Below are 72,089 nucleotides of genomic sequence, written 5' to 3'. Positions count from 1 at the left end.
GGCTGCTGTCAACAAGGCCTGGGCCTCTATGGACGCTGATTACATCCAGCAAGTCTGTGGCAGCTTCAGACGTCGCCTGACCAGTGTCATTGAGTCAAATGGTGGCTACATTGATTAAATTTGATCACAAACTATTTTATTATTCTAAAAATGTATGAATAAATTGTTTCTCAAGTCATTCAAATGTAATTATTGTCTGCGATATGTTCTTAACAAAAATCGGTAAATAATTCTGCACGCCCCGGTATGCAATTTATGCAAATTTAATATTTGATTTTTCTTTGTGAATAGCTTTGGATATTTGAAATTTGTATCCTGAATTTAATTTTTTTGTAAATAACTTTGGATTTTTTTTTCCAAAAAAAAATTTATTTTTCGTCAAGACCTATTGATTTTTGAATTTTTTTTCATAAATTTTTTTATTTTGATTTAAAAAAAAAAAAAATCCTAAAACCAAGCCCCCTTAAAATATAATTCTGTGGACGTTACTATATAGCCAATAACAGCCAGTGCCGTAACTAAGGTTTCTTTTATCATTTCAATAATTTTTTAGAGTATCTTTTATATTCTGAGAACTCTAACTGGACGGATGAAAGTTTTCAAGGACTTGGAATTGTGAGAAAAACTTGAAAAACGACTCGGAATTATTGTACATATAAGGACTTTTTTCCACCTCTGATTTCTACCATAGAGACAGCATGAAACCATTTAAAATAATACAATGTTATTTTATTTAGTACTAGGGCTAGTACACGGCATTTGCCCGAGTTATTAGGGATGGTCGAACCGACAAACGTTGCTCAGACCAAAGAGTGTGCGGGAAATCACATTGACAATGGTCAATATTATTTCTTCTTAATATTTAGATCTCTTCTGTGTGGGCAAGCATTATAATTGGTGTAGTATTATGATTAAAAAAAAATTATGTTATAAAATTCAAATAAGATACCAACTATGTAGATGAAGAGTTTATTTTTTATTTTTATCAAAAAATTGCCAATTTTAAATTCCGGAAGAAATTTGCAAAAGAACGTTTTGCACTAAGGCTGCAAAAAAAAGTATAAAATATAATTTATTGGAACTGTCAAGAGGAATTAGGATTTTTTTGTATCTGCAAAAAACCTCTGCATCTGCAGTTCCAGGTTGGTAGTTAGTTTAATGATTAGGAATTTTCTTTGAATTTTTTGAGAACGGCTCCAATAATTAACTCCATTAAATAGTGTCTACAACCAAATGGTATTTTTTTTTTTACTAGTAACACAAATTAAGTTCCATTATTCTTAGCAGTATTTGAACTTGTAGTTTCAAAAAACATTGCTATGATTTTGTTTCAAATTTATAGTTCTAATTGCTTTAAATAGAGCATTGATTTGTTCTTCACCTGACCCAAGTGAAATTTTGTCTTCAAATAATACCTTTGAAATTTATAACAAATACTGAGCCAGATAGCACTATAAAGACGTAAGTGGTTCATCAGTCACAACGTCATATTTTTTTAAAGTTATTATTTTACTTATTCTTTCTTGTTAAGAGGACATCTTACATATATCTATTGAGTAACTACGTGTTTTTGAAATTATAAAAAATTAAGATTTTTACGGGCAGTTTTCTTATATATTTTTGCTAAAGTTTGTCTGTTTCACGATGCCAAATAATTCTGGCCAATGTCGAGTACTATCGCTAGTATGAAAATAGGATAGCTTTGATTATGGTTCGTTCTTCGGAAGAAGACTTCGTTACTCACTGAAAAAACGTACATATTGAGGCTAGTATTCTCGTCCACGGCAAGAAAACGGGAATTTTTTAACGAGTATACTTGTGATTGTTAATAAATGTGTTATTGGATAAAGATATCATTGTGATAGAAAAGTATAATAGTAAGTTTATCTTCTGATTCTAATTTTACCTCATTTTATAGTGAGATTAACTTTAAAATAAAAATTATTTTACCACGTGTACATGAGGAATGTACAGAGTACTTTGGTGTACATATATATCCTTAATAAAAACCTAAACCAAGTATACATCAACATTATTTTTCCTATATGTATATCTTACCACCTATGTTCTAACGGTAAACGGATTTAATCAGCTCTATTCTATATTATAGATGTTATAAAAGATTGGTATTTTTTATTTTTTACATAAAAATATTGTTCGTTAAGTAACAGTATGTTTAAAAGGTGTATAAAACACAAACCTAGTACTAAGTATTTAAATATATATGATTATAATATCACCATTTGACCTTCAAAACAATTCATCACTGCTTGTATTGGTTATATAGTAGTACATAAAAAAATGGCATTGGGTTTCGATCTAAAAATCATAGACCGTTAGGACTTTGAGTGGACCGAACTAACTAGGTACTTAAAATAAGTTCGGACTTGATCGGTACCAAAGGAAAATCTGATCTTAGTCATTCTTAGATAAAAATCCGAGCTATAACAGCATACGGAAAAAAAATGGTATGCATCCGTCTCATTTAAAATTCAGTCAATACCGACTCTATAGATCAAGAGTTGATGACGTCATATGTGTTTCAAATTATAAAAATGAAAATCCTAGACTGGTACAAGACCCAGGGATTAGTTTTTACTTTTCCTACGGTTTGAAACGTTTGATGTAAACAATGCTTCAGAAGCAATTAAAATCCATAAAATCTTGTTATGGCAAATAAAAATGTTTAATGAACGGATTTTATGACTTGTTGGATTGTAAGAATTATAATTATATTATCATGTTGAGTTATGACTAAGAAATGATGGTTTTTGATGTAAACAGCCTAAAATTATGATGAAACGATGTAAGTCAATGCAAGGTTAACATAAATATAAGGTTATACCACAGCGCTATTCCGACTGATGTTTAACTTCTACCACGCTTTTTAATATTAACGTCAAAGGGCGTCACTGTTACTAAGAGTAGCTATATATCGCCTTACTTGACTGTTACTGTTAGAGTTCGGTTATTATACACTCTGACGTCAAAATATATATGTATATATATATCAAATTGAAAATTCTGGCAAGCCCAATTACATGATGGGATAACCTTGTATTTCTATTAACCTTGGGAAACAGACAACGTCATCAGGACAAATTATTCTCTTTAACTCAATGTGCACCGGTTCGCGTCACGGTCGTGTATCGGTCGTTCCTAGATAAGGAAATATACTTTATGCATATGGACTTCAAAGAAGATTCATGGATCAGAAGGATTAACTATACTATTACAATGTTTACAGATGCTTAAACAATGCAACTCCGTCTGATCAATTAAAGGAACAATGACAAAATAAAGCAGAATCTAATAAAACAATGGAACACTCATTTTTTACAAATGAATTCAAGCCAAAAAAGGACTTTATCTGTGAGGGCTGAATCCAAAACTGATCTTAATTTTTCTCTCAGTCATCTAAATTTTGAAATATAACTGGGATTGTAGTAATTTGGGAATGTTTTCTTTCAGAGGCACTTTTTACCATAGGATATCCCAAAATTAAAAGTAGGATTATTACACCGTATGTAAAAGTCTTTTGTATGATTAAAAAAATGCTTTTATTTATTCTGTATCTTGCACTGAAATCGATATATTTCCATAAGTTTTATTTTCTCACTTTTAATTAGGGGATTCTTTTAAGGGTAAAAATGTCTACTAATGATAATAGTCCCCAGTTACAATAACTCCAAATATTTAAAAATTCCAATGACTGAGAGAAAACTGAAATAAATTTGTTAATTCGGGTCTCATAATTAAATTCGATTAATGTCTTCAATTAATTTGTACAAAATTCCCCCACCCCTAATTGATCTCCTGTGTAATTATAGACAATACAACTGTGTCACCTGTCAAAACGAACATGGTTTGTATTAATTAGTATCAGTTGTCCGTTAGGACAGCATATACACTGTATAAAACTGTACTACAGAACAATTTGCCCACCCAGGAAGGTTGGAAAAGTGTTAATATAAAGGTTTGCTGAAACTGTTTTGATTCGTAGCAAACTGAACTAATTTGGCTCTTAAAAGAAGTTCGGACTTGATCGGTCCCAAAGAAAAATACGATTTATATCGCTCAAACAAAAATCGGTCTAGATCAGTTTCATTTAAAATTACGCCCTGACCTATTCTATTAATTAATAGCTGATGACGTCATATGAGTTTCAAAATATTTCATAGCGACATACCATAACACTATATGAAATTAAATGTGTTTTATAAATCATCTTTGTTCAATACATATATTTGGAGTAGGGAAAAAATTGGTCAAATGATCGAGACCGTAAAAAGGGGTCAATTTACATTATTAAAGCATAGTTTGTCTGTATATTAATCTATATATATGAAAACAAGTAACTGATTGCACTAAATATAATGGTCTACGATGTATATCGTAAATATATTTTGCTCTAAGAAATGACAATGTAGTCGTATTAATGAACTATTGTAGGCTTGTGCATATAGCATCGAGCGTGTACGCAGAGTGCATTGTGTATCGTGCTCCCTGATGTATATATATTTTTGATATAATAAATAATAATATAGTCGTAATAATGAAATATTGCATGCACTTGCATGTATAGCAAGAGTAAGATGGTATATGAATCAATATTCATGTGTGAATATGTTAAAATTTGAATTAAACATAAACGCAGATATGTTAAAATAAAATTCATTTGTTGTTACTAGTGAACGCTCTAAAGACTAAAGTACTTCATCCCAACATCTTATTTTTTTCCTTTCAAACTCTTATTCTTTCATTCTAGAGGACAACACACGTCATATGAATTGATATGATACTTGTATAGTTACATGTGAGTGTGCTCATGAAAAAAAGTGAGTAAGGATCATGATTTTTTTATAGAGTTATCTTCTTGATAAATGAAGCAAAATTTGTCTTTTAACCGTCAACTAATTAGTCTGGCAATGCCGGGTACTACTGCAAGTACTTATATAATTAGACCACCAAAATTAGTCCGTGATTGAAAAAAGAGATAACTACGGTCTACGGTAGGAGATCATGGTATGGAAGGAAATATCGGTCCAAATCGGTCTATAATAAAAATCACTTAAACTCAAAAGTAGGAAAACAAATATGGAGCAACGCCCTCAGGGGAAATTATTCTTTTGAACTCAATGTGCTTATGTAGGAATCAAGATCGCCTCTAGAGAAGGAAATATACTTATGTACATAGATTCCAAGACCATTCCTAAGTCAGATGGAGTAATTATAAAAACATAATGGCTACAAAACTTAATTCTTGCATCTCTTTGTCGACCAATTGAAGGAATATTATGCAAAATTCGGTCTTGGACCGAGTCACAACACTAATAGACATATTATACTGTGGTTAATGTATATATACATTCTTAAATATTTAATTAAATTTAAATAGTCTGTTAGTTCAAATATTTTTTATAACTCATTCATCACATTATTTAATTTGAGAAAGAAAACAAAAAAAACCAGAAAACATAAACAAAAACTAGGCTAACTGTTGTTTAGTATATCAGTACTTTAGGGATACATTAAAATGGTACTATACTAAATATTTATCTAAGTTTTGAAAAAAAAAAAAAAAAGTTGGCCCTCAGATGACGTAATCGCCCCAAATTCCTAGGTCAAACATCCGAAATTATCAATATTAAAAAACAAATCCTTAGCCTTACGACATTCTTTCATCCACCAACGAATTTAAAGAGGGATTATGTAATTGCTTCCGTCTGTTTGTAAACAGGATCACGGAAAAAGTTACAAAGCATTCAATTTTGAGAATTGAAGATTATACAAAACGTTAAAAAAACTTGATTAGGGGGAGGTTGGTGCTCTACTGAGTGTATATTCTAGTTTACTTTTTTTCATTTCTCGGCCGGCAGTTAAAATTCTAACCTATAAAAAACTTTAAAAGCGGGATTTTTTCCCCAGCACTAACGAAGTTGAAGGGAGGTTATGTATCTTTATCTGTTAATAAGCAGGATTACGGAAAAAGTTGCAAAGCGATTTTGGTAAAATTTTATAGAAAGATTAAATATGTATGTAGTGAGGCAACATTAAATTTTGAGAAGTCAATGTTGTTCAAAATGTTATCCAGCATGACCGATCATAACTATGGAACAAATTGAGAGATATATAACTTAATTTGAATGTAGGCAGAGGTTGACGCTCTACAGTAGTTCCCATTATAGTTTTTTTCATTCTTGGCTGGCAGCTATAAGAATAAATTATTAAAAATACTGAAGTTGAAGCTTTTATACTTTGGGATTAAAGATAAAGTTACGGAGCTATATTGATCAAACTTGGGACAAAGACTGTAAATGAGGTGTAGTCAAACAATAAGATGACTTTGTATTCTTTGGAAAAAATATTTATTTATTCATTAATATTACTGCTGCCCCCTTCAGACGAATCCCCCTCAGATACAATTCACTTGTTGCAAAGCTTTTCCCAATCCTCGAAGAACTTCTCATAAGCACTTTATGGTATAGCCTTAATCTTTTCAGTTTTGGTAGCAAAAAGAGTCACATGCGACCAAATCCAGTAAATATGGTGGCTGAGCCATGATTGTGATGTTGTTTTTGGCCAAAAAATATATCAGAAGCAAAGGGGCATTATCGTGATGAAAAAACCATGAATTGTTTTCCACAGCTCTGAATGCCTTCTTTGTATTGTTTCTTGCAAGCGGTGCATAACATCAAAATAATATTCTTTATTGACCGTACGAACATATGGTAAGAATGCCTGATGGCTTATGCCACGGTAGTCGAAAAAAAACAACCAATTTGTGGCAAGTGTACTAAACAAAAAAATCGAGCAAACCAAAGGTACGTTTCCCGCAAAATTTGAAAAGTCACCTTACTTCTTGAACACACGTTGTATAGTAACTGTAAGAGGCCATTGAACTTTGAGAGCTCAAGATTAAAGGGGAAGGTCATACAAGCATTTAAACGCATAATTGAGCATTAATTTTGAGCAAATTGAGATCCATAAGTCAATTTAATTTGAGGCAGAGGTTTCTGTGCTACTGAGTGCCCTATTTAGTTCTACACCAAATAGCCCCCCCTCCTCTCTTCCCTGTTATCTTCTATAGGTAGAACTTTTGTAATTCACTGAAATCGGAGCTTTTTTGCTTTTACAAACAAAGTTGACTGTAGGTTATATTTTCACCTCAGTTTGTCTGTTTGTAAGTACTACGGATACTGTTACAAAGCAAATTTGGTAACGCTTTAAAGAAGGATGATATATGTTAAAAGTAAAAAGACAATTAATTTTGAGAGATAGAGGTGAAACAAAACAAAACAAAAAATGTATAATCGGCAATAAATGTAGAACAAATTAAAATAAACTCAGTTTGATTTTAGGTGCTCAGCCGAGTGCCTATTTTATTTGTTTATTGTAGTTAGTCGTTAAAGTATTAAATTACCGATATCAGTTTTAATACTGAAAACGTTACTAGAATTTTGATATTGAGACAACAATACCTGTGTTATATGTACAAGTACAAACCAAAGAAGTTTCCAAACATAATCATTAAATATTTATATTGGCTTAAATATCCATTTACCTACAACAACACAAAAAAAAGTAATTCAATGATAAATATGAGCTAGAGGTGGATCCGGTTAAAAAATATCATGCTTCGGGCTAAGTCAGGTTATTTTGGTCCGAGTTTCGGGCCAAAATATGATAACTTATACAATAAAGCTAATCTAATATATACTTATTAATGTGGTTACTGGTTAAAAAGTCTTTCAGCGTAGGTTGAGTCGATTTTTCCTTAGATCTCTCCAGTGCTTTAGTATGTCCTTTCTTGGCATGTCTCCATAGTGTGAGCGTATTTTCCTTTTTGATGTGATATTTATTGGAGCATATTTTATAATTCACTGATTCATTGATCTTGGCAGTTCCAACTTTCTCAAAAGATTTATATATAAATGAAAAGAGCCGTTTGGATGATTATGAGGGTTCGGACATATTTTAATCTCCAGCCATTTTAGTTGAATTTTACAATTTTTTTTATGTTAGATGAATTTACTTTAAAGCTTGTGTGTCGTCCAGGAGAGAATATGACTCATCAACAATTTTAGTTAAATTTATAAGTGAGAATACAGCTTTTCTGTTTTATACCTTCATACTTTTTCGTTATTTCTTCAGAACAGTTAGCATCACAGATGTTATCATTCCTATTCGGAATTCACAATCGCCTTACATCAAATCGATCATGTTATTGTTGGCTTATTTTTCATAAGGTGGCATATCAATGATGACGTTATCAATTAGCTGTAAAGGAATTATTTTATATTAGAAATAAATGTCGGGCTGGTAGAATATGACTTTTTGGGTTTGGCAAAATAAGATTCGGGCGACCGAATCTACCTCTAATATGAAGCGTTAATCTCTAAGTTACATATTTAGAAGTGTTGGGTTTCAGCGGGAAAGTTTTAGAATGGTCTGAAACACAATTAATTTTAGTGAACCGAACTAAATCTATCGTTTAAGGAAGTGATGTTTGGACCCCTCTCTTATAGAAAAATTATGTCTTACAAAAAAATCGGTTTTTTAAATTTGGTATTGACCGATTCTATAGATAAGTTGTTAGGGATGTCATATGTGTTTGAAAATTGTGAGCATCGGCAAAATAACGACCTTGTTTTTTTTTCTTAAATCATTGAAATATTTTGAACTAGAGTAAAAATTATTTAAGACTGCCCCCCCTCCCTCTTGACGCTTCTGAATGTATGCAAAAAAGTTGTTCATATTACATAGAGCGTTTGCGTGTGATTTCACCATTGTTGAAACCAGGGATAAAGAAATGGGGCAAAGAGTTATTTTGAAGGGGAGTTTGAATTTTGTGAGAGAGAAATCTTTTTCAATATTCAGCTCGGTTAGAAAAATTCATCTGCTACAAAAATAGACTAGGTATGGATATGTTTGGACTATTCAACGTTTAACCAACTCGTTTATTTTATTTTACATCAGCTAAGTTAATTGAATTGATTAAATGAATGACCGAAACAATATCCTAAAAAAAGAAAAAAACTCGTTAAAAAATTATCTTCCCTTTTCCAACTCCTCTCTTTCTCATTATATTACGTCACCTTTCCTCAAAAGAAAAACAGAAAAAAGGCCAGAAATCCTCTGTTTGTTAGCCAAGTAAGTCAATCATACCTGTATCTCTTATTTAGTCCTAGTCACCGTCATATTATTTCTCGCAATTTTTAAAATGAAATCATTTTGTAATATTAGAATCCTACATAATATTTTATTCGAAACTGTATAATAAGATTGGTTCGTAATATTTTATTTACTACGTATAATAACCAAAATTTCTTCATAGAAATAATAAAATGCTAATATACATATTATATAAACGACGAGAGATCAACAAGAAATTGTATTCCTGTTCTTTTGGAAACGGAGCATAACTATAGAATAACTTATTACTTTGTGTATTTATGAAAAAGAATAAAATTATCAAATACCCATACCGTATCAAGGGAGAAGGGGGAATCGGCAGCTGACAATAAAATACATTTGGTATTTTTATGTTAGGGTGGTAACACCGTTTTCTATGCATCTTTTTTACTACATTCATGTTTTTTAACAGCTGAAATTTAGATCAACATTTATAATTATTTTTCTATAGCCTAAACAACCAATTTTAAAAAGAATAAAACTTTTTTGTTTTTTCATTTATTTAAAGAAAAATAGTCAGCTACTATCCTGTGTTTGGAGGTCAAAACGGAAAAGACAAATATAGAAACTTAAACCTGACTGTCGTCTGTCAAATAATGTATCTTTAATGCCTAGTTTCATTAGATATGAGACCCTCATATTTGTTAAAAATATTTTATTTTATGAGAGGGTAAAATTTATTATAGCTTGTGTTGAATTTTTTTTATGACCTTTAAAAAGTATATATATATATTCACAACAGACGCTGTCTTTTCCACAAAATATTATATTTAAACATATTAAGTTTATCCCGTTTTTCGGGGCTGACATATGTGGCCCGTTAACTCAAAAACAAACTTGAATAATTTTTCTCATGAGAGTGGATTATCTTGTGGAAAAATGATCGTCAATTTCTATTAACAAATTATTAACCTTGGAGTGTTTTGCAAATTGTACTTAAAGTAGCCAAAATTGATTGTTATGAGGAAAGAAGGAGAAATTGATAGATTTGATTCTAAAAGGGCATTATCGGATCCAGTATAAGTATCATCAATCAAATAAAGGTTTTAAACTAGCTCAAATTCTTGACCATATCTTACCTCATCGCATAAATTTGAATAACAAGAATGTAATTAGTACTAATATGTTTATGACATATTTATGCTGTTTGTATATGTGAAGTCAAGTTACATCAATTAGGATTTTCTCCTTTTCTCGATTTTTGTTCCAGATTTTTTTTATTTGCATGACCACAAGTCTTATTTCCCACTCACGTGGCATCCACCCTCGAGTTGGCAACACAGCATCATTTGCTCTATTTTCATTTTGTGTTATTGTATGTTTGATTCTATAGAACACATTCTGTTGTCAAGGCTTAAATTGAGCATTTTAAAATACATTAGCTTTTGTACAGATCCTCAAGGGTATAAATATAATGTATATTGCTTAGTGTTAAGAATCTTCTGTTCGGTCTCAAGTTATTTTTTTCTAGCACAATTTGGACCGATTACTCGCTGCAATCTTAGAAAGTTAATTAAAATTTAATCTTTTTTAAAGCGGTAATCGACTTTTTTGGTCTCAATCTATGAACCAATTTTGACCCTGTCCATGGTGCACAACGCTGTCATGATGGCGTCTCGAAGGAAATCCAAATTTAGAAGATAATTGTGGCAGAAATTCATGTCTAAGACTCCCTAAAGTAAAAAAACCTGGGGAGGTACAAGTCAGGACTGTAGTTAGTGTCTAAATTTAGAAGTGAAGACCATGGCCCAGTTAAGGTCCTTAAAGAAGGTAAAATATTTGTGACGTCAATGAGGGTATTTTTCCTTCTTTAAAATAATTGGTTATATAATAGTATCAATTATATAACTCATCAAAAATATAATATGCTCCTATTATATTGTAGACTGAAGAAAAGAATAATATTTTTGCAAGATATGTGCAATAATCCTAATACATATTTCATATATCTCATTTGCCTTAATAAACCATCGATAATAAGCCCAATGGACCGAAGGTATAAAGGATCGGTCCCAATGATTGAAAGTTCTAAGGACCGATAAAACCCGGCCTAAGACTGGACCCTACCAAATAAATTTGGACCGAAACAGCACTGGCTGGAGGAGGTCCACGTGGAGACAAGCAAAATCTCCGCCATTTTGTTACTTACATAAATGTAAGATAATTAGATTCAGAATAAAAATTTTCAACACATTTCCAATCAGTAATGTACTGTTTGATGTTGTAAACAGTCCGGATGGAGATGTTAATGGTCTCTACAGTTTTCTCGGCATTGACACCGTAGTAAAGGAGATTGCACATACGATGCCTTTTTTCTCATTACTCCAACAACTTTAGGCTAAGAAACATGAAATATGATCAAAACTTGCTTATTTTTGCTCTCCTTTTGAAATATCCGAATTAAAAAAACGGGGATAAAATCGTAATTAAGTGCTACTACTTTGTGGCCTTCTCCGTATAAAATCCCTGTAAACCAAATTTTAAATATGACTGATTTTTTTTCTCGAATATAATAACAGACCGGTCTAGTATTTTCAGACCGAAATCCAACACTAATATTGATAAAGTAATAAACCCAATTTTTTATTAAAAATAAATAATTTTTAATAAACTTTATTGCTGTTTACATAATAATAATCATCAATATGTATTGATGAATTCCCTACATGAAGAAAAGATGCTTATATATACGCAGTAGGTCAAGGTTGAAGAAGTTTCATTATTATACTAAAGCATGACTTGTTTATTGTTCTCAACTTACTATAACTCTTTTTGTCCCCTTGAAATAAGTATCTTACTCAATTTAAAATATTATTCCTTCATAATTTAAACATAATAGACTTTTATTTATTTTTTAAGGAATAATGATACCCTCTAGCGTGTCTATAATAATGTTATATCTTTAATGATTAATTAATTCTCTCTTACTTTTCTATCATATCCTAATATAAATAGATTCTTGGGGGTTTTCAACTACCCCAACAAATATTTTCTGTATTAATATAACAAAGTTTGTACGGGCTTGACCGAAAGTTCACAGAAAACAACCACTTACCACAATATCTTTTAACTATTTCCTTTATTGTGGGAGTGGTTGAAAGATAAGAATTTGAGTTCCTTGTAGAAGTTGCAATTTATAAAAAAATAAGATGTTGGCTGTGATTAACAACGACTAAAAAATGTTGGTAAAGCGAAACGAGATCGATACTCTCATGCAATACGAGCTTACTCCGACAGAAATAATCGGAGAAACCGAGACCGCACGACACACAGTCTATCTTGTTAAAAGGGATATCAAGCGAAGGGAGGAATTGATCTACCAGCCTAGAAGTGGTCGACTCAAAAAATGTATTTGATTATTTTTTTGAGATGTTTTTTTTTTTAATGGTGCCTTAATTGGTTGGATGGAGTTGCACTGATTAAGTATAAGTCAATATTATAGTATTACATTTACTCCATCTAACTTAGGAATCTTTTGCTGAAATCCATGTACATTAAGTATATTTCTGTCTCTGGGAATCACCAAGCCACGAACCTACACACATTCAGTTCAAGAGAATAACTTTTTATGAGCGCATTGTCCATGAGCTACGGCGATATCATTTTTTTTTTGAGTAAATGGCTGTGGTTTTTTGAATTTTTTTTTGGGGAAAAATTAAACATTGAAATTTTTTTCAAAATATATATAATTTTTTGTGAATAGCTGTGGTCTTTTGAGTTATTTTTCGAAACAAATTTAATATTTGAAACTTTTTTTCAAAAAAAAGAAATTTCTATAAAAAGCTATGGATTTTAGAACTTTTTTTTCAAACAGTTTTATATTTGAAATTTGAATATATATATAATCCTGTGGACGCCCCTTATATACAGGGTGCACTTTTAATAGGGTATCCATAAAATTCGCCAGAGAAGAGTTTAATTTAAAAAGAAAAATCCGTGTCATTTTTACGTTGAGTGCTAAAGAGTTGATAAAAAAAAGTTCATATATCTTTACGCAAAGAAAAAGTACTCAAAGTAATATTTGAAAATAAGTATCTGTGTTTGCAATTTTGAATAGTTTTTTTTAGAATTGTATATTCATATTTTCTGTTTAAAAAAGCAGTGCATGATAAATAATAATTGCTAGAATATTCTAGAAGAAACTTGATATAAAAGGAGTGTTTTCACATTTCAAATAGCTTTAAGAATAAAAAAGACATAATACCTAGATTGATTACTACTTAATGCCAATGATAAAATATGATATTTGAATTAAATAAAAGTAATATGTACTAAAAGTCCACAAAGTTATTTAGGATTTGTTCAATCATTATTCTTTTTTTGATCGATTTGGGATGACAAAAAAGTAGGATAATTCCTTAAAGAAAAATTCATAGTAATAGTTCCTATTGATGTACAATATGGAAATATGATTATATAACATTGTAATAACATATTTGGGTCAAATAACATATATACTAAAACTAGGTAAAAGAGGGATATATTTTTGATAAAAATGAAGGTTTAAGTTCTGGCCGTCCGTCTAAAATGCAACACTTTTTTAAATGGGTATCTTGATGATACTTGTTATATTTCAATATTTAACCCTTATAACTTATTGTGAGCAATTGTCTAAAGAAATTTTTTAGAAAGTCAACTGAGAAATAAGATCTTCATAATAAAAAAAAATGTTGCTACACAGAGCTGCGATTTTGGAACTCTACGGCCGTGGAAAATCACCACCAGAGATCCAGAGCATTGCTAGGATGTAATCACTCTACTGGATACCGGTTGACCATGAGATGCACACCAAAATCTTCCACAAGGTCCAGATCAACAGTAAAATAATTGGTCAAGGCAGTAAAAGTCACCATTGAAGGCAGAGAATGCAAGGTGGCCGTTAATGGCCCTGCTCGTAAATTTAACATCACTCAGACCACCATGCACCACATGATGAAGCAACACGTAACCCTTTATGACTCGTCAGGTTTTGAAGCCTTTGGATTGAGTAAAGTTCAACAAGCACCGACTGTTTCCCCTCTAGCATTTGGTATTTTTTAGTTTATCTCAAGGGAAGTTTCAGAGTCTCATACACAACAAACGACAAACTGAAGGCTACCATCATCGCTGTTTGAGCCAAGCCAGGGCCAAACTCTATAAAGAACTGCTGTGCAAGGTTCTACATCTGGCTGGAACTGGTCATTAGGATAAAAGGTGGCTATATTGATTGGTAATTTCACTAAATTTTAATTGTCAAAAAGTTCAAAAGCATTTAGGACGGAGGAGTATTTTGAACTTCCATTTTCACACCTAATAGTACAATATATTATTTAATAATAATATAAAAAGGTCTTTATTGTTATTAAACTTGATTTTTAGGCCCACAAAATGAGCAACATCCACAAACACTCTTCATTATAGCTTATGTTGAAAAGGGAACAAAAAAGCGTTTAAAAAACATCAATGGATGGTTTGAATGACTCTACGAAAGTAAATTAAAGTTAACAGGCTCAGTGCATTGTTTTTTAAAGTTTAAGTGTGAAAAAAAAAAAAAAAAATGCTGTTAATATTTTTCATCATTCAGAAAGGACGGGGGGAAGAGCAAAGCCTCATAAATTATCAACACCTTTATATAAATATGTTAATCTATCTTTATATATAAACTAGGAGAGAGTGCCCGTGTTGCTGGATGAATAGAAACAAAGAATGAATGTAGAAGAAAAGAAACAGAGAGGGATGCAGAAGGATACATAAGACTGATCTGTTTTAGGATATAGGATTCTTTGTATGACATCACAAAAAACAGTCTTATAAATATAAATAAGGTTTAATCAAAAAATTTGGCCCTACAGAAACATTTCGAGAGGCTTGAGCCCCCACAAGAGGCTAGTAATGCCACACTGTTATATGATAATTGTAAACTCTCAAAGGGGAGTGAGGGGTATGGACCTGTGGACATTCCTTGTTTTGCAGCTTACTAGTACATCCTCTAAACTAGTGTTTTTTTCAACTTTATTCAATCAACGCACATTTCAAAAATAAATAAATATTGTTGTGAATATCATGCAAATGTTTAGTTTATTTAGACGGCAGTAATTCGATCCATGATCATCAGCCACTCTCAAAGAGGCCGTTACAACATGTGTGTTTCGGAAAAGTTTGGAGCACGGGAAGGTCATAAGTAAGAAATTTAAATAATGAAGATTTTGCCCCAGAAATAGCTCAAATTGACGATTTCAAACTCATGCATCAAATATAATACGTATTGCGTAAAAATTAAGACATTTATGACATAGAGTTAGCCCAGTATATACCATGAGATACACTTTGAAAAACTATATAAGAGTCTTGTCATTTTGGGGAAAAAAATGGAATTATTTTTCCCAAAATTACGTTCTTAATCGAATTATCGTCAATATCTACCTACAAACTAGTTAAAATAACCCTTTGGGTGTTTTGCAAATTGTTCTTGAAGTAGAAAAAATTGATTGTCCCATTCAAAATGAGAAATTGGAAGATTTTATTTGAAAGGGGCCCATTTTTAGTCTTCTCAAAGAAAAAAAGTTATTCTTTTTGTTTACGCTATATTGAAAAAAAAGAAGATTTAATTATCATCCCACTTGAACAACAATGGCGATAGATTGCATTCTTTTTCCCTACTGTAATCTCCATAAAATATGGATCAAAGGCAACCGTCTACTATGTTAAGGAGCGCCTTATTTTACCTCTGATATCAGAGAATCCCCCAGGAGTGATTGTTCATAAAAAATTGACTACTGACGCTCAATTGAATGCCTTTATGGAGTAACTGGATCTATCAAGATGGTGACAAGCGTCAATGTTTCCATTAAGACACATCACATAAAATGTACTTATGTCCTTAATTTTATTAATGATCCTCAGTTATTATATTGTACTATTTCTTCAAAAGAGTATGACTGATTTTTATAAAGGCGTATCTAGGAATTCTTCCTTTTAGGCATAATTAAGCTGTAATCGTCATTCCTAATACTTAATAAAATTGGAGTTAACGGCGTATACATAAATATACTCGTAGTAAACTATATATTATTAAGATATGGAGAAGTTTGTTAATGTACAGAGTGCGACAGGGAAATTTTTCGGATCATTTTTTGTTTTTTTTGCGCAAATTAAGGTTTTAGTTGACATCTCAAGCAATGTTCCGATATATGTCTAGTTGTTCTTGCGGATTGTTTTAATTTGATTAAAATTGGACGAAAAATCATCGAACAATACTCAAAAAGGCAAAGGGTTTTGGATCGTTTCGACGTGGATGTTGATACGAAAAGAATTTAAGACATTGTCGGAGTGACCGTGAGGACAGTCTGGAAGCACAAGGTGGCCAAGGATAGTGGGAAAGGAGTCAAAGGGAAGGCCAGAAGTGGAGACAATGGTTTTAAGTGAGATTAAACATTTCTTGTCTCGAGTCCCTGGAGGCCAAGATCAAGAAAGAACCAACTGCATCAATGTGGACGAGATCACCATCAGAAGGGCAGTTCACGATGACCTTGGCATTAAAAGCTTTGCCAGGACTCCAAGAAATCTCCTCACCGATACATGACTGTGATATGCAAAAAAAATACGTAATTACTTAAAGAGTCATCTGTCGACTGTGAAGATCTTCTCGGATAAGATTATGTTCACAGTCGACCAGGTTTTCAACCAAAGAAACGACAGATTTATAGCAGCATCACCTGAGGAAGTCCAGGTCACATTCACGACAAAACATCCGGCCCAGACAAGGTGTTTTGGAGCTGTGGCCTCGGATGGAAATAGAATGAATCCTTTCTTCTTCAAACCCAATGATAATATCGGGACTGAGTCCCACTATAAGGTCCTGAGGTGAAAAATATTACCATGGCTGAAGGCTAACTATCTTGAGAACAACTCTGTGTGTACCCAAAACGGTGCCTCTAACCATACGTCCTTGAAGACAAATAGTTCTGCAAGGAGCATATTGCTGACTTCTAGGACAAGCCCTTATTGCCCTCTTCCTCCTGATCTCAATCCCCTCTACCTCAGTGTGTGTAGTGTCTTAGGATGACATCACGCAGAAATGTGCAGGAGCTGAAGGCCATTATCTAGAAGCAATAGGCCTAACATGTCCGCCGATCAAAGTGTGTCAACCTGCGCCAAATTCCGACCTCGTGTGGAGGCTCTGATAGAGTTTGGAGGGGCTATATTAATAGTTTTTGCCAAGATTGATTGTTAAAAGTTCTTTCAATAACATTTTTCATCATATTTTTTAATAAAAGGTTATCAAGGGTTCGGTTTTTTTTAACGTGCCTAAAATAGAGACGATTTTCATCTCTACATATAAGTATTGTTGTATTAAGTAGTTACGTGTGACGGTGCTCATAAAAAATGGAGAGTAAATCTAAGGGCTTGGGGTGTTATCTTCATTATATTAAATAGTCCATATGATTCAAATCAGGGAACTGGGTAGGATAAAAATCTTTAGGTCAGAAATTCCTGTTTGCTCTCAACCAGGCTTGAATCAGGTTTGTTCTATGCCCTGGAGCACCATCTTGTTTTTGTAATCTCCACAAGATTTCTGACCTATTACACTGTATGACAGTTAATCTACGGACTCTTAACATATAAGAGTTGCTATGACAACCTTTAATCTTTTTTTTAAAAACTTTTATGTAGACAGTAAATAATTTATAAAAATTAGAATTATCTACAGTTTTCTGATGAAGATTAAATTACAAAAATATAATTAAACATTATAGTTTAAAATTTCTTTACTAGCTCATGATTTACAAATTTAAAATATTCATACATCTAATATAATAATATTAGCATCTAAAATTAATAAAATACAAACATGTAACATTAAGAGCAAATTAACTTTTAAATGAAAAAATAGCTCAGTTTTTTTATGGTCTTTATAAAAAAATGTTATTGTCCTCAAGACCCCTCAGGTTAAAACTAATAAATGATCTAAGAATATGTAAGTGTAGACATTCGAAAAAGGGTGTTTAGTAGTTTTGAACAATTTACCACAGTCTTTCCTTGGAGTGCTGAAAAACCCAAATTCCTGTGGCTTTTTGAAAAAGCTGTGAATCAGTTATTCGGGAAGTCGAAGACATAATCCCATGCACCCAATTAATAGATATATTTAAATCCCTAATCCATCCACCAAACCTTGAGAACGCAGGTTCCTCTTCTGAATTAGAAAAAATCATTTTCATACGCCAAGGAATTCGTTTTTTTAGGCACATTTTCTTCGCTTGTTTTTGTCGACAAAAATTCCATATTATCATCAACAATGTCAGTTTCTCGAGTCCCATTATCACCTAACTGTAACATACTTTGTTTTTCCTTGCAAGCAGACCTATAATGTCGAAACATAAAACAATTTCCACATTACCGCATCTGTCCGAGGAATTCTAATGATTCAAAACCGCCCCTAAAAGAATCAAAGAAGGGACGTTCCATGAATTTAGCTTTACATGGACTATATTAAATCCGAACTTTTGGAATTCCAATGCTGATATCTTGAATAGTTAAAAATTCAGAATTTTTTCAAATATGGCTTTTCAGTAGTGGATGAATTTTCAATATGAAAAGAGCTGACCTGACAATAAGGTTCAACATAGATTGCAATGCCTTCTCACACACTTTTCCATAGCCGTACTTGAGTTTTATATCAAAGGTTTGGCCTCTATCTCTACCAAGGATGAGTTTGCAACAATACGACACAACTTTGAACGAATTGTCATTTTCGTCTTTAAGATCAAAAGCTTTTCTTTAGTTATAATGAGTCCAGAACAATTGACCTTATATGATTGTCTCATTAATTTGCCTTCGAACGATTAGGAAAATTTATTGTTGGGCTGTTAGAAATAAATCCACACCAGAGAAGTTTGATAATGAAGTAATGGACATGAATAAAGAACATGCTCGAAATGTAGATCGTCAAGAAAGACTGTCCTGACATGATCTTCAATAAACTTTAAACATCAATTTGAAAATTATTACCCAGAATTTTCTAGCAGAAATTTGTGAATTTTTTTAGAATTGTACCCTTATTAATTGGGACGTATTTGATCTTTGGATCGATGGACTAAATGTTTCTGAATGTGTCTCTCATCTTCGGGAAAAAGGGTTTTTCTCTGACTTTCCAAACAGTTGACTTCTCAATTAGATTCTAAACTCAAAGAAGAGATGGGTGGAAAAATATAATTCTCTGGATTCAACTCTTGCAAGAGAGCTTTTGAGTAAGAAATTATCTTCAAGATTCAAAAAAGATATTGATGAGATATCTGATAAGACTCTGATTCATCTCAAGTTCTGTCGAAGGCAATTTGACAATACCGAAAAAATATTCAAGACTGTAGAAGAGATGTCGGGCTGCTATGCACAAAATATTGTACTTCAATTCAACTTATCATGTAGTTTAGCTGAAAAGTATGCTACATTGGTATTTAAAGTAGTTTTAAATCTGAAATGAACAGAAACAGACTTAATTATTTATCGTTCAAAGCTATTTCCGTATCATCACTTGCTCTCATTGATGGGGATGATGCAAATTATCAATGTCTAGACAGGGATTTTGTATCAAATTTTAGAGAACTAAGACCCTTCCCATTTTAGATAGAAATAAGGAGAATCGAAACTATCTTGGCCAGGGACTCTCTTCGCACTCCCCAGAAGCATATAGCCTGGATGCATTTGGTTTTTACTTAGCAGGCATCTTTTATTATTTCTCTGAGCAAATAGACATCAGTTTTTCCATCCTTTAGAGTCATTAACTGTACCATCTGATATATATTCAAAAGATGATTGTAAGTCCTTTTTTAAACTTGAGTTGACAGCTCCAATGTATGACATTAAATGTTGATCATTTTCATTATTTCAATTAGCTTTCTTTATGTTTATGTTTACAGCACTACTATCAGACATTGTTTTCAATCTATTTGGCGTTACCTTATTGGCAAGAGGGATTCTAACTGAGGAATTAAGGAAAACCTCGTCCTTGTCTTTATCCTCACGAAGGGTGTTTTTTGCTCCAAGAAGAAACACGTTCTTGGGAGCAACTGAGACAATGTTTTCATACATAACAGATGACAAGGTGACTATGGAACCACTTAATATCACTAACATATAAATATAGTATCAACAACAAGAACAAGAGAGGTAAAAAGAAAAGGTGACCATATATAACTATTATCTATTCACCTATAAAGAGAAGCAACGCAGAGGATTAACGCTCGAGGTGATAAACTGGAATTAAATAGAATAGGAAGATTGAAGGAAAGAAAATCCCTTAACATGATCCTTAATGATTCCAAAACGGATTTTCGAAGCGAAAGACGATGATTTATGCCAATACTGTAGGCTTAGATAATTTGGATGGGTCTTCAGCAGACTCAAATATATTGTTACAGAAGAAATCCGTCTTACTTCTACTTTAACGTAAGATTTACGAAGGAGCAGCAAAAAACACGTCTGAATTTGTCTTATAAAGGGGTTTTACAGTAGGGACGTTTACATTTTACGTTTTAATAGGTTTCGAAAACGACGTCATATTTGCTATTGTTTCTTTGACAGCTGTGCTCAAAAATAATTGTAGTTTTATCATGGAGCAGCACACACTTGACCAACGCTTGTAAATCATTAAAATTTATTACATAAGTGGTGAGTCTTTGATCCCAACTTTCAGAGCGTTAACGCCAATTTATAGTCAACGTAATCGACCTGTAAAATCAACAATTCAACGTTTGGTGAAAAAATTTGAGTACACATACACGCTACATAATGTTTCTGTGCCAGTGAGACAAAGAAATGCACGAAGTGTAAGAAATATTGCTGCGGCAAGCGCATCAATTCAAGATGACCCAAATTTGTGTCTTACGCGCCGTTCTCAATTATTGGGCATCTCTGTGCCATCGTTGTGGCGAATTTTGCGAAAGATCTTGGCCTACACCCGTATAAGATCAAGTTGACAAAAGAACTGAAGCCGCTTGACCACTTCCAACGTTGGGAATTCGTAAAATGGGCTGAAAGAAAATTCGAAAATGATCCTGATTTTCAACGTAAAATCATTTTCAGCGATGAGGCACATTTTTGGCTCAATGGCTTTGATAACAAACAAAATATGCGCTATTGGGCCAGAAAACTCCCAAACGTGATTCCTGAGGCGCCATTACATCCCCATAAAATTACTGTTTGGTGTGGATTGTATGCTGGCGGTGTCATTGGGCCGTACTTTTTCGTCGACGATGACAATCGCCACGTTACTGTGAATGGAAATCGTTACGGCGCCATGATAACCAATTTTTTTGGCCTGAATTGGAAGATATGGACTTGGACGATTTGTGGTTTCAACAAGACGGTACCACTTCACACACAGCAAATGTTACAATCGATTTATTGAAGTGTAAGTTTGGTGAGCGTCTGATCTCCAGAAATGGACCAGTCAATTGGCCGCTTCGCTTGTGCGATTTAACGCCTCTAGATGGTTTTCTTTGGGGTCACGTGAAAGCCCTAGTCTACACCAATAATCTGTCGACGTTAGAAGAGCTCAGAACAAATAGTATTCAACGCGAAATTGCTGCAGTTTCAGCCAATTTAGGCGGAAAAGTAGTCGAAAATTGAGTTGAACGATTGGACTTCGTAAAACGTGCACGTGGTTGTCATTCAAACGACATCGAATTTTGTTCATAAATTAACTTGAATGTATTTTAACGGCAAATAAAGAAATTGTCGATATCTCAAACCGTTTTCGTTTTATTTAAAAAAAAAAAAAATTTGTTATTGAAAAACCCTTTATATACAAAAATAAACTTTGTATATTCCTCCTCCTCCGTTTTTTTCTGTCTAGCAGCAGTTTTGATCTTCGATCTACTATTAAAAATTAGAAGGGAAGGGGAAATTGCACTAGCCAGTTAAATTGTCTTGAATAAACACTTATAAAAAATCAATCTGCCCAATAATTTTTCAGGTAGTAACATGACTGGGGAAATTGTATTAGCCAGTTAATTCGTCCTGGATTACTGCAATTCAAATAAACCTTGTTACTGCAATTCAAATGAACACTTATAAGAATTTAATCTGTTCAATCAGGCTATATCGTGACATTGTATAACTAATTTGACATATTACTTTCGTAATATTTTGAAGTACCTATGGCCCATAAGCATTCTATTGAAGCATGGGATATTACGCAGGAAACATATTTATTTGGTATAGATTAATTTTAAAGTTGTTTTGTAGTTGGTGCATGTATTAAAAGAGCTTTGTTTTATGCAATTGAGGAGTTTATTGACATCACATCACAATTTCATTATCCTACTCCATGTGTCCGTGGAACGGGCAGGCTCATTCTAGTGAAATACATAAACAGTTTTCTTTCTTCTTCCACTTTTATTAATTACTAACATAAATATAACAATGTTACATCACTTTGTCGTTGGCTAAGAAATCCACCTTCATCTGATATAATTAATAAAATGATTGGAACTTTACAAAACCTCATAAATTGTCGTCACATAGGTGGTCAACGCCAAGTATTTGTGTATATTTGACGTACCAAAAGCATTTAAAAACAACCAACAGTTTTTTAAAAGGGTCAAAGTATGTTTTAAGTTCCTTTCAAAAGAGGGTAACGGTGACTCATGAGATCTAACCCCCTTTTTTTTTTAATTTTAAATAAATGGGTGGAGAAATGAAGTACTATACAAATACATATATTTGAATGCGTGGGGAAGGGCTTTTAAGGTAAATACATAAATTAAGAACCAGTAAATGAGAGGGTTGTTTTTCTTATTAAGGACTCAGTATGTTACTTTCATATGGGAGAAAATAAATCCATTAAAATTAGAAACGTCCTTAACAGCACCTTTAAAGATTTGACAATTGCTACACATTTTTAAGAATATATGTATTAGTGTTTAGACTTTGTGCAAACCGGGTTTTTTTACAGTTCGGCTTGAAGTAACTTTTTATTGACCAATTTGGCTTGGTTATTATAAAAGTTATAACTTGTAAATATATCACAGCATGCGAGTATATAGAATCTATGGGCTTAAAAGTCCCGAGCTTAACAAGGAAAACAAACTTTTTTCGTTCAAAATTGGGTTTTTAAAAATTATGGTTATCATTTTCTTATACTTTCTTTATTGAGCGAAGTCTCCATAACGCTTTTCAAGTCTTGCTTTGGTTGAATTGTATTTTTTCCTATCAAGAAGCACGGTAAAATTTAAACAAGAAATTGCTTTTGATCCATGGTTTTGTAAATAAAAAAATTAGTGTCACCCCTAGCAAAATAAGCCGAAAAACAGACTGTCATGAAATTTTGAAAGCTGTTTTTTGAAGCTTGATACTAACTGAAAATGAGGTGAATTAAAAAAACATGCCATCTATTTGTGAAACCATGGACTTTTAAGCCCATGAGTTTTGAATGATGATATTGTTTTTGTTTAGCAACAAGGATCAAGGCTTTCTAAGAGATATTTCATATTTTATCAAAGAAATAAAATGTATAACTAAAAATATGAGATAAATCTACAAATTTATTTTAGAAGCAATTTGCGAGTCTTGTTGTACGATTATCTTTTTAAGATCAAAAGGACATACATTAATAATTAACCTCCTGCAGAGTAACCTGACTTTCAGAAGAAGAAAAAAAATAACAATTTTTTTTCTTTACATTAAATGTAATCAAAGGATCACTTACCCATAAACTGCATTCTTTTTGAATAAGGATTTCAATAGGTTATTTTGAAAGAGAAAAAAGCAATCAGGAAACGTATTGTCCTCTTACTTATTCCTTTATTTGATAGAAGTATTTGAAATATGTACGTATAACGTTTATTAATAACACGTAGCAGTACGAGGTAGAGATAGGATGGGTCTTGGAGTCGGATCCGAAGTACACGGGTACATTGCCCTCGAAAAAATCACAACCCTCTACTAAAGATAGGATGGATCCACATTTTGTAGGATCTGGGTCGGTTTGGATCTTTAAACGTAAAATTTGATCTAAAATTTCAGATCCAGATACGCAACCAAATTAGGGAATACTTGTCTCGAATACTATGAGCATTTTTCACCTAAAGTTTGGACCTTCATAAAATACGATCCGGATTAAGGTTGTATTTTAAACTGATGACTGATGCGGAAACAATGAAATACCCAATTTTATATTAAAACATAATTCGTAGAGTTATTGATATAATAATATTGCACACGTTGTTATTTTATTTTATCTCCCAACCTATCTTCCTAAAATAAACACGAAAAATGCCCAAAATCAGTTATAACTATAACTTATAACTAACAATTTTTCACAGCTTAATAAGAACAAATTTGTTTCCAACACATCAATCTTAAAAACACACTCATTAAAGGAAAAGAAGATAAAAAATCAAAAGCTATCAACCAATTAATCAAAGTAAAAGAATAAATAGCAAGAAAGCTTTAAAAAAACATAAATAAAAAAGATGAAACATTATCTTATTTTATAATATAAATTGATTATGATTAGATTCATTTTGTATTCAAATAAATTTAATGCATCTGCAAAATGCAGCAGATGAGTCAAAAGTAGCTTGTAAAATCCTAAATTTGTAATTTGTACCATAATATTAAGGTAAAAATTGCTTATATTTAAAAAAATCATGGTTTTTAAACTATTTTATAGAAGGATGGGATAATTAAAGATAGTACGAATTTACATTTACTCGGATTCGGCTAAGTTTATATCTTTATTCAAAAATATTGGAGCAATTTTGGAGTACCTGTACTTTCGAATCCAGATCCGAAACCAATAAACATATACCTGTCTCGAATTTTATGAACATTTTGCCTAATGTTACTGGACATTCCTTACATGTTTACAGATGATCAAACAACGGAGAGCACAATAATATTACTATTGTAATTATTTTTATGATAAAATTGGACACCACTTTATATGTATGGTATATCACAACCTATCTTCTTGTAATCAGTTGGTAGTTAGCAAATTTTTCCTACAATGTAATTATTAATCATTCAACAATAGTTCATAATTCTTCATAGCTTAATAAGAACTAATTTGTATCTAATCAACCAATTTTAATACCACAGAATAGAGAAACAGAAGAAAAAACATCTACAACTGACATCATAATACAGTGTACATTTTTAAATTAATTAGCTAGGTAACGTCCTTTGGAACAACCACACAATACAACTGTTGGCTCTAAGCACTAATCAAAATAAATAGAGATACTAAGTTCCATATAAATAATATCTTTTTTCCAATAACTAGTTTTAAGTATTAAGCAATACTATAAGCATTTCAAGATCTGGATAATTATTCGGATCTTTTTTTTAATGTTCCTCTAATTGGTTTAAAGGAGTTGTTGCACTCATTATGTATAGGCAAACATTATAGTATTAGATTTACTCCATCTAACATAGGAATCTTCTTTGAAGTCCATATACATAAACAAAGAAGACAATTCATTGTAGAATGGACATGTTAAATAAAAAAAAGAAACCAAAAATCATCATGGTAACCCTAACAATTTAATAGATGTTTTTGAGGAGAGAACCAATAGTGTTCATGATGTTTCATTAGATCAGCTACAATTAGCTGTGACAAGAGAAAAAAGGATATGAAGAAAAAAATTGCTTGAATTACTCCAATGTCGATCCCCAATTCTACTCTGAGTCCAACAAGAACTTACAAATACAACAAATCCTCAGGGTTACGCTCCGTCTCTAATTACACACACGAACATTCAAACGTGTTCTGAATCTAATTAAATCTATTTATGAAAGGATGTTCACTTCTCAGAAATTAAATACTAATAACAACTTCTAAGGAATAGAAAACTCCTTCTTTATACTATCAATTACAAATTAACGGGCCACCTAAAAAAACCCACCAAATTTACATAATTGTTCATAAAATATATTTATTACTCTAGGAATGACTGGATGCGATCCTATACACCTTGAGTTTAAGAGAATATTTTCTCCCGAGCGTGTTGTCCATAAGATACGTCGATTCTACTCTTTTTTATGTTCTGTGAAAGTTTGAGTACGCGAACAAGGATACATGTAAACCTTGATTAGTTACACTAGATAAATAAAGAATGCTTAACAAATTTTCCAGATAATTTATTATTTTGGTTACCACTTATGCATGAAATTAAGGGGAAGTTTTGGAGTACCCACTCTGAATATAGATAAATATTGGGTTTCGTTTTTTTTTATAATAATGTACCGTTAATAGGCCAGATGGAGTTGAAATGATTAAATATAACTAAAAATTATATATATAGTATTAAATTTGGTCCATCTAAACTAAGAATCTTCTTAGAAGTCTATATATATAGTGATGTAAATCGTGTCAATTTTTTAGCTGAATCAGTTTTTTTTTCTTCTGGAATTGGTTATCTGAAGAATTATTTGTCTTTTCTTTAGCCCTTGTCATTATATTTTATTCCTGAGTATTGCACTGCCATGCATAAATAGATTTAATTCTATTCAAAACATGATTGGACATCTGTGAGTACTTTTAAAAGAAGGAAAGTTACCTGGATTATTTGTTGTCAATTGTCAGGGTTACCATATTGATTTTCGGTTCCTTTTTTGTAACACGCCTAATATACAAATAATTTTTATCACTATCCATATACATTAAGTATATTTCCTTCTCTAGGAATGACTGGGAACGAACCTTTGCACATTGAGTTCAAAAAAACTAATATCTCCCAAGCGCCTTGCTAAGTCGTTCCATTTCGTTTTGGAAACTTTAGAGGGGCTTGAAGCCGTTATAATTTATGATGGATCAAATTAGTTTGATCCATGTTTGGTCTCGACTGTTTTGGCTGTCTGATCGATGGCATAAAATAAAATATTTTTTTTTAATAGACAATAAATTTGATAGGAAACAAAAATAATGTTACGTTAATACAGAAATTTCATATTTTATCATAGTTGTATTTACAAGGATTTTCCCAAAATAATGACTAACGAATTATTGGAAAATTAAAATAGAATGAGACATAACATTATTTAGAATGTCATCTGACACCTATTTCATATTCAATATGAAATAAGAGCAAAATGTGACTGTATCTTTTCAGTGGGGCTTGTAACATAGGAGCCAAGGAGATATTGCCCCTCCCCATTTTTGTGAATGATATTTTTATCGTGATCGTCAAATAAAATTATCATCTTTCTAAAAAAAACTAAAAGTCAACATTTTCAAACAATTTTTTTTCTATAAAAAAAAGAGGTTTTTCAAATTTAGTATATTGCTAATAATTTAAACTCTTTGAAATTTTTTTATTCATTTTTCCGTTGGGGCAGAACTGTAGTAGCCATTTAAATACATCAAACTCAACTATAACAGGGACTTGCTCAGGGGGTGGTCCGGAAGGGGATGTATTCCCCTCCAAATTAAGGAATGTTTTCAAGATGTTTCAAATTAAGTATATTCGCTAATAATTTAAACTCTTTGAAATTTAGTATATTCCTAATAATTTAAACTCTTTGAAATTTAGTATATTCCTAATAATTTAAACTCTTTGAAATTTAGTATATTCCTAATAATTTAAACTCTTTGAAATTTAGTATATTCCTAATAATTTAAACTCTTTGAAATTTTCCAAATTAAGGAATTTTTGCTTATTAGTTGAAATTTTCTTTGATCAGAATGAAAAAAAAAAAATATGCAAAAACAGAAATAATTTTTTTTAAAAACGGATAATTTTGCAACAAAAAATTTAATATTTTTTTTTTTTTTTTCAAAAAATTCAATTTGGTCCAAATTTATTCCAAAACTTTAATTTTTTAAAGTTTTTTTCCGAAAATATAATTTTCTGTTAATAAATATTGATTTTTGAATTTTTTTTTTGAAATTTAATTTTCTAATAATTTTCCAAGAACTTAATTATTTGTAAACAGCAGTGGATTTTAAAATTTTTTTTCGAATAATTTTCATCTTTGAAATTTTAATTTTTCTATTGTTTTTCCAAAGAATTTAACTAGCTGAGATCAACTATGTATTTTTGAATTTTTTTCCAAAAAATTTAATTCCAAAAAACAAGCCCCCTCCCTCCCCAAAAATATAATTCTGTGGACGCCCCATTAGAAGCCTCCTCAAAATCCCTGAAATAATAAACATTCTTTACAACGCTATGATTATTATATATTCATTATTTATTTTATTTTACCTCAATACGCAATGCGCGTATCAAAAAATGCAGTCGTAGCGTATGTAGGTGACCCTCTTAAACCCTACAAACCCACATTATACTCCACTCTTACTCCAAGCACTTGTTTCAAGCCTACAGAGGGCTTATTGCGTGAAGGAATTGCTGTTAAAAACAGAGCGCTACGATGTCTACATGTATGCTTTTCCCCCCTTTTCTCAAACAGCATCTACACATAGTCAGTCGTCAGAGTATCTGTCACAATTGTTACTTTAGTTTTCAATAGAAAGAGCATCGTACCTGAGGGTCCTCTCTCTCACATAATTAATCGTTATTATATTATCATATTAATACATATATTTGATAAAATATAATTGTAATAGCGATTAAAGAGTGGTTATCAAACTACGCTTCAGTTGCATGCTCCTTTGTTCTGTGTTGCCTGTGAGAGTTAACGGTTTAGCATGGTTATTATTATTGATCATTAACCATATGATTATACTCTACGAACTTTAAGTGATCATTTCTGTTGAAGATACACATATACACACGAAAAATGGAATGTAGTTTTGAGTAGAATGTCCTTGTGTGACTGACTTACAATGTTATTTAAGCTAGCAGGTAATTTTAGATTTCATTTTTAGTTATAATGTTCTAGGGGTGTCCGCAGGACTATATTTTTGGGACTTGGTTTTGAATTTTTTTTTTTTTAAATAAAAAAATTAAAATGTTTTGGAAAAAAAATTTAAAGTTAAAATTTTTTGGATAAAAATTTCCAAAATTAAATTTCAGAGATGAAATTTTTTGTTAAAAAATTTGAGAAATCTATAGTTATGCTCAAAAAATGAAATTTTTAGTAATAAAACTTTCTAGTAAAAACAAAAATTCCTTGATTTGGGAGGCTACACCACCTTTCTCCCCCCAGTGGAGGCCCTTGTGTTACTAATAGGGGTGGGACGATTAATAGGAATCTGGTTTGGTATGTTTAATGTACAATTCCGGTTGCTTATGAATTCTTATTTGTTACTATTATTATTTAGAGCTATCAAACTATTTATTAGTTTTCTAAGTTATCAAGAAAAAAGTATTAAATATATTCGTCAAAATATAAAGAACTAACATTTGAATATTTTACTTGAGTCATCTATTTTTATAAATATTGTAATTAAATAATTTCTTATAAAAATGCTAGAAAACAAGGAAGAACCAAATTGAAATCAAAGTAAACGAAAACAAATGTGTTCTAAGCACATGCACGGTGCAAATATTGTTATTTTAGTGAAGTAGGATTTGTAAAGGGATCTAGGAAAGCTCACTTTGCAAAGTTTGCCTGAGGAAAGTTTGCCGTGGGATTACTCACCCTGGAAAAATTCGCCATTGTGATTTATAGAAATTTCTAGAAAAATATATTTTTTAACTATTATTTAAAATATTTAAGAATCGGAATCAGGATTTTTTTTTTTGCCTATGATTCCATGAAAGTGGTATTCAATATTATTGGTTATTATAAACGGCTTAAAGTCAATGTTTGGGATCTTTGAAAAACTTTTACTACAAGGTATCATTTTAACTAATATGGCTTATAACTAGTGTTGTGTGGGCCCTTATTTATTCAGTCCTGTCCAGTTATAGAATTGGTCATGAGAATTTTTCCTATGGCTTATTAAGCTAATTAAGATATATGAGCTTTGAATTAAGACCATTGCCAGTTAGAACTGTTTGATTTTCTACTTTTTTCGAATTTCGATTACGGTTAGTACGGAAGAGTTGTCATATAGTATAAAAATCACCTATACAAAACGGTATTCTCTTTCGTGATCATCTTTAGGGCACACATTTCGATCAAATTATTAAATAAGACAAAAACTCTTTACTTACTCGATATAGGTACAAAAAGGATTTTATTTATTTATTTTGCATTAAAAAATTTTGATAGACATTTTGTAACCTATAAAAAGTGTTTAAAAAGGTTTTTTTGTTAAATTATCCTACGGCGACAAAAAAAAAAGAGTAAAAAGTTTGGAAGATTTGACGATTCATGGATAGAGTGCATCCGTTTTATTACATTTTCAGAAAGAAGAGATCAAAAATTTTCATAATTAATTTTCTCTTTTTGCTCGATAGAGTTCTGTAGAAAAAAACTTTACAAATGTTTTTGATAGGCAAGAATAATGTTATCATAATTATCAAGAGCAAAATAATAGTTGATAATGTATTTTAATCCTTCTTGGCGAAATAAAAACCTTTAGTCCTCTGCAAACTTTAGAGAAGATGACATCGTACAAAAATGAAATTTTTGTAATTTTCATACCATATGACAACTTTTCTGTAATTGAAATTTTTTAAAAACCCGTTGATAATCAAACTGGTACATTGCACATATCTTGCAAAAAAATATTCATGTTTTTATTTTAATGCAATATAAAGCGAACATATTATATTGCTACTTGGTTATAAAATTTATTTTATTAAATAACGGAATAATTCAAAAAAGGAAAAGAAAAAACCCCTCAACGACGTCACAAGGGATAGATTTTACCTTCTGCAAAGACAAACAAGTAGGACTGGAATGGATTGCGGTCCTCATTCCTAAATAAAGACCGAAACAGTATTACTTAAAGCTAATAGAGGACCTCAATGGACTAATTTAATTATATAAGTATCATATGTTAACGAAAATAACAACAACTTATTTGAAACCATATGAGCCATTCACCCCCCACTTTTGCAAAATTTGTATCGGTATTGTTATAAAAAAAATAATCGTCTAGTTTAAAAAAAATTAAATGTCTAATTTTTTTTTCAATTTGTGTTTTATTAAATCTAATATATGTGTAATTTACTAAAATTTTATAGTATGTTTTACTTATTACATACATATTAGAAGTTGTACCTAGCATTGCCTGGAGTTTTTAGATGTCGACGAACAGACAAACACTGTTTTAATAGTATAAGTGATAACGCCCCAAGAAATCATCAAATTTACTCTCCTTATTTTATGAACCCATTTACAAGTGGTAACACTCTCAATACTTTGACATTCTCTCCGCAGGAGCAATAGAATCATAATAACAGCTTGATCATTTGTAATATGTGCCAAGGAGTACATTAGTTTGTTGTCCAGGTCATTAACTTAAAGGCATCACGTAACCTTTCATCCAAAAAGAAAGAGAAAAAAGGCCCAAAATGATTTAATAGTTCGCTAAATAAGTCAATCATACCAATTGTCATTTATTTCTTATATATTCCCAGACTATCACTGTTATATTATTTATTCCCACTTTTTAACATGAATTACATATTATTAAAATCTACATTGTATTTTATTCGATACCATATTATAAATATTACTTAGTAATGTTTTATTAAAAGAGTAGTTATACATTTTATTTGAGTGTGATACCATCCTTTCTTCATCGAAAATATAAAATGGCCAATGCATATATTATAAAAACGACGAGGGATCAAGAAGAAACTATATTCTTGTCCTTTTGGAAACGGACTAAATGTATAGAGTAACTTATTATTTTGTTTATTTGTCAAAAAAGACAAAAAAACAACTATGAAATAGCCATGACGTATCAGGAGAGAGGAAGGAATCGACAGCTGACAACAAAATACATGTGGCTTTTGTGTGTTAGGAAGGTCATTCAGTGGGTTAAACCTCGTCATTTTCTTTTTTTTTTTTTCTAATAAAGCAATTCCCATTTTTTCAAATTTTTAATATGAGTTGACTTATGCTCGCTCCTCTGAGATTTAACTAATTTTAATATAATGTTTTGATACTTTTCTTTAGTATTTTCTCAGTCCTGATTTATTTAATTCAGTCTAGTTTAGTCTTTGTAATGTTTATATTAGTCCTGGGAACCGTTCTTTAAGATTGTTAGTAGTAGAACTGATTAATGAAAGAATAAATAAATTTTAGTGAACCCATCAAAGACAAAAATAGAATATTTTTTAGGACTGATATTAAGGACTGGACTGGAGTCTTTTGTCCTAAAAAAATACTGACACATTGTTAGATTTCTAAACAAATAATCTCTTTTTTTTCTCCACTGTTTTTCTAATATGATGCACAGGAAAGATTATTTGGTTATTTCTTAAATCAAGTACCTACACTCCAAAATGACTTACTTTCAATTTAGATACATATATAAAAACGTTTTTATATTAATATAGATATAATTTAAGACTGTATATGTCCATAAATAGCACTTAAAACCGATTTGGTTCCGGTGAGTCCCTCTTTGAAGAACGGGCAGGGGATCATTCTAGCCCTGACTAAAATTTGGTTCTTTTTGGCAAATCTTTAACAAATTGTTTTAGTTTTTTGTATAAATTCCAAATTCAAAATATTTGTCTGTTTTCGGCTTGTAGCCACAAGAGGCCGGTGTTTCGTTTCATCTATTAAAAGTGATGCATTAAACATATCCTGCCGATGTGTAAAAATAAAAGAAACCTATAATGAACATTTGATTAGGTCAACTGAAAACACCCATGAAAGAAAGACAAATCCTACTCTTGCTATAGCAAGAACATATAAGCAGGCATTACTCCGATGTCCATCTTATAATTTTACTATTAGTACAACAAAAATTAGACTTAAAATTCTCATGGAGCAAAGCCTCTTTCTTAGTCTCCGTCTTTCATGAACACCGGGGCTAGTTATTACTTTGTTCTTAGATGTTCTGTCTACAAGAATTAAATAATAATGACAACATCATTGGATAATGAAAAATTCTCTTCAAATTACCATATAGAAAAAGCCGCACACGTTCTCTAGGACATGTTTTCCACACTTTTAATTATAATACATACATGAATTTAAAACGTGATTGTTGAAATATTCCTTTTCTACCACTGCCTTTGTTCCTTTTAATTTAGTATACATACTTATAGTATATTTCTCAAAATGATGAAATTAACTATTTAAATACCTAAATATTATTAAAGATGGTTCGTAAAATATGTGGGTGTGTTATAGGTGCTACTTAAGTAGTTAAATATCCCGGAAGATATCATAATGACAAAATAACTAAATTTATTTAAAATAATTTTAACAAAAAATGGAAACATAAATATTTGACCTTAAAATAATTATATACTTAACAACTTATCTTATCCTTTGTTGTACATTTCCTTTTGGAGTCTACTATATTAGTATTTCTGTCATTGGAATCCGTTTTCCCGAGATTTATTGGGGTTTTATAACTTGGAGAAATTCTTAAAAAAAATATATCCCGGGATATTTTTCCACTTTATTATTTCATAACTATAGATGGGATTTGTGTATAACTGCAAAGAGGATGTGGGAGGAAAACATATGTATGATATTAGTGTATTAATACCATTGTCAAAATCAGCTGCTTGTAATATGATTTTTGGGGGGAGAAAATGAATTACTGCAATAAAGAGGAGAACATTATACATTTAAAATGCTATTAAATGTGCATTTAAATCATCTATATTTATTTTATTATACATTTTTACATCAACTTACACCAAAAATAGGCGAGAATGCTTCTTTTAGAGGATGATGTAAAGAGACCCACGACTTATTAAAAAATGAACAAAAAATAAGAAACTTTACTTTTCCAATCGCTATACTTAGTTTTTTCTTTACAAGGATCCCTTGTTTATTCATAATTTAAGATACCATTATGTCATATTTCCAGAGGTACATAAAATATGTCATAGAAAGTGTGAGCTGTTTTTTCTATCTGGTCATCCAAAATGTTTTTATTTTTTTTTTTATTAATTTTTCAAAGCTGCTATCCTTATTATTTAATTCTTGAAGACATAACATTTAAGAATAAAGTAATAACTAGTGTGTGTGCGTATGAAAGTCGGAGAGTAACAATGAGAATTTGCTCCCCATGAGTTATAATTGAAATATTTTGGATCAGAATCATTCTTCCCTGTAAATCCTTGCTATATACGGAGTGAGATGTGTGTTTATTTCAATCCTCTTTCGTCTGCTTGACAGCTTATCTCATAAAATGTCGTGACAGCTTAGCTACTCTCCTCCTAAACATTCTTCAAATTGTCAGGGTTACCACCTGATTTTTTTTTGTTTTGTTTCTTTCATTTTAAATTCCGACTGGACATGTTATATGATTCACTATGTATTGAAAAGTTGAATAGAATAGATTCACCTGTGATAAAGTTTTTAAAAATTTATGTCACAGTGTAGTGTTCTCACAATTACAATATTTATGTACCTGTTTCTTTAACAACATAAATACGTCGGTAATTTTATATATTTTTTGGGCTACCAGAGCAATAATTTATGTTTAGGGCTAGAAAAGTGATGATTTTTGTGATTTTTAAAATTGAATTTTTATTCTTTGTTTTTAACAAAGAACAATTTGGCCTTGAGGTAATTAATCTGAAAGTTACGTCATTGACGGCTGATTTTTTATTATAAAGGAATGGAGCGGATGTACCGGTTCTTATATTAAGTACTGTTTGAAATGTCTCAGTTCCCCGGCATCAGTACTACCTTGTAAATGATGTGTTATGTACATATACAGGCCGGGGATTTTAAATTTTGCAACGATTTTATACATCAATATCTTGGTAACCCTGAGATCTATGTGTATAAAAATTAGCTCATCATATTTAACTGAGAAAACTGCATAAAAAAAATACAAAATCTTTGAGATGCCTTCCTAATATATACGTCGTGTGGCCATTATTGTGTGCCTCCGTCCTGTACCCACGCACATGGGCGCAAATAACTCAATAGATGATTATATTAGAGAGCTTAAATGGATGTTAACAGATCTGGTGTAATGATAGAATTTTAATTTGGTGCAGTTTGTCGAAATCAGGTAATAAGAACTGGACTTATTTCGTGCAAACCGACATTTATGTTTTGGTCAAAGGACATGCGGCCTCTTAGACTGCTGGATCTGAGCTATGTATGGGGCGTTTTAATTGAAAGTCCAATAAACGTATACATAACACTGTTGAGTCGTTGCAGGGTTCCATTCTCGAGGGAACCCCAACATAGACAAGGAGTTCCTCATAACGGCCTATCCAAGGTTCAGCGTGAGGTTGGAGGATGTGTTTGAAGCTGGAGGGCGTTGGTTTGAGGGATTTACTTCACTATGGACTCCCTCATGTACGAACAAAACATTCGTGAATTGCTGAACTACTTTTGGTAAATAAATTGTAATATACATAATCCCAAGGTTGTGACTTTATCGGTCTAGCGGTTCCTGTTCTTGAACCGGAACCGGAACCAAGACCGAAATATATTGCTTATCTGTTTTGGTTCTTGTTCTTATTTTCGTTTGTTGTATTTTTTGGTATATATATAACCTATTAATATTCCATCTGCATAATTTTATGTAAATGAAACACGTCGTTACATTTATTGTATCACGTAAACTTTCCTCCAAAAAGAAAGGGACAAATTATCTGGTAGTTAGCCAAATAAGTCAACTATCTTCCTGTGAACCCTTCCCTATAGCTTCCCCTCATTGCCCCACTTTGAAAACCATTGTCTTAAGCAACCTTAGTTTTCAGGGCCCTGCTGGAGCTTGGGGCATAACGCACTCTGCATATGAGGTAGCTGCGGACCTGTTTGTATCTAAAATAACCTTCTGGGCCCAAATTTTTTAGCAACGACTCTTGTTTTAAGTGCCTGTTACCAAACTGAGCCTGAATAAAAAAGAACCGAGACCAAAGATTGGAACCGAGAACGATAATGCTGAACCGAGATCAATAAAAAAGAACTGAAACCGTTGAAATGAAATAATCAAAACTGATAGAACAGCTGAATATATTTTCAAAAAAATCAAAACAATACCAGGCACAACCTTGCATAATCCTTTTAATTTTCCATATTTAAAATGCCTAACCTATATTTATTTAAAAAATTTAATAATGGAAGATCATGATGCTCTTTTTGTTGTTAAACTTGAACAATTTTTTGTATTTTCCAAAGCTGTTCTCATTATTATTTAATATTTGAAGAGAGAACTTATAAGTATTAAATAATCAATAGTGAGTAAAGATGAAAAGTAACACTAAGGATTTGTTGTGGAATTATAAGTGTAAGTCATTGTTTTACTCGGAGTAGATTTGATGATCAACGTCTGAGTAATTTCTGTTTGTTTCTTAAGTAGATATGGAGTAGGATTTGTTTTTATTTCCTTCATGTCATAGCCACTTGCAGCTGGTTTAATTGAAAGTCATGACAGCTAACTTGTTCTCCTCCAAAACATTCTTCAAATTGTCAGGGTGACGAATTTGATTTTCGGGTTTTTTTAATATTATTATACTCCTCATTTTTAATAATTACCAAATTTCATGTTTTAATTTTACACTGCGTCTGGATGGGAAAAAATAGCGTTCAAAAGCATTATGAAGACTCCTCTCCATAAAGTAAATATAATAAATTAAAAAAAACAACCAAATTGGAACAAAAAATAACGTGTTTTCTTTGTTAAGCCCGGGACGTTTGACGCCATCTGTTACAAAGCACCCATCACCAACCAACAAATGGACATTTAATTTTTATTACTTCAACTAGGAAATGTAGGAAAGAGGAACTATTTTTGGACTTTAAATGAATGACTAGCTTCTAATTTATTTTTTATTTCAAAAAATAATTTATTTTAATTTGACAGTATATATTATTTACTATTTAATTTTGGAATGTCCCAGGATCTCGCAGCCTGACCATTTACCAAATATAGAGCACACTCGTCTATATGTACAATGTACATACGTATATGACAACACAGTCTAATTGACTAATGAATATTTTAATACTCGCCCAAGTATTTATTTTTTCTTGTACTAAAATTTATTTAATGCTTTTAACATTTTCCATGTTTTTTTTGTCTGTTAAAGTAGTCAAATAATAACTTTTTCTCCTTTGATTTGTATTCATATATCTATTTCTAAATTAGGTTATTTCTCTTAGAAACAAAAATCTGTTAATTTAATACATGGGCTAAAAAGTCCTGGTCTTAACAAAGAAAACACGTTTTTTTTTGTTCAAAATTAGCCTATTTTTAATTATTATTATTATTTTGTATTTACTAATGAAACCGAGTTCACAGAACATTGTTCAAGTCATCGTTTAGCTTGAACGATATTTTTTCCTATCAAAAAGCAAACAAGTAAAATAAAAAAAAAAAAACAATCTAACTTACTAAAGAACAGATTGTTATAAAAGTTTGACATTTTTTTTTTAGAACTAACTGAAAGTGAGATGAATTCAAATGAAAAACATAGATTGTTAATTAATAAAAAAAGATTTTGTGATTATTTTTTTACATTCTGGTTCAGCCATCCCTTTTGTATTAATGAACTATAACATACATTTCGTCATCTCGTCATCATGAACGAGCAAAAACCAAAAGGCAGAACATCTCAGATCTTGTAGATGCTGAAATTGAGGTGTCGAGGATCATGGTCATTGTCAAGTTACCTAGGAGCCTGGTTTTCAAGATGGACAAGATGAAGAATGATGAAGAAGACTTTACCAGGAAAGCAGGAAGTGTAGGGTATAATTTAAAGAGGAACCTGGTGTTCCTGTCTAGCTCAGGGGTAAAGATCAAGAAGGACCCCACAAAATCGATGTCCTTCCCAACGACTTCTCCTCAGCTTCTAAGAGGCCGTGAAAGGCGAGTTGGGATTGTCCTCATACACGAGTACCCCCACACCCCCTTCTGAAATAGATCATGAAGGCCAGGAACCTCCCGAGTTTACATTTTGCGCCCAGACGTTGTAGATGAATTGTTGATGACCGTAATTGTGTTTTATATTTATGAAAATCGGTGCAACGTTATATGAACTTCTAGTAGTCATATTTGTACAGTTCAAAATCAGGATGGGGGAGAAAATTGAATGATTCAGACGGAAAAATATCCATCTAGAAAAAATCACATTAGATCGAACTGAAAAGGAATTCGATCTTGGAATGAGTCTCATCACTAATTTCTACATATGTTTTGAAAATATCTTAAATTTTAACTTTGTACTAAAAAAACAAAAAAAAATATTTGTTTGACTTTTCGTTTTGATCTAAAGTAATCTCTATTTTCTTATTTATGGTCATGAATGGTGTTACAAAAACAGACATAACAGTAAAAAAATAATATTGCATGCATATCTCCATATCTAAAAACAACATCCAATAAGTATGTATATATTTCTATGGCCTCCCTTAATACCATATTTGTAGGTAAGTATAGGAAAAATTTATTTTTAATCCTGAAAGTTCCTCCTATTCATCTTTATTCCAAAAACAAAACAAAAGAAATACCCTAACCTAGTTTCTATTTATAAATATATTTATTATATGTATATATGATAATAATTAAATAAGATAGAGTAAGTTTTTGTATTACTCAAACTTGAATACCAAATGTGTAATCCAGTTTCCATGTGTCCTCAAAATAGTGTTGTACCGGTCATTATTGAACACATGGGCTAAACAGTACGGGTTTTAACAAAGAAAACGCGTTTGTTAATAATTCAAAATTACCTATTTTTAAATTATTTTTATTTTATTCGCTCTATGGAGTAGAGCCTCCACAACACTATTCAAGCTATTGCTTACCTTGAATAGTAATTTTTCTCATCAAGAAGCAGTGTCAAATTAAAACACGAGGTTGTTTTTGATACATTGTTTTTGGAAATACTAAAAGTGACGTACCACTTAGCATAATCACTCAATAACTAAAGAACAGATTATCATGAAATATTGACAGCTATCTTTTGAAGGTTGATACTAACAGAAAGTTAAAAAATAGTGGCATCTATGTGTGAGGCCCACAAATTATCAGGTCATGTGTACGGACTGCAGTCTCGTCCCACTTGACGATCATTAATCGACATCACTGAGGATTATAAATTTCCTTATTTAATTATTTAGCAGACGGTGTTACCTCGCTAACACAAAACTACCCTATACATTTTGTAGTCAGCTATCGATTCCCTTGTCTCACTTGATATGTCAGGGCTATTTCAAAATTTATTCTTTTTGATAAATTAACAAAATAATAAGTTATGAATACATATGCTTCGTTTTCGAAAGGACAGAAATACAACTTCTCGTTGATCCCTCGTCGTTTTATAATTAATATATGGCCATTTTATTATTTCTATGAATTTTTTTTGGCCATCATACACAAATATAGATATATACCACTCTTTTAATGAAATATTACTTAGCAATATTATAATGCTGTATGGAATATGTTGGACTTTAATATTATTAATATATTTATGTACAATTTATTTTTATAATTGTAAAGAATAATATGACAATTATAGTCTAATAGACTTAAGAGATAACTAGCAGTTGGTATGATTGACTTATTTGGCTAACTACCAGATGATTTTGGGCCTTTTTTCTGTTTCTTTTTGAAGAAAAGATTGCGTGATACAATAAAGGTAACAAAGTGATAAATATTGTCGTTCTGGATGTTTGCCCATGGCTAAAAATTTGAGTGTTACTACCTAATCTAAGAAATAAGAATGTAGCATGGACCCTGTGTAGCTAAAACTCAGCGCTTCATATTAAAAAAAGAAAAGGAGAGAACACCCTTAGGATTATAAATCCTAAGCGTGCAAATTTTGTTGTTGTAGTTAACAAACTGAAAAGAGTTTATTTTTATTTTCCTAAAGCTGTATTCAATTATCAGTATTATTTTGATATTGAGAAAACACCATCGAAGTAAAAAGTGTAACGATGAGTGTCTGCGCTTGTGAAAAACAAAGAGAGACACTGGGGATCTTATATCTTAACAGGGGCGACCGCAGGATTATATATGTATATATATATATATTTTTTTTTTTTTTTTGGGGGGCTTGATTTTTCTAACTTTTTAGCAACAAAACAAAATTAAAATTGTTTGTAAAAAAATTTAATATATTACTTTTTTTTTTAAAAAAACTTAATATATTAATTTAAAAAAAAAAAAAAATTCAAAATCAACCGCAATTCACAAAAAATTAAATTTTGTAAGAAAAAATTTCAAAAACTGAAAGTAATTCAGAAGGAATTAAATTTCTTTAGAAAAACTTCAAAAATCCGCAAAAAATAAAGTTTCAAATATAAAATTTTTTGAAAAAAAATTCCAAATATAAAATTTTTGGAGAAAATTTTCAAACAACTAGCTATTGACAAAAAAATTAAATTATATTTCAAATATCAAATTTTCTTATAAGAAAGAAAGACCCTAATTTTTTAAGGGGAGGGCAATAGCCTCTCCATCCCTCACCCTGTGAACGCCACTTATTATTTTAAGCAAATTTAAATTAGTAAAGTATTGTTTGTCTGGTAGCCCACGCCTAACATTTCAAACAATGCCGAATACCAACGCCATTATACGATAAAAATAATAGATGTCCATATCATATTGCATAATAAAAAAAACAGGAATATTTTTTTCCTAGATATATGCAATGCACATTATGCAATGCTCTTAGAACATGTCTCATATATCTTATTTGGCTTAGTAAACCAACGATATTTTATAAAAGGAATCAAGGATTAAGTGGTGTACATACCGGTCCAAAGGCCTGACAGTCCTAATCCAAGGGGAAATTGCATTTCCTTTGTTTTTCGTTTGATTTCTTGGATTTTTCTTTTTATCAATTTGATGAGTGAGGCATACAACGCTAACTACTAGGGTGGGCACGGTACACTAAATCCACGTACGAGCTGCAATATATTCTTCAAGGTATATGGTTCGGTACGGTATAATAGAAAACGTTTTATTTTAATAGAATTAAGTTAGTTTTTCAAATATTTTTAATATTTTATTCTTTAATAATTTATTTTCCCAAAAAATAAATTATTCCTAAATATAATTAACTTCTCCAAAAAAAAATAAAGATTGATATAAAATATACACTGCTAATATATTACTATTATTCATGAATTTATTCATTTTTTACACAAAAATGAGTTTGTTTACATTTTTCAGTAATAAACAAGACCAATTAGCAGTCAAAATATCGCCAGCACCCGAAAAAATTATTTTACTTTTTACAAATGTACCTGTAGTTGCGAGGTATCGTGAAGCTAACTTCAAATTATTACAAAATTTATTTAAATTATCCCTACTCCATATTAGTGGGTTTTTGTTAACTGGGATGTATTTAATCATTTTGTAAGTTATTATCGTATTTTTGTATAAACAAATACATAAATTATTTATTCTATAAAAAGATGCTTATTGATTAAAATCTTACCTTATTCTCTAAATCTATTATTAAAAAAAAAATATATTAATCAAAATTTTATTATATCAAAATATTTAATATGTGATTATATAAAATATATACGCACCAAACCATTCGAGTTCTACCAAACAAAACTTTGGTACAACTCCGTACCCTAGTAACTACAAAATTATAATATTGAAGCTTTAATTTATATGATACACACAACCTTATCAAAACTGATGGGTACTAATTTTATTCTCAAATTCGCATTAACTAATCTTTTTGTCAAATAAAAAATATTATTTCAGAATACTTTAACAGATCATATCTTGTTAAAATCTCAAACTCATGTAGTTAATATTATTTATGAAGAAGGCGTTTATTTTTTCTTGATGTTTTATAGTTCTACAAGTATTTATAGCCTTTTGATTGATATTTAGTTTGAAAAATAATACAAAATATATATGATAAAATTTTTATAATTGTTCAATTATGTATACAATCTATTTTTATTCAGTTCACTAACTGTGTTATAACAAATAACAGATGGTTAAAAAAAACATATTTTCCCATGTGAATTACCCATAATATTATATTTTTACGTATATCCATATCCAAAGACTTATGGGCGTAGTCTGTATAATAATTTTGTGTTTTTAACTCATTGTTTTTAATTTTCAGACGTCTACAAAGCAAAATAATTTCAAACAATAAAGAACATTACGGATATTTTCATTCAGAAAGAGTGTTTTTTTAATAGTGATATAACTCTATGGATATATTTCTATGCCTATTTGAAGAATAAACGGATTCAATTAGAAATTAATGACCATGCAGGACGGAAAATCCATACTCCCTTCCAAGCTCCTCAAAGCGCCAAACAGCAAAAATGGCAATACTAACAAACATGCGTATACTATTTGTGTCAATGATCTCGAAGTTATGACGACCAAGTTGAATACTCGGAAAAAGACAGAGGTAAGACAAAGAGTTCATAGTATTTTATTTTATTTATATTGTCAAGAAATTAATTGTTCGAGCTGTGGTTCAGTTTGAAAATCTTAGAACGGTCTGAGAGAGTTAAGATTTTAGAGAAGAAAAACTAATTTGCTCATTTAACTAAGTTATGTCTATATCGGTTTTATGGACAAATTCGGTTTCAATCTTAAGTCACAAAACCTATCTTTCACTGAGTTTGAAGATTTATGTAGGTATATGCTTCTAATTCCGTTAAATCTATATTTTATCGTCAATACTTTTTTCTATGCCCCTCAACATTAAATCTGATTACATACAGTTATTTATTATATAGATAATGCCTTGTTCAGTATCTATTCGAATATTTAGTAATTTCATATCGAAGTTGATTGAATTTAATAAATTGTTTTGCTTAAAAGTCGTTTCTTGGTTTTTTCCGTAATGGACTGACGTTTCTTTAAAGAAATTCGGTTTGTACGTGTCCCAAAGAAAACCGGTGCCGGTGAAATAGACCCTCAATGACATCATATGTAGTTAAATGTGTTACATGAATCATATGGACTGGGGAGAAAATCAGTCCATATCTAGATTCAGACCGGTCTACAATTTGGAAACTATTAAATTTGAGTCTGAACAGAAATATTGTTCTTAATTGGTATACGAAAAATCTTTAGATTTGGACCGAAAAATATGGTTTGTCCTGGACCGAGTATCAAGACTAGTAATACGCATGCCTCCTACAAATGATTTGAAATAATGAATGTCACAAATATTTTTAGAAGCTGTCTAATTGGCTATAGCATTGGTTAAATATATGTAATGCATAAGACTATGAGGCCCAACTTAATAATGATCAATTATTCAATTTGTTATTTGATATATCATAACAAAACTGCCCAAAGACTGGTTTTGGATTCAAATATTACTCTTATTAAAAAAAAAAATCTTAAATTACTGGGATACTGGAACTCATCGAGTTATTTTGTGGAAATTCAACTTTAATTGAGTCTTAAACATGAAGTATCCAAACTCTAAACATTCGATTAAGGTAGGACAAATTTCTAGTATGACTCAAAAAGATGAATAAAAAATAAAACTACAGCCGCTCCTTTCTTGGATAAAGTATTTAGCACATTTAACATTTTTGTCCCCTCAACACAAAAGCAAACAAGAATGATTTTTATCAAAATTGAGAATGGACTACATTTGTATTCTTCCACAAAAATTATGAGTAGTTTCTATCAACAAATTATTCTTGTTAACCCTTCGAGTATGTCGTAAATTGCTCTGTTAAACAAGCCAAAATTAATCGTCACAATTAATTAATGAAAAATTGACGGATTGTATTTGAAATACCATATCGACCCGTAATTGCATTCCCTGTAAAGTTCATCAGGGGGATATTTCATTCCTACTTTGACGAGGGATATTTAGTCACGTCATACGGTCAAAACTAGTTAGTAGTTTTTGTGTAGGGCTGTACAATGAGTCCTGAACATTTGTCACTGGAGATAAGTGATGACTATAGATGGATAGCATACGAATATGAAGGATTCATGGTGTTTATAGATTAAAAATCATCAAGAATATTTAATAGTAAGTAGGAATAGAATCCCGATCTATGGATATGGTTCATACCTTGGTAAGTAGAAGTTTATCCCGTCATTAGTCTTCCCTGCGATCGTCTATCAATACTTTTACAATCTCTCATCAATTTATCTATTCCTTTCTGCTTCGCAAAGTAAATAATAAGGAACTTTGCACAAGCCACTCATTGCCTTCTCCATAATCACTTACTCTCACCTGCTTTAAGCTCAGCTCTGGATTGAAATCGTAAGACGGCACTAAATATCCATATTGAAGGTGGTAATAAAATGGCCGGGGTTTAATTTTTAAAGGAAAGGAAATTAGGAGAATTGAAAAGACAGAGAATGAATTTACTTGGAATAAAATGACCTAGCACAATAATTTTGGCAAAATTGAGTTGAGTGTAAAAATCGTGCCTGCGTAAGTTTCGTACAAAATATGATAACTTGGAGGACAGAGATCACTATGTTATAATTTTCAAAATAGAAAAGAATATATATTAATAGAGCAAAGTCTGTCTGTATCTATCTATGTATGCACCTATGCTAAAAGTAAGTTGTTTTGTATGTATGTGGATACATTTGATCGAAGAAATAAGAAATAAAATCAAAAGTGCAAGTCATGTTAAAAAAAGAAAGAAAAAAAAAAGAGTATTTATATTAGATAATTGTATAAAACAGGTATTTAAAAATATATGAAAAATCGCAGGCGTTTATATTTACTCATATTACAAAAGAAAAAAAAAGAGAAGTACTTTTTATAAATGAAAATGAATGTAACTTTAGATAAAGTACTACTTGGCTCATCAACTCATTTTTTTTTTTCTCAAGCTGTAATTTTTTTTTTATTCTTTAGGAGAGAACATCTAAGTATTGAGTAAGAGCATGTGTTCATGAAAAGTGCAGAATTAAGTAATTTCATGTTAAGTGTACACGCTTTTTTTAGATTTACAGCATGACCATGACCGATTTTGAGGATTTTTGTGCGAAATTAAAGATAGCTGGGACATACAATGGCCACTTTAGGGGCCCTCAAAGTTTCGAAAAATGTCGAAAAAACCGTGCCCATCTTATACTTTAACAGACGATAAATCCTTTCATAAAGATTGGATTTTTACTTTTTGGATGTCAAAATACTCAAAATATACACTGCTTTCCTTTGAGTATAAACATGATGCAATAAAACAAAAATAAAATTTTAACGCTTTTTTTTTCTCAATCCGTAACTGTTATTTTTTTACTCTTATGGAGATAACATCCAAGTAATGAGTAAGTGCATTCATTCATGAAAAATGCAGAGTTGTATTATATAATGCGCACTCTGATGTATATGATAGATATAATTTTAACTAAGGAATAACAATGTAGTCATATTTATGAAATCTCACTGGCGTTTCGCATGTACACCTAAGACTCAGCCAGACAGCGCTCTAAAGACTAAAGTAATCCCTAGCTCCTCAGTCATAACGTCATAATATATATATTTGTTTCTCAAAGCGTTATTATTATTCATTAATTCTTGAGGGGATAAAAAATATACAAGGATTCAGTAACTACGTGTGAGGGTACTCAGGAAAAATGGAAAGTAACACGTACGATTTATTGCAGAGTTATTTTCTATATAATAAAAACAAAATTTGTATGTTCGTCGACGCTTAATAGCTGAATACAATACCAGGTACTATTCTAGTTATTAATAAGAGCACTAATATTTTACAGTTTAGCAGTTTGTTATTTTAATAAAAAGTAACATAGGCATCAATTTAGCCAATATTAACATCCCTGCTTATAAATAACGACATGGTACAAGTATTTGGTCATTTTGTTTTTGGTTTTGCACCTTTATATATAGCTTTGGACTTCAAGAGAAAAGAACAAGTCACTCGAATAAAAAGTGCCATAGAATATTGATGATAGAAATATTATTTTGCTCCTTTGTTGAGTTAGTTCCAGTAGTCATACACTATTATGACTACTTTTTTCTTCTTCTTAATCTATGTAATTCCAACTACGCTTAATGGCTTTAAGGAAGAAGTCGGTTTATAACGAATGCACTTTTTTTAATAATTTATCTTACTTACTTTTTAACAATTGGGACTTAATGTCTTCTTTTATTATCAATATTGTTGTTGCCTTCATTTCGTGATAGTGCATGCTCAATCATGACGACACTCCAAGGGATTTTGATATCAAAATGAATGCATAACCTTTTGATTTAGTAATTAGATATTATAGAAAATAGTGTTGAGTTGTCTCGGTCTACATATTATAACAATAATATTCACCGGTCTATCTAACTTTGCCTTCAACGTTTTCCCCGCCGGTAATTTTGCATCAACGATTTTTTGCAACATTGTAAATTCGTCACTTTTTTTCTTTATATTAACGGTTCCAACTTAATTGTTTTATTAATCATTTCAACCCTATTTTTATATAATCCTATCTAGATACATCATTAGATTTTGAACTAATGATATAACAAATTAAAAATATTTCATGTGGGAAAAACATCTGGAGGCCAAATTACCAAAAAGCAAAAATGTTCATAGCAAATTTATCGGTCACAAATTTTAACTATCTCGGCTTGACGTTAATTTGGAACGTTTTCGCCGTAAAATCTATAAAAAAATCGTCCTTGATCTGGTTTTTTTTTAATCAAGAATGAAAAAGAAAATTGTGTTCTAAATTTAGAAAAAAAAAAGGAAAATTTGGTCAATGGTTTTTATTTTCGTCTATGTATATTCTTACATTTTGCATTATCAGCTATTTTCATTGCGAACCAAGGTTAGACTTTCACTCCACGGTCTTTATACAGGTATGAACTGGAATATGGGTCCAAAACAAATTATTTAAGACCAAAACGGATACAAAATCGGCCTTGGATCGAGTCTCAGCAGTCATACCTACAGTTTTTTTTGTCCTTATTTAGAAATAAAGGATGCAGTTCCGTTCAGTTCACTCTGGATCCAGTTCCGTCCTGCTTATCGATCCTAAAAACGTATATCAATTTTAGTTTTTCTATTATGATTAGTCCTAGGATTGAAAATTTTGTGTTATGCAGTCCTTATTTGTTTAGTCCGGTCCAGCCAAGTCCAGTCTTAGAACTGGTCCTTAAGAATGTAAGTCCTACGGACTCTGAGTACTATAAGTGAATAATAACAATAAAAAAGTTGAGTGACGTCATCAAAGATGTACTTCCTAAGTTTTAGGACTGAACTGGACCAGACTGAGACTGAACTGGACAGGACTACAGCTAGTCTTCAGTAAGGACGGACAGATCACTACTGATAATCCTAGATACTGACAGTCTCAATGCACCAAGGACTGGTATGACTTGGCCTAAGACCGGAATGGACCAAATATATAAGATTCAATAAATTTTCTTGACTGATTTGTGCCAATATTTCAGTTCATAAAATCCAGACCAGTTTAAAACTGTTGATCTAACTTTCAATTTTCTATAAAAAGTAATATAACAAATATATATATATATATATATAAAATTTCCAAAACCCATGGCTATTCTCAAAAAAATATTTTTTGGGGGTAAAAAAATCTTATAGCTGCTCTCAAAAAATTAAATTTTTGGGAAAAAACACCCGAGTCTCCGTTTCTGATTAATTGTTCCATCACTCCTATTATGTATATTTTATATTTCTCTCAATGGCTGGACTTACTTACTACAAGAATATTTATGAATAGACATAAAAAGTTTTTATTGCTTAGAGCGACCAGGACAATCAAAGTCATTCAAGTGATAGAGTTGCTGCATGATTCATCACCAATATAGATGCAATCGCAATACAGGAAATGTGAGCCTCTGTGATAATTGGAGGCAATTTATTTTATTGCTCAAACTATTAAAATGTGTTGAACTTAATGTCATACCTTTATCATGACGTATGTGTGTAGTATTAGTGTTGGTTTTTGGTCTGAAAATCCAAGACCAGACTGAACCTACAATGATTTTTAGTGTACCGAATTAATTCGGTCCACTAAAGAAGTTATGTCTGGACGTGTCTAAAAGAAAAAATTGGTCTAGATCTGTATATATAAAATTGGTCTTATTTAAAATTCGTTCTAAACAGTTTTTACGGATGAATTGTTGGTGACGTCAGTTGTGCTTTTAAATTGTGAATATCAGCAATATAACGTCATATGAAGTTAAATGTATTGCAATATTCATATTTATAAGTCTCATAAATCAGGATAGGGCAAAAAACAGATCAGTGATTGAAGGTGGCTAACCACGTTAGTAGAATTGATATTTTTGTATGGAAAAAGAAGAACGCAAGGAGAAGGCGGTAGTGAAATATGGTACATCTGAGTTAAAACCCTTGTGAATATCAGCTGTTTGTTATTTATACATTTTGTTTCGGGGCAAATGAATTACTGCTATAAAGAGGAACCCCTTCTACATTTAAAATTGAATTAATGCTGGGAAGGTATTGTTATGCATTTTTAAAACAGGTAACACCAAAGATGGGCGATAATTCTTTCTTCAGAGGGAGAAGTTAACACCACGGCGACCTATTTCATAATGAACAAAAGGGAAGAAAGAGCACACGCTACGACCGTTTTTCCTTTTCTAATATTTTATAGGTCGTTTTTTCATTACAAACTACAAAACTCTGCACATTAGTCATGTTTGTGCACGCATCATAGATGTAGTAACCAAGTTAATAGAAATACAAGGTTATACCTTAAATTATGTGTACGACTAATTTTTGACTTTCACCACGTTTTTAATATTGACGTCATAGTAGATGAGTGGTTGTGTATTTTGTCAAAATCTGTTTTTCTTGTCCAACAGTGGGTACGATACATTAAATTGAAAATTCTAGCAATGGTGACGTCATAGACTATGAGTGGTTACGTGTTTTGTCACAACTTGCCTGTCTTGTCCAGCAGTCTGTCTAAAACATCAGACTAAAAATTGTAGCAAGCCGGATTACATGATGGTCTAACCTTGTGTTTAGGTATATTAACCTTGGTAGTAACTATATTTGGTCACGAAAATACTTTCTGTCTTGGACTTACAAAACAATTGGTCGGAATTTGTCTCGTATAAAATGTGTTACAGACAGATTTTATAGGTGAATGGTTGATGACGCCAGTTGTATTTTAAAATAGAGAGCATCGACCAGCAATTACATTATATTAATTCGAATGTGTTGCAGTAATAATACTTGTACAACTCATAAATCAGGAATTTGGATAGAATGGGTTCATGGAGTTAGACCAAAAAACTCTGGCACGATTTGAAAAGGATTGAATTTTCTTCTACAGTCTAAGGTTGGTGTATGTATGCAAACATTAGTCAAAATCAGTCTAAATAGTCACCTTGCAGATATACATTTAGTTTTGTTCATGCCCTACTGGTTCAAAGTCAAAGTTGACTGCTTAATTGTTGTTTTTGATTTTTGCTTATTAATATTTATAAATTCCCACATTTCATAATTTTATTAAAGTAACTTAATACTTTTGACACACTTTTCGAGGATTTATATTTGTTTCTTTGTAAGACGGGATTATATATGTTTGTTTAGTTGTAATCGTGTTAGACAAAGGTGTTCATCAAATTTACATATACTTACGGGTCTAGGAAGATTATCATCAAAAAATTACCTTGTGCGGCAAGGTTAATATAAATACAAGGTTATACCATAGCGTGTACGACTGATGTTTGACTTCCACCACGATTTCAATATCGACGTCATAGTGTATGAGTGGTTGCGTATTTTGTCAAATTCTGTTTTTCTTGTCGAGCAGTCGGTACACTATATGAAATTGAAAATTCTTGTAATAGTGACGTCATAGAATATGAGTGGTTATGTGTTTTGTCAATATCTGTCTGTCTCGCTCACAGTCGGTACGGTACATCAAATTGAAAATTGTAGCAAGCCCCATTACATCATAGTTTAACCTTGTATTTTTTTTAACCTTGATATGCGGCATTTTTTGTAGTGATTCATTTACAAATCGGTTCCATATACAGTCGAGACTGACCTAGTGTCCTATCGAAGGATCTGTAAATAGTTTTGCCATGTACGGAAAATAGATAGTAGGTGGTATTGTACAAATGTATTGCGAGTTTAATATTCTTCATCTTTTTATGCCGTACACGTGTACTTCCAAGACCCGTCATGTTTCTAGACACCAAAAGTGTCGAATTGACAGAGCCGAGATGTTCTGTGTAAAAACGTTCCTCCGTACCTCAGTATCAATATGAAACCAAAATATGACACGGATACGTCACCATCAGATAAGAATAGTATTGAGACACGGTACGGAAAAGTGAAATAACGTCCGTATCAAATCTGCAAATATTGCATTTTGGCTATCAAATTTTACCACTTTATATCTGTAATAGTTTAATATTTCAGCTTTTCCAATAATAAAAAGTATTGAGTGGTTATAAGTATTTTAATCAGGGCTTCACTGTATGATTTTTAATGTGTAAAACTCGTCGTGTAGGTCCACGACCCGAGTTGAATTGCGACACTTCACTGATAAAAAAGTGGGTGAACCTGCTATCTGAAAAAATGTTACTTTGCCTAGGTCTGGAAATTACCATAATGTATCAAGTAGTGAGGCAAAATGATGGAGAGCTGACAACCAAATACACTGGATACTTTTGTGTTAGCGAGGTAACCTTTGTTACACAGCCTAAAAAGATCTCATTTAAATTCAATCAAGCAGTGTTCAGAACACTGATTAGGAAGAAAAGAAGACGAAACCTCGACAGCTCACTACCAAATAAACCGTGTATTTTTGTGTGAGCAAAGTCATGAAAGTGGGGTCTCATGACACGAATAGTTTAATTGATCTAGAAGGTGAATAGTTATCGACTCTGTGTCTAATGTCTGTACGACAGTGGTTCCCACAGTGGGGTTGAAGGACACAACGGAGAGGTGACGAGATGATATCCAAAAATAGAAGAATATAGTTTAAACGGACATTACTTAGAGTGATATCAAAATTTAAATAATGATGAAACTGTACATATTTTTATAAGTATTTTTTAGATCAATTGAAAAAGTATTTCTCCGAAGAATTTCTCCACAAGCACATAACTAGATACGCCCCTTTTAACGTCCTAAATAGTTTTTGAAGTCGGATATGTAAGATACACTTATAGAATATTCATGTGACCGAACACTAAAAATGGAATTTGATTCCAAACAACTTGACAAATTCGGAATGTTTGTGATGAAAGAATAACCACAGCTGGCGAGAACAGCTTTAGATTTACTTACAACTTTATAGGACTAATATGCACTTAAAGTAATTTATTTGCGTAAAATGCACTCCAAATTTTATATTCATCTCTTAATCAAAGTTGTAGTGTTGGCAGATTATCTACCTACATATTTAAAAGGACGAACTCAAAAAAGTTTGGGGCCCACTGCTATACAAAATGAAATTATTTTACAAATGACACGTATTTTGAAAGGAGGTTAACAAATTATTATTCTACATGAAGGAATGTACATGTACTCAAAATCGATGCCTTTGATCTTATATATTTTTGCATTAATTTGTGTCTATATTTGGTATTTCGGGCATTCCTTTATCTTGATTGACTTATTAGAGAATATTTTAAGAATGAAGCCTCATGTATATATATAAATCCATTCTCTCTATTGTTAGCGTATATATTATTTAGTCTAGTAGTATGGTGTACATGTGTCTAGACACTAAGAACCACCCATATCATATGTAACACCCTTCTGTACCATGACCATCACTAAGACTTTAATCCATTGTTAACAAAGGGTTCTTATTCATTGATATATTAACATAAATAATAAATTCCAACTTTGTTAACACAATATATTTTGCCTCATAACATAAAAGCAAGCTTGAATTATTATTCTCAAAAGTCATTCTTCAATGAATTATGGTCAATTTCTATCAAGCAATTTCTCATATTAACCATCTGGACCTGTTGCAAATTGTACTTAAACTAGACAAAATTGAAAGTCACGATAAACTTATGAAAAATTGATACGTTTTGTAGTATTGAGACTCGTGAGAATTTTTTTTAAATTACGTCTACAGTGATTTTTTCTACACCGATTTGGACCGATTTTTCGGTCGGGACTGCGGTCTTAGACCGTAGACCTATTTTTTTGGTCTCACTTTATGGAAATATTTTTTTTGGTCTCAATCTATGGACCGTTTTTTTTTCGGTCTCATATATTATGAGAGACAATTTTTTTTTCGAGATCAACTATCATTCCTTTTTTTTCAAAAAAATCTCAAAAGTACACGATAAGTTCTAGAAAAAATACTGTATACATATAAGAGACGGCGGTATCAACATCAATCTGAGCTATCTCTGTTTAAACTTTGTATAATGTCAAAATATTTGATATCATGTTATAAACAATTTATCTGTAGAATCGTTCTAGACCTAATATTTCCTTTGGACCGATCTAGATCGAACTTTTATATGAGACCGAGCTTTTCTGTTGGACCGAAATAATTATGTCAAAAAAAAAAATATATAACAGTCTCAGACCCAACACTAATGTTCTATATAAAAATGGCAATATTGGGCTAATGCGAGTTCCTTAAATCAAACAAAGTTTTTAAACTATTGCTTGACCTCTTAGATATCTTACCTCATCCCATATATTTGAATAATTAGCTTATAAATGACTCAAATATGTCTAGGAAATATTGGGTTGTATGAAACGGGTGGCCCATCTAGCGGTTGCATTTTCAACTACCTTTTTTTTGACGTCTGACAGCTGTAGTAACATTCTCATGGTACCTAATATTTTGTAAAAGGTCTCCGGCTTACGAAATGGTTAAGTTTACGCTCGAAAAAAATTGGAAAATACCGAAGACTTATTTCTAAAATGGAGAGTCTTCAAACAAAACTGCAAGAAAATTACGCCGGTCGAAATAAAGCGCCTTTCAGGGAGTTTGTGGATAAATTTGTGAAGCGTGTGCACGAAACTGGTTCGTCAATGGATAAAACAACGCGGTCCTGCGTTCGTCCAGTGCACTCAATCGAAAAAGTTACTGCTGTTGGCGAAAGCGAAAAAACAAGAAAACGAGCAAGGAGCTGTCGTTACAGTCAATGATGAGCGCTATCGGGCTATGTTGGAAGATTTTTTGTTTCCCCAAATGGAAAAGGAAGACATCGACGACATTTGGTTCCAACAAAATGGCGCTTCGTGCCACACAGCCAATGTTACAGTGGATCTTTTGCTCACTGTCTTCGACAATCGTATCATAAGCCGAAACGGCAACGTCAACTGGCCACCTCATAGCTGCAATTTGACTCTGTTGGACTATTTTTTGTGGGGAACCGTCCAGGATAAATGTTATGCCAACCATTTAGAGACGATTGACGATTTGAAACACGAAATTGAAGTCGCCATTGCAGCTATTGAAGCTCACACAATCAAAAATGTACTGATAAATTGTGTCGACAGAATGGGCTACTGTAAGGCCACTCACGGAGGCCTTATGAATAAAATGGTGATTCATCATTAACCGGAATGTTGAGGCTTTCATGTAAAAAAAAAAAGTTATTGAAAAATATCCATCTGTCTTTTTTTATAGCGATATCAAAAGCAAAAAGTTTTGTGGGCCACTCTTTATAGGTATATGAGGTAAAAAAATGAATTGAGATTTTCTTCTTTTCTCGATTTTTGTTCTAGATTGCGGCTCATAAAAACAAAATTGAGTGTGGAGTGTATTCTTCGCCAAACTATCCTCTATTTATATGAACAAGCATTTAAGCGTGTTGCAAATAACCAAAATTGATTGTCTCATTAAAGAAGGATACATTGAAAGGTTTTATATGTGAGTTTTCAACATAAAAATAGTTTGAATAATTTTCTCAAAGCTGAGTGTGGATTACATTTGTTTTCATGAGCGAATTATCCTCAATTTCTGTCAACAAATTGTTCTTTTTAACTATTTTCAAGTGTCTCAAATTGCACTCTTAAAGTAGTGGAAGTTGATAGTCGTAATAAAAGAATTAAAAATTGACGTATTTTCTTTGAAAGGGGCCATATTTCGGGTAATATAATACTCTAAAATCCAATAAAGATTCTAAACAAAAGGAATCACTCTTAGCTATCTCAACTCCTCCCATAGATTTGAATACAATCCCTACAATGTACTCAAATATGTCTATGTAATATTGGACTGTGTGTGTACATATACGAACTATAAAAATAAACGGAGATTTTCTTCTTGTCTTGATTTTTAAATCTTGACGCACCACGGATATAATATGATTTATATCAAAACATACTTCGTTAATGGAAGTATCTAAGAAACATTCGCTGTTTTATTACTGTTTCTATCATTTGTTTACAAACATGTTGTTCACTTCTGATTTTAAAGTAACATAAAAACATTTATAACAAATTAAAACTCCAAAATCTCAGACTTTTCCCCTCATCATAATAATATATACAATATTATATTTTTAATTGAAGAATACAAATTGAAATCCCAGCGTTTTTAATTTAATAGTCAGTGGAATCATAAATATGATTAAGAAATTCGTGAAACGTGTTTTTGTATATATATAATGAAAATATTATCGAAATAATGATTTTTCATTATAAGAGGGGGGTGAGGGGGAGGTAGGAGACCCGGGCAAGATTCGACGCTTTTGGCTCAATTATTTACACTCACTAAAATGGGTGGGGTGATGTATCGGATCGAAATCAGAAAACTAATCCTATTGGTATTGGATAAAATTCTAAGAAATTTTGATATTTGCTCCTATATTTTATACAGTCTGGGTAAGCAAATTGTGACGTTTTTGATAGTAAGATGTAAATCAAATGTATGAATGTCAACATGAACAAAGTACTAGGACTATTTTTTTATTAAAATAATACCTTATAATATCGACAATTACAGGGAGCGGGGATCAAATTGTCGCCAAAATATTTTTCTACAAAAAACAACACAAAATATACATTTTTTAACTTTTTTATTGAAAATAAAAACTATGACGAGCATATAGGTATAGAGTAGCCATTCATTCGATATAATCACCGTTGGCATCAATAACGGCCTCAATACAGCCTCTGAACCGGCCGCAGGCTCATCTGACCATCTCATTGTCCATGTTGCCGAATACCTCCTTGATGGAGTCCATCAGGCTGGCCTTGGTGCTATGGGGATGTGTGTTGGTATGTCTCCCGACATAGCCCCAGACAAAATAGTCCAAAGGATTAAGGTCAGGAGAGTTAGGAGGCCACAAATCCTTGGTTACGACGTCATAACAGTTCTCGGTTAACCACTGCATGGAGATTTTGGACACATGGCAGGGTGCTGAGTCCTGTTACCACACCCTGGGGCTGTCTCCGGCCACCCCTTGGATCCTTCATGGACCTGGTAGGGGCATCCTCAACCATCTTCTTCACCTTGTCGACAAAGTCGGTGTCCCTGACCTTCCTGTCGGCGCCCTCTTTATGGTCGCATCAACATCCCAGGTGTCCTCTAGCGTCTTACGGATACGCTGAACAGTCCGTAAATTCAATCCTAAGGTTGAAGCAATCGTTGAATTGGAGATTTCACCTCCATTATTAACCAATGGCATGACTACGGCGGACCTCGAAAGCTCCTCGTTCCACTTATAGCTCTTTATCTCCTCATATGATGACGGCATGATGCTAACTGAACTACGTATTGTCAGCTGACGAGAATAGCTTTCCTATTTGGTAACCGGTTTTTTATTTTTTTTAATTAAAAAATAATACCCTATAATATCGACAATTATGTACTTATCAAAATATCCTCTTTCTCCGGGCACCCTTGCCTCCAGACTGTGCCAGAATACCTTACACATCTTCATGTTGTAATTATTCACGGGGTTTCACAGGGCACTCCCTGTGGCGTGGAGAGGCTGTAGCCTCCCCCCAAGGTTAAGCAAATTTTTGTTTTTTACTAGACTTTTTTTTGGTGAGGATGAATCAATTTTACACGAAAATAGGGGTATAGTTTCCTTTTTTGAAATAAAGGTAATTCGGCAAATTATTCAGCAGATCAAAAAATTTAACATTTGATTTTTTTTTCCAAAAAGTTATGAGTATTAAAGTATAAGTTTTTATGAATAACTATGGATTTTTGAAATGTTTTTTTAAAAAATTTAATTTTTTGTGAATAGATGTAGATTTTTGAATTTTAAAATCATTTTTTTTTTGTTAATATTGTTGTTGAAATTTTTATTTTTATTTTTGCATTATTTTTTCAAAAAAATCTAGAAGCCAAGCTTCACATTTTGTCTTTACACATATCAGCCTTTTTCAAAAAAGGCATTCAGAGAATCAACATTGCAGTGGGTAGTTTGCAGGCCTTGCTCAACACGAAGCCCTACATATATTTCATCGGGAAGTGACGATAAGTCCGGCGAGGAGAAAGGCTACAATTTGCAAAGCCAGAGCTTGATGTGGTTTTTCTTACACCAAGTTTGAGTGCCTTAAGGCAGCTACGGAGGAGTCTTGATGCCAACAGTTGTACCTTTCGAGGTAGTAGACATCCAACCAGGGCTTCACAACCTCGTTTATCGCCTCTTGGGAATACTTTGCTTCAATTTCAAATATCATACCGGCCAAGAAGTCTTGAAGTATCGGAAGTGATGGTACCTGAAAAAAATCATAAATATGTTTACTTTTGCCTACATTGTCTTGGTTTGTTGACATTTTGCAACTAATAGTACAGAGTATGAAATTTGATCAATTTTGGAACAATTTCTTATATATAACCTAAGATCGATTGCAAGTGATAATGGCTTTATGGAGCTCTAATTGGTGCAGTACGTTGAGCTTATGTAGGCTTATATTAAATAAAGGGAGACGACTTTTTTTTATCAATTGTAATTCTCAGAAATTTACAGAAAAATGACATTTTTTCAATATTATTTAAAATATTAAAGAATACATCGATATCGGGAATTTTTACTAAAATCACATTGGAATCGGCATCGGATTTTTTTTTTTTAAATCATCCCATTAATAATTGGACACTTATGCTATTATCTAATTTGGTTAATCCCGGTACATATTGTTAGGACCAACTTTACAGAAAGGTTTCAGGCCCTTGAAGATTGCAGGTGTCTAATATTTCTCAATATATTATACTAATCCATGTTTGTCAATCCATGACTCTTGACCAATATAAATAATCCATCATGTCTCATGATATTAAAATTGATAACAAAGCATTAAGTGATTAGCACTTAATTAACCATTCAAATTGCTATAGCGTTTGTTTATTTTTCTTTTAGATATCTGAATATATCTTAATTTGGTAATAGGTATTTTATCAGCCTAAACTAATTTTGCCATTTGTTCCACTAAGCAAAACCATTTTTTCCTTGCTATTCTTTCTTTTGCCATTTGTTCCACTTTGCACAACCATTTTTCCTTGCTATTCTTTTCCTTGCCAATCTTTCCTTTGCCAATTTTTCCTAACACTATGAAATACAGCATCGTTTTGATAACACTATCTTGTACATAGATGGTGCAAGGGATAGGATATTATTAGTACTTAATAAGTTTTGAACAACTATCAACTATTACTGAACATATAAATGCATAGTCAGAAGAATTGGCTAACTACCAACTGATTTGGGCTTTTTTTTCTGTTTCTTTTCGTAGGAAAGGTTGAGAGTTACGTTTTAGATAACGACGTTTCCAATGATATTATAACCATAATTCTAATAATGACTTAGAATTAATTGTTTTAATAGTAAAAACATTGTGTAATACATTGTATCTAAGTCATTAATCAGTATTAAAGAAAACCTATTTTATTAAGTTCCGAGCTTTGGGTAAAATACTCATTAAATTTTGAGGCAAGTATACGTCTAATTTTGTTTTTGGATATGTATTCAAAAGTTCTGGTACTCGGAATTTACCCAAACATTTCAGTCTAAAGATTCGAATCAATTATTCGAAAGGAACTTTGAATCCACTTCACTTTCCTCTCTTAATGATTCCGCTTGTTCCAGTCTTTTAATGCAATAATTAAACCCACACATATTTTGTTGTTACATGTAAATTCATGTCTACTAATAAATAAATCTATTAGTGTTGTGTTCGGGTGTGAAAATCCTAAACAGGTCTCAGAGTGGATTTACTTTTAGATCACCAAACTAATTATATCTTTTAAAAAGTTTGATCTGTGTTTGTCTCAATGAAAAAATCGGTTTGAATCGGTCCCATTCAAATATTCGGTCGAGATCCCTCTTACAGAAAAGTCGCTATAAACCGGTGCGATATAAAATTTGTTCTAGAACAATTCTATTAAAACAGTTGAATGTCTGTCGCAAGTTGTTTGCAAATGCATAAAGCTAGTTTCACGGCAAAACTCAGTTGGAATTGGTTTATAAATCATATTTGTACAACTCATTAATCAGGATAGATGAGAAAATTAAGATAAAAAAAAATTGGTCTACATATTGTGACCGAAAAATCAGTTCACATTGAACAACAGTTAATTTTGTGTCTATGAATTGAGACCCAAAAATCGGTTCACATTTAAAAAACGATGCATTTTTGGTCTATGGCTTGAGATCGCGAAATATCGGTCCACATCCGTATAGAAAAAATTACCAAAGACTGAACTGTGAAAAATATTCGTTTTCGGACCGAGTCTCAAGTAATAAATATGGACAACACTCTTAAAGTTACATATAAGTAAAATCAGTATGGACCGATCGGAATAAAAGTTCTATCTGTGATCGAAGCCCAACACTAATATATATGTATATTTACAGGATGTGAGTATGTTACTAATACATGGGATGTTGATCAAAATACAAAAAAAAATAATGCATTCGCCTACGGAATTTTGTTATTGAAATTACAGAAACGGTTGTAGGAACTTCTTCAATCTTTACATTCGTTTGTTTTGACACCTCCATTTAATGCACTATCCCATGATTCATCTACGCTGCTAGGTAGCTACACAGATCTTACAACGCAAAAAGGGCTTCACATATGTATATAATATATTCAATTGCAGACTCCGGGTATTTCCCGAAACGAGGAACGTCGTTCTATTAAGAAAAAAGCAAAAATATTCAACCCAGCTGATCGACATCTAATCAAAACTAACAGCAGAGCTGCCATTATATAAATTCACAACTACTTAAAGCACGGATCTTAATCCTATAAGTTTGTGGTCTCTGTACAGGGGACTCGTACCAGTTCGTGGATCAACCATTACTGGTCCTTACAAGAATTATTTAGTTATTTCTATATAATTTATAATCTAGGTATGAGACGATAATTAAAGGAGACTTACTACTTCACTTAATTTTGATAAGAGAAGAAGAAAACATTACGTACAAATGCAAATTCCAAAAATAATTTGTTAATCATTTTGGGTTGATCATTTATAATTGACTCATCAGATTTCAGGGGCATTTAACTACAACGCCTACTACATATTATCTCAACGCTCATTAGTTATTTGCATTCACTATAATGTCTTTCTGTTTGTTGCAAGTCTGAAAATATGACAGCCATTACTGGGTGCACTGTAAATAGTTCTCCATGATGTATAATATCATAAATATATTCTTACCTAAGAAATAACAATCTACCCAAATCCTCTCAGTGATTGTTTGCCTCACTAAAACCAACTGTATCTTCTTCTGACACATTCTGGATCCTAAGAAAGTGGAAATCACTATGTTTAGTCGTATGAATGAACCATTACAGGTTTGTGCATATATAATCTAACTTGTATACAGGGTGCACTCTATTAAGTGCGCTTTCATGTAAATCATATACATATTTTTGATATAGGAAATAACAATGTAGTCGTATCAGGGGCGTACCCCCCCCCCACACACACAATTAATAAATTTTTGATTGTTGTAAGAAAATTTAATATTTGAAATTTAAAAAAACTATATTTTTCAAATTTTATTTTTTAAATTTCATTGTCTGTGAATAGCTGTGGATTTTTGAAATTTATCTCCATAAAAATTTAATATTTGAAATTTTTTTTCAAAATATTTTTATATTAGAAATTTAATTTTTCATCAAAAATTGTTTAATTTAAAGCTTATTTTTAGTAATCTTTTACAAAAAATTGATTTTGGATTCTTATAATAAAATTTAATATATGATTTTTTATTCAGAAAATTTAACATTTCAAATTTTCATCATTACATCTTATACTTAAAATCTAATTTTATAAATTTTTTAAGATAAAATTTTATATTTAAAGTTTTCCAAAAAAAATAATCTTTTAAGAATAGCTCAGTATTTTTGACATGTTTTTCCTTAAAATTAAATATTTGATATTTTTTTCAAACAAAATTCCAAAAACAAAGCTTTCTCCTAAATTTAAACTTGCAGACGCCCATGTGTTTATCAAAGTCTAAGTTATTGGTCTTTAATGTATATTAATATAATTCATATGCATTTTCAGTATACCTATATATGTTAAAGATTTGAATTAAATATAAAAGTTAGTTTGTTAAAATGAATTTTAGATATTTTTATTTGTAAGTGCTTTAACGATTAAAAGTACTCATCAATCATCCCAACAAATCACTTTTTTCTTTCAAACTCTTATTATTTTTCTGTATTTCTTGAAGAGAGAACACTTCATATGAATTGATAGAAATATTGACTAGTTATGTGTGAGTATGCTGATAAAAAACTAAGAGTAAGACTGATAATTTCTTCTTGAGTTATCTTTTATATTATCAAAGCAAAATTTGTCTTTTAGTCGACGCCTAATTACTCTGGGCAATGCCAAATCCTACCACTACTATATAATATGTTCAATTCCATCACTTGGGTACTTCCCAAAAGGAAGAACGTAGTTCTATAAATAAAAGAGTAAAATTTTTCAAATCATCTGATTGACAACCAATCAAATCTGACAGCACTTGATTAGTAATTGTCAGGTTTGAACCCCTTCATACCTTTTCCGCTCATTTCGGGAAACTTTCCGTTCAAGGCCTCATTCATTTGTTCATTTGTTTTATCGAAAGGATCATCAAGTTTTTGATTGGCTACGTAAAACTTTTCTTTCTCAAGAGATACCACATTTGAGATACGACAAATATATCATTTGCATATCTTCACATAATTCCCCTTGTGAAAGCATGGAAGTTGCGTAGTTAGTTATAGAATATTTCATGTTACTCTCAGCTCCCCTAGTGTATAAAAAAATATTACCGTAGCCAACTAAGTTTTGATCTACAAATGGAGGTTAGATACTTTTGGCTTAAACCATTTCGCCATAATATAATATTTAAATAAATGATATTTATACGTGGATATTTCTTATTTTTGTTAAAACTGATTTTAAATCAATTTATTAAATGTTTATTGCTTAAAAACATTGAATGGGATGAAGGAGTAGTGATTTCCACTTTCTTAGGATCCAGAATGTGTCAGAAGAAGATACAGTTGGTTTTAGTGAGGCAAACAATCACTGAGAGGATTTGGGTAGATACTCAAAGGTTGGGTCATAATTTACATACAGCTGACTCCTCTTCTGACACATCATTTGATTATAATTGATAATGGAGACGGTAGAAGTGATTAGCTTTTCTTTCATTCAATTAGCTGTTTGAAGAAATAAAAGGGAATATCAATTTCAATCAAAAATGAACAATAACGACGTATTAGTTTATTTTATTTTGATATTAAGGTGAAATATCCTTTAAGTAAAATGTTTGTAAAAAAAAGACGGCCTGATGCAAAATAGTTTAAGATAGGACAGTCTAAAAACGATCATGCAGTTGTCGTTTCGGAACATTTTTTTAGATTTGGTCCTAGGATATACAATAATGTATCTGGAGAACAATAAAAATAAATAAAGAACTGAACGGCACTCATTATATACTCAATCTCTAAACCGGGCCTTTGCTATGAAATGTGTGAAGGGACTAAGAGTTGAATGATAATTATAGCATGAATGTCAGACCTAGTTTGCGTTGTAGTGGGAACCAAGTACTACTCATATCCTTTTTCTGATTAGATGAAAAAGTTTGATAACACTGACACACTTATATGATATATACTACTCGTCTACAGCAGTTGTTATTTCTTCCTCATAATCTGTCTAAGTACTGTACATTATTTCAAGTACTGGATTAGAACTGTGATCTGCATTCAAAAATGAAGACTCGGATCAAAACTGTAAATATCATATTTTTTTCGCATTAGTTCTCAAAATACCATCATTTCCCTTAACTAGAGCTAAATCAAAGGACGGCCAAGGCCGTGACTGAGATTTTTTTTTTTGGTTCATCAGCTTGGGATGCCAGCTGTATTTATTCATTAAATTCTTACATAACCTTCCTATTATAAAGGGGAGTTCTTTTAAACATTCGCAATTTTCTCAAGCCGTATCTCATCCCCCTACAAACCAGTTTTAATACAGACACACACTTGTTGAAAGAAAGTCCGGTACAAATGTTACTCTAAGGCGTCAATGGACATTATGATTCCTTAAAACAACATAACTACGTCTTCTTGTAGTCAGTACGTTGTTCACTTTACTGTTTTTTGTGCAATTTTAAAGGGTAAAATAAAGACCGTGTTTTTGGCTAAATTGATCGGGTGCACTATTTCATTTGTCCAAAAATAAAAATAAAGTGGCAAACAGGATGATGAAACCCCACTGACAATGATTTTCTAGTACTCAGTTATCGAAAAAAAACAAAAAAACTGGAGCTATAATCAAACCTAAACATATGTTATGGTTTATTAATTTACTTCACTTACTGATTTCGATTAATCACTTCGATCAGCAATAATTTTTTCTATATTCATTAGAGTAGTGTTTTTTCTTTTTTTTCGAATGCCAAATACGGCAAGTTCAAAAAAAGTTGTCAATTGGTAAGAACATAAACCAATGCAATATTGTATTTTTCTACGATGTTATCACATAGTAAATTTTCTTCAAAGTTTGAAACGAGACAATACCGGACAAGGACATCCTGGATCTAGAAAAAAGTCTAAATTTTATCCCAATGGTGTAAGGTTGACTATTAAAGCTGCCCCCTGAAAAGTATGCCTATGGCAATAACTTTTATTTTTTCGAATATGGCATTGTCTAGAACCATAAAAACAGGTTGAAGGCCTTTTAGCAGGATGGTGACCAGGCATCAAGCCTGAGAAGTCGGTAAATAAAATGCCCTACACTAAATCCAGAACACAATTTTTAATAATATGTGTAGACCATATAGAAACTATTGAGTCCTTTGAACATTGAGACTACAAATAAAGATTTTGTTTAAGTTATAGGTAGTTATTAATTATATGTAGAAAATAGTTGTGCCATGTATAAAGCAAATATTTGGAATATTAGATATTTAAACAGATGAATAACAAATGAAGTGGATCAAAATCTCTATTTTGCTTATACATTCATAGTTTCTGAACATAATTTATGCACTCGCAAGCAACGAAGAACGATACAAACAAACTTTCTCTGCAACGATACACTTTACTATGATGACATAGACTATTCAGAAGACTAAGTAATGCACTACCTAGTGGCTAGTGCCTATGCTCGACCCCACATAATAATTTAGAATTTAAGATGTTTAGGAATTGTGATTGTATATACCATAGAGCACGTTTGAAATTTGTGAAATAAACTTATAAATGAGTCAATTTTCAGTTTTCATTAATTAATAGTACTTAATACCTATAATTTATAACCATTCAGGAAAAAAACTTTACGAACACTCAATGTAAGTCTTAGATTATAAATAAGTTTTATTTATATACATTTTCATAATTTTTGTAGCTAGAGTCGAACCCGGTATAAATTTTTCGATTCCTGACTTCGACTCCCCCCCAAAAAAGGCATCGATATCACAAATCCGACTCTGTAGTCCTACCCAGCATACACCTCAAAAGGGGCCCAAAAGTTCTTAGATGATAATTTTTTTATGAACCATACAAAAATGGAATAGTTTTGATGTGACCCTCCCCTACATCCCAGATCTCAATCTTTTATATATACCTTCTCCTTCAAATTGAGAAGAAAGCCTCTAGTCTTACCATCAAAACTTTGAGGCACTGAAAAAACACAATCAATGAGCAATGGGCCATGATATCCGAAGGTACCTATAATGACTTCCAGAAGAGATTTGTTTCTGTCCGTTCACTCGAAATGGAGGCTATATTGATTGAAATATATTCATTTTCGTCTCCTCCTATATTTAATTTATATTTTTATAAAAATACATTGAAATTGATAATTATGAATTTGACTATACAGAGGTTATCAAGTGAGGCGGATCTCATTATGAATAATTGAATGTCATTAAATCGTTGGTTATGAGCCTTTCAAGATGTTCCTGATTTATCTGAACCACCCTGTACAAACAACTATGTCATAGTTCAAAACATATTTAGTTTGCATTAATAGTCTGTCCGATAGAACAATTTGCCTGTCCCGGACAGTCAGACAAAGGTTAATGTAAAACCCTGTAAAAATATCGCCTCTAGAGTGAAAACAGGCTCAAACTTGCACTACATCAACAGCCTGATTGCCGCGCGGTATCAAAAAGGAGGTAATATTGTCGCATCCTGTATTATGTATATTCGTTAACTCTCAAAACTCTGGCATTTTGTCTAACGTTCTTCAACCCTTTTCTGCATATTTCTTTAACTTTTAACAAGATCTATTTTTAAAAGTACATATACTCATAATTGGACAAAGCCCAATTTCCAAAATGAGTCAAAATATATGGGGGAAAATTAGTGATATTAACGACAAAGCATAAAAACAAAATGAAGACAGTTTCAAAAAATGGGGGAGCCATGAATTTATTTAGATAAATATTTAAAAGAAAAACATAAAAAAAGTGAGGTATATTTTAATACAAAATACTATACAATTTTATCATATATCATATTGAAATGTTTGTATTATTTGAAAAAAAAAACACGTTAAGGTTCAACAAATTATTTTTTTTTTAAACGGCAAAATTGCAAAAGTGAAAGAATAACGGGATGACAGAATTACTAAAAATAATAATGATCTCTTTTTGAGTAGGATAAGAGCTATTTGAAATGCAAGAAGATAAATTTTGTATGCCATTACAAATGGGCTGAAAAGTCCAGGGATTCACAAATAGACATAGTTTGGTTAAATTCCGCAAATTTTTGAGTTAGTATCAACCTTTAAAAGGCAGCTGTCAAAATTTCATGACAATTTGTTCTTAGGTTGGTGAGTTATTATGCAAAAAGTGACCTTACTTTTGTTAATTCCACAACAATGGAACAAAAATAATTTTTGTTTTCATTTTACACACATTTTTGAGGTGTATAAATGTTGTTCATGCTAAAAAATGGCTTAAAAGACTCCACTATATAAGGCAAATATTAATAATAGTCAAAAAAAAAAAAAAAATGAGCCCGGGACTTTTCAGACAATGTCTTATATGTAAAGTGTTAAGGGGGAAAAAACCTGACGATAACGATTACAAAAGGAAAAACGGTGGATGCGTGCACTCTTTGTCCTTTTTCCTTCATTATTTAATCATTCGAGTGTGGCCTAATATTTCCTTCTAAAAGAAGAATTCTCGCCAATCTTTGGTGTTGTAAATTGATTTAAAAATGCATAATAAAATATATATATATATGAATTTCAATATAATTACAACATTTCTACTTCACTACCGCTATTTGAAATGTCATTTAACATGTTTTAGTATGAAAAAAAAAAAAAAAACAGTAAACTTTCTTTTAGTAAAATTTTGTTGAAAAAATGATTGTTTATGTAGGTGAAAAATATTTCCCCCCCCCATTCAGGATTTTCACTAGATGTCAAAATATGATGTCATCCATTTTGGTAGCATAAACAATCAAATTTTATAACGACGAAAACACTTTTTTTCTTTAATATTAAGGAAAATAGTGAACTAACGGTCAAAATATTAATAGTGTCAAAACAGCACCAACTAATGGAAGGACTTAAACCTTACTGTCTATCAAAAATACAGCCTTACATTACGTAGCTTTGTTATATATCAGATTCATAAATGTATTGAAAATATGCTATTACATCGTTATACCCATCTTATTTCCGTGTTGTAGACAAAAATTAACTATAATATCAAAAGGAATAAGTGACTTTTCTGTAATTATCTCATTTTTCTTGTTCCTAATGAATCAAGTTATATTAAAAATTGTTCATAACTACCTTTTAATTGAAATATGAATGTTCATAAATTCGCTTCAAGTAGTATTCAATGGAGATGTTTAGTTCCTATAATGCGTGGTTTTAACCATCCTTCTAGTCTAGAATGGTGCAAACAAATTTCCGTAAGAACCCACAACACCCAACAACATTGTTTTGTATTTCGAATGTAGCAAATGGATGCCTCCAAATCTACAGATCTCTTGTGAATATATATGGTGGTGCTTCATTGAGTTTGAAGCAGTATCAGCAAAAAAACAAATCATGAGAAAACACCATAATACAATTTTTTTCACTTTGTTAATAATTATTTTGCATCCCTCAAATCTTTTCTCGTATTATTAGGCTGGTTATCCTTCCGCTTTGGTACAGGCTCTTGATTTGAGGCTTAGGCCATGCATATCAATACTGTTAGCCGTATTTTTATGACGGATGTTACTACGGGGGCAGCTACAATTTTGACTCTAACTGCATTGGTGTTTAGGTCTCTTCGAGCTGAACGTGGCCTCCCATTACAAGGACAATTGGAAAAGCACTTGGGGACGTTGTCATTGTTTTTGTCTTTGTATACCAGGCTTTTGGAGACACAGAAACGTTCAACAATGTCTTTGATCTTGTCTCCAGCGTCAATCCGCGAAGCCATTCTCTTTATTAGCTCCTCCATGATTTCCCAGTTTCTTTGTTGATTAAGCTAGAAAGACAGTCGGAGTCGCAAATAAAAGCTGTAATAAATACTGTAAGACATACCTAAATAGGTAAACCACCTAGAGCTTGCATTTTATACAGGTTTGGTTACATAAAGTTTTGTGCAATATCTTTGTGAATGAATTATTTTTTATGTGCGTATTTCAATATTATGAAAATTCAATCATAAATTATGAGATCCCTTTGACGATATAATAATATGCATGCCATATTTTTAAAAACAAAACAAAAACTGTCTAGAGTTAACCTGTGGTGTGTCAACATAAAACATTAATCAAGAAAAGGAAACTATTCTAATGTATTTTTTAAACTTCAAATATACGTACAAGCCAATAATATTTCATACACATATTTGAATCAATTATAAGCTTTGTATTCCAATTTTTGGCATGAGTTCAGATAAACAATAATATTAGCTAGAGTTTAAAACAGAGGTCACCAGCACTATGTCTGTGGACACCCAGTCGCTCTTTGGCTTCTTTTTAGTCAACCGCTTGCCTTGTTCTAAAAATATTGTATGCTTTTATTTTTTGATACATGATACTTTTTGAGCTGGTAGTCCTCAGGCCTTTTAGGAATCTTAAAGTAGCTCTCATATTTACAAAAGGTGGGTGACACCTGTGTTAAAACCTTTATTTGATTTGAGAGACATATATTGACCCCAATATGCCCCTTTCAAATAAATTCTCTCAATTTTTTTTTTTTTATTGTGACGATAACCTTTTTCTTATTTGAGTGCCATTTGCAACACATATCAAGGGTTAATATGAATAATTTGTCGGTAGAAATGGACGATAATTCATTGAGGAACACATACGTATTCCACACTCAATTTTGGTATTGTGTTGAGAGGTCATATTCAGAGTTCGAAAGCAAAACGTGTGCTAATAATAAATGCTAATCATGTAATTAAAATGGATAAGTTTTGTGATTTTTCCCTGGATATTCCGACTCTCTTGTCTTTTCTGCATAAGTAAACAATAATAAACATTTCTCAAATCTTTCATCATGAGTGAGCAAGAAGCAAAAAGACGGAGGATCTCAGACCTTCTGAATGCTAAAATGGAGGTGGCAGAGATTATGTACATTGTAAAGTACTCCAGGAGCCTCATTTTCAAGGTGACTAAGATGAAAATTGATGGAATATACATCTCAAGGAAAGAAAGAAGTGGGGGATACAACTTCAAAAGGGATTCTAAGTTTCTGGGGGACCTGAACAAGAAAATCAAGGAGGAGGTGTTCTGTACAAAACATACGGGTCAAAAAATGGTCCTGCCGTCCGACGGCAAAAATATGCCTCCCTTATTTTTCAAGGCTGGGGAGAATATCGGCCAGGAGGCTTACTACAGGTTGCTGAGGTTCATTATACTGCCATGGCTCAAGGCCACCTACCAAGAGGACAACTATGTGTGGACCAAGATGGTGCACCCTCATACATATCCACCAAGTGCCAGAAGTTCTTTGGCGACAACATGGCAGATTTTCGGCCCAAAAACATTTGACCATCATCTTCGCCGGATATGAACCTGTTGAACGTTCCTGTGTGGTGTACTTTGGAGAGGGAGACTAACCGGATATCTCACCCAAACGTTGACTCCCTGAAGGCCGCCATTGTGAAGGAGTGGAACAACTTGTCCGAGCAATTCATCATTAACTCCTGCAAGAATCTCCGCCACCGTGTGGAGGCTGTGATTGCTTCTGAGGGCGGCCATTTTGAATGAACATGTTCACAAAGTTCGTATCTCAAAGTTTTGTAAAAAATAATTTCAAAATTATTGATCAAAAAATAAAATGATTAAAATTTATCTAGAATCCGTCATTCAGTCCACGTTTTGCTTCCAACCCGTGTATGTGATGCATTAACATAAGAGGAATCTTGAACAAAAATCAAGATGAGGAGGTAATACAATTTATTTTATTTTACTCATGTATACAGCACAATATCTCATGGACATATTTGAATCAATTAATATAAAGGAATAGTATGAGTAGTTTGTTGATAGAAATTGACGATAATTTGCCAAAGAATACAAATTTAATCCTCTCAATTTTGTTGTGTTGACAGGCGACATATGGGGGGCATTTATTGTTTAAAGCTATATAGTATGTTTAGTTTGTTTGCAAGAGGCAAAATGTTTTAAAGTATTTTGTGAGTTCGCCTTTACATAAAACCCAAAATTTCATACACATATTCGAGTCAATTATAAGCTACAAATTGAAGATACACGATAATTTTAGCTATAGTTTAGAACCTTTCTTTGATTAATAAACTTATATTAGCCGGACTTTGACCTTTTTATAATAAAATCCGTTAACTTCTCTTTTTTTAAATTATGAAGTTCAATTTTGGCTACCTCAAGTGCGATCGCAACGCACCCAAACGATTAATAAGAATAATTTGCCGTAAGAATTGAACGATTATTCATTGAAAAATACAGATGTAATTCATGTAATTTTGAGAATCATCCTTCTGGATTGTTTTTGTGTTGAGATCTATTTAAATATATGCGGCATTCTGACTTATCTATTATATAAATACTTGCTGAAATTGTGAATGATTCCATTAAATTTTATTTTAAATTCCATATTTTTTTATTTCAGAGATTTTTACTTGGATTCCATATGAAACACACCTATGTTTGTGTCTATTACTGGATGGAGGCGCTTCTCTTCGCATCCCTTCTCATATACTGCATTGCGCAGTCTTCTGAACCCTCAAAGTATTTAATTTATTTATCACATTGGAATCAAGTCCTTGCTGCCATATATTATTTGGCCAAAGCTGCAAGACATACACATCATTGGAGATACTCAAATATCCTTGTTTTAATCCGTAACGCCAATGCTTCAACGTCTTTTTTCGTTACCATCATGTACTGGTTCATTGTCTATCCATCTCTGCCTCATCAAACTGATGAAGTTTTGACTCGAATGAGTCCACATGGCATCATATTCGTTTATGCTACTCTAGAAACGGCCCTTTTCTTGGATGAACGGAGATGGAAGTTTCGGGAAATGTATCATTCACTCGTTCTAGGAACGCTATGGCTCCTATTTTCTGTCATATACTTTAACTTAGGTGGAAGGAATTTTGAAACTCATGGGAATCTTCTTTATATATACGTCTTTGTGGATTGGCGAATGCCCTCAAGGACAATTTTATGCAGTTTAATCTCTGGACTCTGCCTCATCATTACTCATTTTTATTTCTCTGCCATTGACAAACTGAAAAATAAACTTTTGGATGCAAAACATACACTTCGTGTTCAAAGACAGGACTCGGAGACAGTGGAGGATCCTGTTGGAGATCCTGTTTAATCCTAAATGCATTTTTATATACTCTGTATGTCATGTAGAAAACCTATTTTTTTTAATACCAATTACTTACTATAATTTATATTAAATGTTCAGTATTATTAAATAAAATATAACATTTGTACATACATATAATACTTTTCTCTCAATGATGCTAATAGAGATAATTTTGGGCATGATAAATAAAAGAAGCCGATAATCAACATGGTAACACTGATTATTTGAATACGTTATTAGAGGAGAGTAGCTCAGCTCTTATGACGAGGGAGGTAAATAAATCACAAGAACATAGGGAGGAATAACCCTGATATCGATCTTAATTTCTACTCCGAGTCCAAAAAAGACTTACACTTATAACCAGTGGTGCTAACCAGGAGCATTTTGGGCCTACTTAAAAGAATAAAATAACAAAAATAAACATGCTAACTCGATTATTTGAATAATAATTCGAGGGAGCAGCTGTCTTGACATTATATCAGATCAGCTACAATCAGCTGTGACGAGAGGGAACAGGAGATAAACAAGAATTACTCCATTGTCAATCTGTATTTCTAAAACATTAGAGAGACCGCTCGAAATTCTTGAGCAAGAAAAGGAGCGCGCTCATTGTATTAAATAAAGAGAGAGAGAGAGAGAAAAGCACAGAAGTGCGCTCGCTGGATAGCATTACCAATTTGAGAGTTAAAGAATAATGTTAAAGATGGCGAGAAAGGACAGTTTAAGTTATGTCTCAAGATGAGTTAGAATCTTTTTTTCTATGCTGTAACTGTGCATCTCTGCTGTCTTTGCTTGACGAGTTTGCCTCACATGACGCTGGTGACTCTAAAAAGACTGGGACATTGGTTCCTTCAGAGTCACCGCCAGGTCCTTCATGTGTGGAGATTACGTTGGAAGATAAATGTGTCGTTTTTGTAAACAATTTTTATTGAAATACCTGAAATACGATTTTCTTATAAATGTATTGAGTAAATTGACAAAAGATCTCAAAATCTAACGTAAGCAGTAGTTCAAAACTTGAGAACCTTGTCTTCAAGTTCAAGGTAATTATCAGGCTTAACTGGATGATAGTACACAAAACCTCGTAAATACATGTCCCCTAAGACAGTGGTTCAGTAAAAAACTTGTGCCTAAGGCACACGAAAGGACAAATAAAAATTTCTAGGTTTTTGATTTTTTTTCTTAAATTTAATCTTTTTGAAAAAAACAAAAATCAAAACCAAGCCCCCAGCCCTTTAAAAAAAAATCCTGCAAACTCCTTTGAAATAAATACATATGTACTTCAGAGTACTGGCCAAAGAAAGTTATGAAAGAGATTTCACTTATTTAAAAAAAAAAACGTATTAAAAATAAAATATATTTTCATCAGTTATTGTAATATGCACTGTGAAACAGTAATGTTGATTGAAAGGATTTTCGGCGGAATATCAGCATTTCAGATGTCAGCCATTTTGGGGTTGTAAAAAACCATGTTTTAAAACAATTAAACCCCTTTTTTCGTTAGTATTAATGAAAATAGTAAACTATTGGATCTCAAAATTGGACCAACAAACAAAAGGACTTAAATATCGCTCTCCATCAAAATATATCTTTGTGTCCGAGGGTTTTATTATGTATCTGACCCTAAAGGGTATTAGAAATATGTTATTACATCATTATACTATCTCATTTACATATTGTAGATCAAAATTAAATATTAAAATATTTTTCTCCAATTATCTTACTTTTTTGTAACTAATGGTTAAAAAAAAATATAATTGTACAAAGGCAG

At 31.8% G+C, this 72,089-nt stretch overlaps 1 protein-coding gene across 2 annotated transcripts; it reads left to right on the top strand.

Annotated features, from left to right (window-relative positions):
* The first annotated feature begins 28,596 nt into the window (after positions 1-28,596).
* Positions 28,597-70,456, top strand: LOC121121746 (protein rolling stone). 2 transcript variants are annotated; one of them, XM_071889975.1, is made up of 4 exons: positions 28,623-28,979; positions 37,571-38,562; positions 42,237-42,533; positions 69,608-70,456. In XM_071889975.1, exons 3-4 carry the CDS (start codon positions 42,381-42,383, stop codon positions 70,322-70,324), a joined length of 870 nt encoding a protein of 289 aa, XP_071746076.1. In that variant the 5' UTR covers positions 28,623-28,979; positions 37,571-38,562; positions 42,237-42,380; the 3' UTR covers positions 70,325-70,456. The 2 variants fall into 2 exon arrangements, with proteins under 2 accessions (XP_040572658.1, XP_071746076.1); XM_040716724.2 differs by lacking the exon at positions 37,571-38,562 and having other exon boundaries at positions 28,597-28,979.
* The last annotated feature ends 1,633 nt before the right edge of the window (positions 70,457-72,089 follow it).

Source organism: Lepeophtheirus salmonis, chromosome 7 (genome assembly GCF_016086655.4).
Source record: "Lepeophtheirus salmonis chromosome 7, UVic_Lsal_1.4, whole genome shotgun sequence".
Classification (NCBI taxonomy): domain Eukaryota; kingdom Metazoa; phylum Arthropoda; class Copepoda; order Siphonostomatoida; family Caligidae; genus Lepeophtheirus; species Lepeophtheirus salmonis.
The sequence above is the reverse complement of the archived record's forward strand: the minus strand, read 5'-3'. Positions and strand labels throughout refer to the sequence as shown.

Bases quoted from the DNA above. Each gene is read 5' to 3' on its own strand.
- LOC121121746 (XM_040716724.2), top strand. From the start codon at position 42,381: ATGACCATGCAGGACGGAAAATCCATACTCCCTTCCAAGCTCCTCAAA. The intron at 42,534-69,607 runs GTAAGACAAAGA...TTTTTATTTCAG, and splicing joins ATACTCGGAAAAAGACAGAG to AGATTTTTACTTGGATTCCA.